The sequence below is a fragment of the Ailuropoda melanoleuca genome, chromosome 2, assembly GCF_002007445.2.
Source record: "Ailuropoda melanoleuca isolate Jingjing chromosome 2, ASM200744v2, whole genome shotgun sequence".
NCBI lineage: Eukaryota > Metazoa > Chordata > Mammalia > Carnivora > Ursidae > Ailuropoda > Ailuropoda melanoleuca.
Genome location: NC_048219.1, coordinates 41,432,508 through 41,504,596, shown reverse-complemented (window position 1 = coordinate 41,504,596; position 72,089 = coordinate 41,432,508). Strand labels below are relative to the sequence as shown.

The 72,089-nt window shown below is 41.1% G+C and overlaps 1 long non-coding RNA gene across 1 annotated transcript; it reads right to left on the bottom strand.

The window, feature by feature from the left end:
• Window positions 1-41,562: 41,562 nt before the first annotated feature.
• LOC117796329 lies at window positions 41,563-45,495 on the bottom strand. Its single transcript, XR_004620722.1, has 5 exons — window positions 45,189-45,495; window positions 44,961-45,047; window positions 44,690-44,752; window positions 44,374-44,594; window positions 41,563-41,647 (listed from the first exon to the last, which is right to left on the bottom strand). It is a non-coding gene; the product is annotated as an uncharacterized LOC117796329 (long non-coding RNA).
• Between the last annotated feature and the right edge of the window lie 26,594 nt (window positions 45,496-72,089).

Below are 72,089 nucleotides of genomic sequence, written 5' to 3'. Positions count from 1 at the left end.
AGGGCGTGATCCCGGCGTTGTGGGATCGAGCCCCACATCAGGCTCTTCTGCTGTGAGCCTGCTTCTTCCTCTCCCACTCCCCCTGCTTGTGTTCCCTCTCTCGCTGGCTGTCTCTCTCTGTGTCAAATAAATAAATTAAAAAAAAAAAAAAAAAGAAGTACAAATGCTGGCAGCATCCAAGAAATGAAACTGTACTAAAATGATATTTTAATGATCACTCATTTTTAAACTCACATCAATATGATAATTAAGGAGCAATGTGCTCTAGCACATGGGCATGGTGATACTATAAAAGCCTGGGAAATACAACCCAGTGAGTCCCAGTGGCCCAGTTCAAACCACGTACTCATGGTGGATGAAGTGGCCAAGTGGTAAAGGCAAAAGACTGCTAAACACACAGTCATACAGATCTTAACAGACGCAGTAAAAGTAACTCCTTCAGAAGGCACTGCATGGGCAAACACTTCGTTCTTTTCACACAGTGAAAGTCATTCACTTCTGAGTGAGAGATACCTTGATGTACAGGCTGAGAAGAAATCCCAAAGGAAGTACAGCATTAGAAAGCAGATGGTGTTGGGGTGCCTGTGTGGCTCAGTTAAGTGACTGACTCTTGATTTCAGCTCAGGTCACGCTCTCAGAGTCGCAAGATCGAGCCCCACGTTGGGCTCTGCACTGAGCGTGGAACCTGTTTAAGATTATCTCTCTGCCCCTCCCCCCTCCCTCTCTCTCTAAAAAATAATTAATTAATTAAATTTAATTTAATAAAAGAAAGCAGATGTACTGAAGGAGGCTTACCACAGTGCCCTCTCCTTTGGATTCTACCCCTGCTATTATAAAAGGTCATACATGTCATTTTATCACAACTCCAGCTACAAATGAACAAAGATTTCCCAGGAAATCAGAATTTCATGTTTTTGCTATTATAAATACAACATAATACTTTCTTTTGCCATTTTGAACAAAATGGATATGTCTTACAAATTCTCATTTTTGTTGGAAAAGAAGAAATGTGCTTTGTAAGATTTTTATTTTATATAATAAAAATGTTTTTATTTTTAGCTAAATTTTTCATCAATGCAAAATAATAGTTAGTATTACTGATGGTTTATTATGTTGAGGCACCATTCTAAACACACTATGTATATTATCTAATTTAATCTTCATAACTCAGTAAAGTGGACATTATAACTGATTTGCAAGATACATATGACAGCCACTTAAGACATCAATTTTACTTTACTTTCTTGGCTCTCCCCATATCCACTCCAAAATGCCTAGATTAAGCTTCAATAAAGAACTTAACATGGGAGACCACAAAAGCCTGAAGAAACGAGAATGGTTCATCTTCCCAATCCTTGTACCCTTGCTAGGGAAATGAGATAAAAATAAAATGAGCTGAAGAATAGGAAGAGTTCTCTTGGGGTCAGATCCAAGTTCCTGGTTGTTAGAGTTTGCTACATGACCCTCACTCCCTCACTCCTGGTTTGGGGCTCCATGAGACAGATAGATATATTACAGTGGGGCTGCAGGAAGTGGAGACTTGTACCTTGCTTGCCAATTTCTTGTCTTCTGAGCCTTAAGGCTTGCCACCAGAACTTGAGGAAAGGAATATGGGGAGGAAGCGATGAGTATTGGCAAGGTCAGACAGAAGAGGGCAAGGCTCAGACCCCAACACTACTCCCTACCACACATACACCATGTTTCCTAAGAAACATAAACAACCGGATCACAACCAGCCCCACAGATCTCAAGAACATGAAGACAGGGACATCCAAAGATGGATAGGAAGGGAAGGGAAGGCTTTTGCCAAATTGATCATGTTCATCAGAGATGTAGGTAAGATGGCTGTCCAATGGAAGATGCAGCCAATTACTTCACGGAAACCACAGATGCTAGACAGCTGCTCAGAGACAAGTCTGTCACCATCCAGATCTGTACAGACCTAAAGCTCTCCCTCATGAGGCCATTTGGAATGAACTTGATCAATGGTGATGATCAACTGAGGAGTGTGTAGTCAGTCAACCAACACCAACATCTAGGTGGTCATGAAAGGATCTGTCCCCTACCACTGTTTCTACCAGATATGGTGAAAGGAGGGAGGATATATTCCACACCTCTCTCTTCCACTAGCAGCTCCCAACGAAATGTGTGAATTCAGATTCTCCAGGGAAGCAGATGATTAATGGGGGGAGGGGAGTATGAAGAGTAAAGGGGAAGGAGCAGTAGATGGAATGAGACTTGAGACCATGATATTCACCTGACAGTTATAAAAGGAAAGAGGAAGGAAGGAGGATTGGGTAGGCAGAGCCCCAAACTGTAGTACAGATCTCAAATAGTCTTGGGCAGACCAGCGGGGCACTTCAGAGCCGAGTTTACCCATTTGAGAAGTCTTGTGGTGGGCAGGAATGGCCCAGCTGTAGTACTTCTGCCATGTTGTTGTTGGCTTGGACCAGTCCAAAGAGCATGTAGCCTCCATAACATGGACACTTCAATGGATCCCAAAGGTACAGCATCTGGAGGCTGTCAGCTAATTATTTTCTTTGCAGCATATTCTCACATCAAGAGAGATATGAGCAACATACACCATTAGCTGCCACAGATCTAAGAAGTATAACATGTGGTGATGGATTAGGCTTCAAACTTCGACATGACAGTGAAATTAAAAAGATTCTGTTTCAAACCAGGGTAGTAAGACCAGTCACAACCTCTTTTCATTCAGCAAGTTTTAAAAAAGAACTAGGAAACCTGGTCCGTCTGCTTTACGTCAATTCCTTTTACCCATTCACTTCCTCCCGCTCACTGCCTCCTCTCACCATTCAACCACATACCTGTCCTATGAACACCTGATCTGGGAGCAGGACCACCTTCTTTCTGAAAAATGGCAATGTAGGTAATTGTCTAAGTATAGTTTGCACATTGCTTTTAATAGTTGACAAAAGGATGTATAATTTTTTTCCACTGGTTTCTGTCTTAGCATCATTCTCGTTAAAAAAAATTTTTAAAGTGGCCAAGAAATCACCCCTAATTCGGGATAGATCTCAAATCAAGCACACAGTTATATGAGAGGCTATAATGGCATTATTGAACCTAAAAGAAGGAGCCAAGGAAGGTTTATTTGAGGAAATAGCTCCAAGTTAAGATCTGAAAAGGAGAGGGAAGTTCACACTCGGGCAGAAGAATCAACATGCACAGGGGCTCTGAGTGACTGAGGTAGGGGTGTGAGATTAGACTAGAAAGGTAGGTAAGAACCAGACCTTCTCATATTAAGTTTCATTATCCTAAGAGTAACAGTAGGGTTTTAGTCAGAAGACTGGGATGGGAGGAGGATGATATGATCAAATTTGTACTTCGAAAAAATCCCTTTGGATGAAGACTGGAGAACAGACTGGAGGATGCATGAGGGGATACTCAGAGATATTTAAGAGGTTTCGTTTATTCATTTCGTTTTGTTTGCTTTGTTTTGTTTTGCTTTGCTGTAGCAGCTTAGGTGAAAGATGAGGCTATCTTGGACAAAGAGAAGTAGATGGATTTAAGAAATATTTACACGGCAAAATATCCAAAGCTCACTGGTGGACCGGATATGGGGCTTAAGAAAGAGAAAGATGTCAAGATGACTCATAGGTTTCTAGCTGGCCCAGCTGAATGAATGATAATGGCATTCACTAAAATCATGAATAACAAAAAAGAATCAAGTTGGAGGGCAAGACCTTGAGTTCAGAACTAAACAGTTTACCAATTAGGAATCTTTTAATTGAGAGTGATTAAAAAGCTCAGGTCAATCTAACTTAAACAAAGAAGAGAAGGTGGTGGCTCATGTAATTGTAAAATCTGTAAGTAAGGCTGGCTTCACCAGTGGGCTTCATCTAAGAACTCGATGGTAACATGAGGATCCATCTTTGAATTCTTCTTCCTCTGGATTGGCTACATTTTCAAACTTTACATGGTGGCTCTTGGCAGGTTCAAGTGCACATCATCACAAGACCTCATTCAGTGCAAGAGGAAATTTTCTTTCCAAAAAGTTGAACAAAAAAATTCAAAATGAAATCTCTTTATCCTTTATGGTCTTGATTTGGGCAGAGACCTAACCCTGGACCAGTCACTATTGCTAAGATGATGATATATGCTAATTGGATCCTGCTAAGTCATCTTCAAAAAGAAGTTCATAGTGGAAAATGGAGGAGGATTATATATCCCAAAACAAAATCAGGCGCTTTTGAAACAAAAAGGATAGTGGACATGGGTAGTGAAAATAAAAGATAACTATCTCTTACAGGTGCACATGATTTTTGAGATTAACAACAGGCAGGATATGGTGACATTTAAGAAAATCTAAACTGATAAACAAGGGGTACTTAAAATCAGCTCTGAGCATTGGCAGAGGTCAAGACTATGGGCTTTCAGTAATGACTAGGTTGATACAAGAACACAGACGTGGGGCAAAAGCAACATAAAATACATCCAAGAAAATCCATTTTTTAGATGCAGATTCTCTTGAAAGGTCCATCAGATATCTTGCTGTGACATAACCAGAGTTGATTTTTTTCTGTTTATGTTTGATTCACATTACATAATATGAGTTCAGTCAGTCTTACTTTTTCCATTTTATAAGTACTCCTCCAGATAGCAACAGAAATATGTAAGGACTCTGGCACCTGAAATAGACAAAAGCAGGAGGGAGGGCAGCTGCTTTATTTCCTGTTCTATCAGCCAGACCCATTTCTATCTGGAAATGCCAAATGGTCCACAAAAAAACCCTCTTAGGGGCTGTCTTTGTAAGATTGAAAGTGAAAAACAGTTTCCACTAGAGGGTGCTAAGCCTCAAAATAAAAATACAAACCAAGGACTTTGGATTTTCCCATACTTTTCAATATTCATTGAGCAACTAATAACTTGGATTTGCCAGAAAGCAGACCTCGAGGCAAAGCTTACCTGCTACTCCTTTATGATGGAATGCAGTCCCAGGGAGCAAGAACGAGGGAAAAGGAGAAGGAGGCAGGGAAAAAAAATGAGAACCAATCCAAGAAAATGCATTACTGCACAGGTCACCTCTTGCTATTAAACACAACTGATTCCTAGATCTTATGGCGCCTTCCACCAAAAGGCCATATAAAGAGGCTCTGCTTCATAGAACTATCTATGCAGACTGGCTCGATCTTTCATTGTCAAAGTCTCACCCAGTGGGGTACTAATACCGTCTGTATGTCTGGTTGCATGTTTGTGGACACTGGGCATGTTTTCATTGTCTCATGCCAGTAACTACAGAACAGAAAGTGAGAGATGCACGGAAAGGGAAGAAGGCAAAGTGATGTCAGATCATTCTGTGGAACTGGCCAATCACACACAGCTGGGTGCTCAGTGCCTGGGGCTGGAACAATTGGCCATAGGCATCAGAGACAGGTGAGAAGCACACAACACGTGTCTGACATGATGAAAGCACTCAAATTAACAATGCACAGTGGTAAGGGGGAAAAATACTTTGCGAAAGATACAATGCCCATGCAAACTGCAGTTGGAGAACGTTTGTCCTTTGACGGTAAACATTCATTACACTTCTTGTGTAACAAGACAGCTAGTTGTGAATTTCTTAGGTACTTCTTAGTTGAAAACAGATTCCGTTAGACTTGCTAAGAAATCAGTTTTGTTGTTTCTCTGAATTAATCTTATTTCCCTTTGCCAAATAAATGCCACATTATAATTGATTGAATAAACAGTGTTACTTGGTTTTAAGAATGAGAACTTCTGAATTGTTTTTTTTTCAAGTTGATTCATTTTGAAATATTTATAACTTCTCCTGTAGCATTAGAAACAGATGGACAATGATGAGAAGACAGGCTGTGTCTTTGAACGACTATTGCACAATACCACAAGCATGTTTTTCATTTGTCTACTTAATAAATCAAGCAAATTTTGTATAGGAGGCTTTGTCTAACTGCCATAATAATTTGCATCCATCTATTTGTCCCACCTGTTAGATAATACTTGATCCTCTTCTGCTGTTTTTAACACTTTTATAAAATATGCCATTTTTAAATTGACTTTTTACTTGGAAGTAATTTCAAGCTTATGGAAAGTTACAAAAATAAAAACAGTACAAATGAATACCCATGCACTAGTTATCCACATCTGCCCATTGCTAACATTTTGCTCTGTTATATATGGTTGCACATCATGATTCTTTACCTGGAAATAATTCAATGTTTCCTAAGAATAGGGATAGTCTATCAAATAATCAATTATATAATCTACTGTCCAAATTCCAATATTATCAGCTGATCCACTAATGTCCTCTACAGCATTTCCCCCTCCAACCGAGGATCCAGTCTAGGGTCAATTGCTGTCTTTAGTTGTCATGGCTCCTCGGCCTCTGTTAGTCTGGAAGAGTTCCACAGACTGTCTTGGTTTTTCAAGACATTAACATTTTTGAAGAATACAATCCCACTTCCCTTAATTTTTCTCATCTTATGATTGTCTGATGCATCCATGTGATTAAATTTATTCTCAGGCAGCATATGCATAGGCTATGTTATAACCTTCAGAGGGTCTCATAATTGGAGCCCAATAACTTCCATCTGTCCCTCACTGGAAATACTTCTGTCACCTGGTCAAGGTGTTGTCTGTCCTTGCTGCTATGTACTTACTGCTTTTTAAATTCCTCCTCATGACTAACAAGAAATCTGTAAGAAGACACTAAAAAATCATGAAAATGTCCTGCTCCTAAGCAAAATCTCCCTCTAGATTGAACATCTGTTGATGATGCTTGCCTAATTCAATCTTTACTATGATGGTTGTAAAATTTATGATTTTCTCACTACAGAACAGTCAGTCCTTGGCATTCTACTATAAGCAAGAGTCCTTCTTTCTCCCCCATTTATCTGTCATCAGTATGGACTCATGAATTTCTATGCTTTTCAGTAGTTTAGAATTCATTACTGTACTTAATCATTTTGTTGTCCTAATTGTCCCAGATTTGGCCAGTAGGAACCCTTCAAAGCTAGCTCCTGTGTTCTTATTATTATTATTTTTTTTTTGGTAGCATTTCCTTACTTTCAGGTATAATAAGATGGCTTGGGTCCATCTTGTACCTACTCTGCTCCAATTCTGCAATCAGCCATTTTTCTAAAGAGCCCTACTTCCTTTTGGTGGGGAATGGTATCAGAACTCAAGATCTGAGAGGTGCCTGGTTGGCTTAGTCATTAAGCGTCTGCCTTCGGCTCAGGTCGTGATCCCAGGGTCCTAGGACAGAGCCCCCTGTCAGTCTCCCTGCTCAGTGGGGAGCCTGTTTCTCCCTCTCCCTCTGCCTGCTGCCCCCCCTCCGCTTGTGCTCTCTGTCCCTCTCAAATAAATAAAATATTAAAAAAAAAAAAAAGGAATGAAGATTTTAATAATACGTATGTCTTTGCTACTTGGCTTTTTCAACCAGAGCTAGGAAGCCTATGCATTCACATGCATACAAATATGCATATATACATAAATTTATAAGAATACATAGGCATATAAAGATGCACATACAAACACAGTTTCTTCCTTTAAAAATCAAGGGTCTGCACTGAAACTTCCAATTATAATTCATACCTATAAGTGTTTTTTCTTGCTTCTCCATATTCCACATTTGTATGTCCCTTCTTCCATAAAGAGATTTCTGGTTCCCAACATCATATTTATCCAATTGTTGAGTCTAATAATACATCTAAAATAGTTTCAGAGTTTCTTCTCCAATATTACTACAATAAACAAGACCACTAAGAAGAGTTCAGAATTTATTTCCAATTCTAACCCCCCAACCCCAACTCACACACCTATCCACACCCTACCCTGCCTAGGACTAAAGGTATATAATCAAATACTGGGTTCATTAATTAACTTGAATTCCTTCTTTCCCTTTCTCCTTCTCCTTTTCTGTTCATTTCTATCCCTCTCCTTAGCGTCCGTCTGCAAGATTATGGTATTCACTTAAAATACAATTACAGATAAAATATAATTACAGATCTTCCTCAATTTACAGTGGGGTTATGTGCCAATATAAGAATATTCACTATTATTTATATGAGATAAATACTTTTCTTATTAAATTATGGTATATACGGTGAACACTGAAACACTACGTAGCCCCTAAAAATAAGGAAGCGGTTCTCTGTACAGACATGAAAAAATCTCCAAAAGAGATGATTGTGAGACAAAAGCAAGGGACAAAACAACATGCATAGGGTGGGGAAAGGTGAGGGCATATACCTCTATGTTTGTAAATGCCTAAGAAATCTCTGGGAAAATATGCATTACTTTGGTAGTGATTGATCGCCTCTGTGTAGAGACAGGGATACTACTGGCAGATTTCAGTTCTTTGGGGCACATTTTTAAAGGCATTCTCTCTAGGCAAATAAATTAGAAATTCATTCTCTTCCTCTCTCTTCCCCATCCCCATGTGCTTATGCCCAGTGCACCTCGTGCAACCTTTATAAATTACAGTGGACATACTCTGTGACCTAGCTAGACCAAAGCCAGGCAAAGCAGGCTTACTTTTCACTGTATAAATTATACAATGAACACAAATTAACTCTTCTAAATAGTTGGCCAGATGGATAGACAGACAGATAGAGTATCTTTGGCTCCACCCAAAGTATTGAGGACTATGGTTCTGTGCCCTGTCCCTCAGTATCTTTTTGGATAACTCCCAAATCTACCTATTACTCCACACCCTCCAAACCCCATTTTCACATTAGTAACTATGTACTTGATACCCCATCTGGGCAGGAGAGCAACATGTCCCAAACTGAATTTTTCTTCAACAAACCAGTTCATCCTCCTGCCTTACTCTTACTCTTTTAGTCTTATTCAGTTTTTTAAAATTGGATTTATTGGGGCACCTGGGTGGCACAGCGGTTAAGCGCCTGCCTTCGGCTCAGGGCGTGATCCCGGCATTACGGGATCGAGCCCCACATCAGGCTCCTCCACTATGAGCCTGCTTCTTCCTCTCCCACTCCCCCTGCTTGTGTTCCCTCTCTCGCTGGCTGTTTCTGTCTCTGTTGAATAAAAAAATTTAAAAAAAAAAATTGGATTTATTTTCCTCTCCCTCCTTGTGCCCCATCTCTCCAGCAGAGTAGGAAGGGCACAGGATTCCGAGAGCACCAAACTTGAGTTCCATCTCAGCTCTTCCACATAGTTGTGATATCAGGAAAATCACCTCTCTTCTTTGAGTCTTATTTTCCTCATCTTTAAGCAGGCGGGTAAGAATAAATCTGCAAGACGTGTATGAAGATTACAAGAAGGAGATTTCACAAAGTGTCCAGCTTTGGCTCACAAAACTCTATGTACAGAGATCCCTACCTCACCCCAGACACTTTCCAAGATCTGTACAGTCAGTATATTACTTTTCCAGAAATCAGTATCTCCAGGAAACTCCAGAATCTCTCCTCACCCCCTTATTTTTTTTTAAAGATTTAATTTATTTATTTAACAGAGAGAGACAGCCAGTGAGAGAGGGAACACAAGCAGGGGGAGTGGGAGAGAAAGAAGCAGGCTCCCAGCGGGAGAACCTGACGTGGGGCTCGATCCCAGAACTCCAGGATCACACCCTGAGCCGAAGGCAGAAGCTTAACAACTGAGCCACTCAGGCCCCCCTCTCCTCACCCCCTTTTAACCCCAAGATTCAAGAACCAGAGTTGCTCAAATCCCAGAAAACCATACTGGATCACAGTTCTAAAGAGAGAAGATTAAAAGTAGTTCAAAGACTGACCTCAATTGGAGGGAATCAATTACAGTCAGTAGCAGTGCTAAAGGGTAGCTTGGGGTGGGGACCCAAATCTCCATCAGCATACCCACCACATCTAAATTTTTGAAAATAATAATTTTATATGGGCAGCTGATATTTTTGTCAATTTTATATATACTGCCAATAAGGCACATTTTTAAAACTTCGCTATTTGTTATTCTATAACAAACAGGATCGCCATGTCCTGGTCCTCTCTCCTGAGACCAGCATACCTATCAGCACCCCTCTTCATAAGACATATTACCCATCCCTTCCTTTCTTTCCTATTGATTCTCCTTTTGGATTGTGGCTCTTTATTATCTGCCCCATATGCAGCTATCAAAAAAATCTTCCTACAGTGTAGCTTCACTCGTGCCATGCTCCTGTTCACCAAAACTTTCCTTCACTTTCACTTGCCCAAGGAAAAAAAACTAAAAAAAAACCCAAATTCCCCTTCTAAGCCCTTTGCAATCAGGTCCCATATATCTCCTGGTTCCCCAAATTACAGACTTACATTCTAACTCTAGCCAAAAATGGATTATTTGCTGTTTCCTAAACTTTTCCCATACTTTTTTTCATGCAGTTCACTCTTTCTGGATGCCTTTTATTATGAGACCACTTGCCTTTGAAAGCCTATCAGTTCTTCAAGATCCAGCCTCAATACCACTTCCTCCATGATGGCTTTTGTTTTTTTTACTTAACTTACGCTGGTTTTAGATAGGGCCAAAGCAATAGTAGTTGTTGTTGCTGTTTCTGTATGTTTTTATTTTAAAAAATCCATTTATTTTCTATCTAGTATTTGAAAGAAACTGTGACAGGGACTAAAATAATTTGCACCTACTAATATATTATGAGGGCTTTGGCCTCAGCAAACCCGTTATCGTTGGTGGAACCTAATTTCACTACCAAATGCCTTGAACAAGTCATCCCTCTGGCCTAAGTTTATAATCAATAAAATAGGTATAAAAATATCTTCTTTGGAGAAGTGCTGTGAGAAATAGCAATAATCTTGCACATGGTAGCCTGTTTGTCATTGTTGCCAAACATGCTTAATAAATGTCTCAGATGAGTTGGGATCCAGATTCCAATCCCAACTCTATCAACACCTTGACACATCACTTCTCTCTAGGCACCCTTCCCTCCCACCACATGTAAATCAAGGCAATAAAACCCATGCCCTCTGACTCCGAGTCAACCTGGGTGGTTAGTCCCTAGGCTGCAGTGTCCTCAGTTTAGGTCCATACTTAGTGTTGCCACTAGCCGGCAGGATTGCCACATGGTTGCTTGGCCACTCCCTAGCTCCGCCTCCATCTCCAGGAAGGACTTGCCTGCAGGACTCAGGACCAAAACAAACAGAACATTCCAGTCTGGCAGCAGCCAGGATTTTGGAATGGAGTCTTATCAGGCTGTAAAAGGAGAAGGGAAAGCAAAAGTCTCCAGGGCTTTTCTGCAAAGGAGGCGTTTTGATTTGCCTCAAGACTGGAGGGGTGACTAGCATTCCAAGAGCCAAGTGACATCTCTCCAGCCCATCTACTGCATGACAGATGCCCTTGTAGAGAGCAACAGGGGACCCAGGCAAACACCAAGGCACCTGCTGAAGATTCTGACACTGCCTTCCTCAGAAACTACACCTCATGCCTCATGAAATACTTGTGAAAATGTGGGATTTGGAGCTGTAGTGCCACACATTAATTTCTCCAATCCCCAGTTTCCTCCTTTATGAAACGAGCATAAACCAGGTCTCTGAACTCCTTGTCCTGTCTCCCAGGGGCCCTGGTGGTACAAAATCCTACAGAGAATATGGGCTTTGTGAACACACAGACTTACTTCAAACTCTGCTCTTGCCATTTATTCAAACCCAGAAAAGTTTTCTAAATTTCTTCAACTACAAAATGGAGATATAAAACCTTTTATTTCACAGTGTTTTTGTGAGAATGAAGTTAAACAGAGTAAGGAAAGTGGCGCCTAGAGGGATTCAATAATGTTAATTCTCATCCCTGATTATAAAAATACAAAACAGCATGGATCCATAGTCGTTAAAAATTTGTACACATTCAGGAAGAGGATAAAATCAATATATATCAAAATGTAAGTGTTTACATCCAGTGTATAGCCCCCCGTCCTTTCTCAACTTCCTAAAATGAATTTTTATTACTGTTGTCACTTGTTTTTTTCATTGTGCTAAAATACATATAGCATAAAACCAACCATTTTAACCAGTTTAAAGTGTACAGTTCTGTATGATTATGTACAGTCCCACTGTGTGCAACCACCCACCACCATCCATCTCCAGATCCTTCGTATCATTCCAAACTGAGAGTCTGTACCCATTAAATCATAACCCAACACCACTCCCCCTTGACCCTGCCCCTAGAAACTACCATTCTACTTTGTCTCTATGATTTAGACTATTCTAGACACCTCATCAAAGTAGAATCATACAATGTGTGTCTCTTTCTGTCTGGCTTACTTCTTACTTCACTTAGCATAATGTCATCAATGTTCATCCCTGTTGTAGCATGTACCACAATGTCCCTCCTTTTTAAGGCTAATATTCCACTGTATAGCTATATCATAGTTTGTTTATCCATTTATTCATCAATGGATATTTGGATTGTTTCCACTTTATGGCTATTGTGAATAATGTGAACACTGCTATGCAAATATCATTCATGCCCCTGCTTTCGGTTCTTTTTGTCACATACTCGGAAGTGGAATTGCTAGGTTATATGGTAATTCCACATTTAAGTTTTTGAGGAACTGTCATACCATCTTCCACAATGACTTCACCATTTTACACCCTGTTGTTTTGTTGTTGTTGTCATTGTCCTTACAACAGCCATCCTGACGGTGTGAAGTGTATCTCATGGTGGCTGGTGCATTTAGGTAATGTGCTGATTTGCATCTCCCTAAAGATGCATCCTTTCCTGTTAAATCCCTAAAAAAAAATTTCTACTAAGCCAATGGATATATTATGGAGCAGAAATAACATTCAGATAAGTTTTCAAGCTAAACCATGAGACTTCAAAGAAATTTCCCATATGCAGTGGGCATTTTTGATATATGCCCCTGGATTTCCAACTCATTCAACTCTCCTCCACCACGGGGATGGGTCAGGGAACAGTGTCTGAGTTCAATCAGGAGATGAAAGGGTGTAACAGGGTAGGAAGGCCGCAGCTACCTGACTAGACAGCATTTAATAAGAGAACGTTTCCAAAGGAAAGTCAGCCCCAAATTAGAATGAAATCAATTCAATAAATACTTAAGGCATGTGGAAGCCACTCTGCATGTGACAGTGATCAAGTTACTCTTCGTGAAGCAGTGACTACAACAGACACCAGTCTAATAAGTCTTACTGATGGGAGAGAGTACCACAGGAGGGTGTTACAGGAGGATGTAAAACTAGGGAGTGCGGGAGTGTGGGATGCACAGAGCTGGATGCTGAGCTGGTACATCAAGGAACTGCTGGCAGGGATGTGGTGACCAGGGGCCAGAGAGAAGGCAGAGGGCGGGGATTCCTAAACATCTGTCTCTGGGCAAATGGTAGCTGATCAGCAGTGAAAACAGAAAAATAAGAACATTCTCATGTTTTTCATAAAGCCAAATTTACTCTATATGGGAACTATCGTGAGGGATTAAATGTCCTTTCTTTTATAGAAAAAAAATATTCTTAATGAAACAAAATAAAAGGTGCAAGCCCACATCATTTCTCAAATGTTAATGGGACCTCTTCCTTGGGCTATGACATTTCAGTACTCCCAGACCTCCAGGAATTCATGGCTAGGAGCATCAAGTGGGGATCCGCCACAGAGAAGGCCCACAGAAGGGCTGGTTTAGGATAAATCTCATGAACTCCAAGCTCTTCCGGAGAAGCCCCTTGTATGACCTGATACATGCAGCCTCTTTCTTCACTCCCATTCTTCTGAGCCAGAGATGCAGATTTTTATATGTATATATATATATTTTTTTAAGTCAACCACCACTAGAAACCCCAGAAGGGTTTTTGTTCTGTATTATTTTATATATATATATGCTTTTTTAAAAAAGTCAACAACCACTAGAAACCCTAGAAGGGTTTTCATTTTGTATTATCCCCAGAAATGGAGACTTAAAGAGACAGGAACCTGCTAACGTCTTTTGGATTTGCCTGACAGAGCCTCTAGACAGGGATTGGCAAACTTTTTCTGTAAGGGGCCAGATAGTAAATATTTTAGGCTTTATAGGCCACATGATCTCGGTCATGACTAGTCAATGCTGGCCCTACAGCCCAAGAGCAGCCAGAGACAGTATATAAAGAAATGGATATGGCTATGTTCCAATGAAACTTTATTCACAAAAACAGGCAGAGGACAGATTTGGTCCACGGGCCATAGTTTGCCAAGGGGTACTCTAAAGAGCAGAGAGAACCTTATAAATCCCAGATCAGACTCAGCAATAAAAATAGATCCTGGTCATTTTACAGACATGAAATTTGCAGCATACAGAAACTTGTGGTCTTGAGTTCAGCTTAAACAGATGTATTCTAAGCATCATTATCATCATCATTATTAGAATTTTATAGCTACAGTTGACCCTTGAAAAACATAGCAGTTAGGGTCAACCCTCTGTGGGGTTGAAAATCCACATATAACTTCTGAGACTCCCCCAAAAACTTAACTAGTAATAGCTTAGTGTTGACTGGAAGCCTTACCTATAACATTAACAGTCAATTAACACTATTCTGTATGCTGTATATATTAATACTATATTCTTTCAATAAAGTAAGCCAGAGACAAGAAAATGTCATTAGGAAAAATCATAAAGAAGAGAAAATACATTTATAGTACTATATGTATATTTATCAAAAAAAATCCACTTATAAGTGGACCTGCCCAGTCCAAAACCATTTTGTTCAAGGCTCAACTGTATTGCTATGTGCCAAGCAGTATACTAAGAACACCATATGAATTATTTCACTTAACTCACAACCACACTATACATTGAGATCACTATAACATCTGCTTCATAGCCCAGGAAATTGAGGAATTGGGAGGTTAGGTAACTCTCTTAGGTCCACCCAGCTGGTAAGCAGTGGGACTACAGTTCATACAGCAGAAGAAGTGGACTTGTATTCCAGCCATGGAACTAAAAAACTGAAAAAAAAAAAAAATGAACAGAATCTATGGAACAATAGTTTTCAGACACTCAGCAACTGGTGGAGCAGGACAGTGACCCCAACGAGAAGGTAAACCAAGAGATAAGTCCTCAGATGCCCCAGCTTACTGTCTGCAGAGTTTCCAGGCTATACCAAAGGGAAGAGAAGCCCAGCAGAACCCAGCAGTTTGAGGACACAGAGAGTGGAGTTCCTGGAGGCCAAAGCTGCTAAAATTTCCGAGTCAGGGAACCGGAGAAGAGACAGCCACACAGAAGGAACTCCAGAGAACGCAGAGGATTCCCCTTGTTTCTTTAGCTGAGTACTAATCAGCACGTGGATGTAGAGAAACTGCTGATCCAGGGAGAGAATGATCAGAGAGGAGCAACTCCCGGAGCTCATCCAGGGTTGGGAATATCTTCTGTTCCTTCCAACGAGTGAAAATATCTCCTAATATTCACCTACTCAAAAAATACCCCCTTAGTAGGAGGGCTGCATCAGCCCTCCACTAAAGGCTGTTCAGGACCTGCCTAGGAAAAATTAAAAGCAAGTCAAAAGGATCAATTTTTTTCCAAGTAACGCAACTGCACTCCCACAAAAAAAGCCTAAAAAATATTCAAAGGATTGGAAAAAAAAAAAAAATCTGCACCCAGCAGCATAAAATTCACAATGTCTTCCACCCAACAAAAAAGTAACAGGCATTCAAAGAACCAGAAAAATATGACCCAAAACCTGGGGGGTAAAGTCAGTCAATAAAAACAGATACAGAAATACCACAGATGGGGGCGCCTGGGTGGCACAGTGGTTAAGCGTCTGCCTTCGGCTCAGGGCGTGATCCCAGCATTATGGGATCGAGCCCCACATCAGGCTCCTCTGCTATGAGCCTGCTTCTTCCTCTCCCACTCCCCCTGCTTGTGTTCCCTCTCTCGCTGTCTGTCTCTATCTCTGTCAAATAAATAAAATCTTAAAAAAAAAAAAGGAAATACCACAGATGATACAAATAATAAACAAGGATGTTAAGACAGCTTCTATAAATATACTCCATATGTTCAAGATGGTGGAAGAAAGCACAAGCCTGATGAGAAATTAAGGATATGAAAAAGACCCGTACGATAGAAAACAAACAACAGCAATATCTAAGATGAAAGGTCACACAACTAGCAAGTGGCAGACCAAATTCAACCCCTGGCCTGACTTCAAGTTTCGGGGCCCACTGCCCTACTCTAACAGTTGCGTAGCAGAGAAGGCTGACCAGAGAAGGCAAATCAAGCACCATTTTCGTAATTAAACCAACTGGTTCACACATGTAAGTAGCATTTTTTAAATTTCCCTGAATATGTTTGAACTCTCTTCTGCTTATCCTGCACTGTGGGTAGGAAGACTCAGGAGACACTGACCTGGGTTCTCTCTGACAAAGTAGAAGGGACTAGAAAAAGAAACAGAGTAACAACCATTGCAACGCAAGTGTAAATCTAATCCCACCTAGGTGCATTTGCTTAGTTACTTTCTTGTTGAGGATATTCACACCTCAATTTATTTGTTTTCTGGACAAACATATATATAATAAAAGCTCATTAATTGTGTTTCAGCTCAGTGACTACTCAGATGCTATAGAGACCTTCCTTCAACCATGAAAGACATGAGGCATTAAAGAAAGAGAAGACACTATTATTTTTAAGATTTTATTTTTAAGTAATCTCTGTACCCAGAGTTTGAATTTATGACCCCGAGAGCAAGAGCTCATGCTCCACATACTGAGCCAGCCAGGTGCCCCAAGAAGACACTATTCTTAATGAGGGAAGATCTTGCATATCCCCAGGGTAAGTGAAGTCCTGATTCGGGCACCCACATTCCATCATAGTGGGGCTGGAGCTCACCTTGTGATTTCTTAGGGTATTTTTAAGAGCAATATCTAACTGGTAAGAAGGAATAAAGAGTTTTCAAGTCCCTTTGCCACGTTTATTTTCACATTACACATTGCTAATTACTCCTGCATTTGTTGATCTATTTAGGTAAAGCAGACAAAGACCATAGTTCCATACATAATGCAGAACATCTTAAAATTAGACACTACCTTGAAGATCATCCAATCCTCTCCTGCCATTTCACAGGTGAAGAAACCAAGGCCACACACACAGATAATAGCAGAGCTAGAACTAAAACCTGTACTTCTCTGACAACCAGAGGCCATGGAGGAAGCAAGCAATGGCTCCATCTTTCAGAGCTGTTGGTTACTGGGTCAGATCCTTAACTTTTCTAAATGGGACTAATACTTTCTGTGGATTACATGAAACAATATATGTATGTTGCATTAAGTTCTCATTTATTTCAGTGGCTGCCACACAGAAAAAGCTTACTAAATGGACTTACTGTCCCCCTGAACTCGTTGACAGGTATCCTCTCTAACAAGGGGGCCTGTTGGAATCTACACAAAGTTGGAAAAAGTCAGCCATCCTAGGAGCCTAGTAAACATGGATATTTTCAGTCTAGTCAAAATAATCAGGATGGAGTCTCGGGAAGGTGTAAACAAAATATAGATGGTGGGAAAGGAGGTGTGGCCTAATGAATTTTATTTTAATCTTCCTAAAAAAAGATGACAATGGAAAGGAGCCATATGGGAAGTAAAAAAGTCCAGGAAAGAATATAAATTGCCCAAGTTGCCTCCAACTCTGTCCAAGAGAGGTGATGCCATGAACTGGATGGTATTGGCCTATTACTTTCAGCCAGGGAATGCTTTCTTCGCTGATTTTGTGCTTCCTAAACACCGGAGAGTAATGTATGTTAGGACAATATCCTTGCCTTCTCAACCTCTAGTTCTCCCCCTCCTTTCCCTTCTCCTCCCCTCCTCCCCTTCCCTCCTCTTTCCTCTCCTTCCCTCTCCCTCCCTCTCCCCTCCTCTCCCTTTATCTTCTTCCCTCACTCTCCTGAGACCCACTCCATTGAAGGACATGTTGGTATGCAAATGTAAAGCCAATACATCCATTTGGCTACCACAAGAGAAGCCAACTTTAGAATGATTATGACACTGTAAGAGGCAGAGATAAAGCATATGAGCACACACACACTTACACACACAGGCACAATGAACAAACAACTAAAACCAGAACTTGATAAAATGGCTGAATGCCTAAGTCAGCCGAACTCCACATCTCATTCCGCTTTGGATTTCCAACCATAGAAACTACCAAAACCCCCATTCACGCACCTATTTTGAATTGTAGTTTCTCTTACTTGCAACAGAATGCAACCTAATGAGTCAACACTGGATTGTCATGAGGACTTGCCCACATGAGAGACAATGTGCCAATAGGCCAACATATATATTTGGTCCACCTAAAAGATGCCTTTCAAACAAAACTAACAAATTAGCATTAAGTTTTATGTCTAGGTCACATATGATTTTGTTTAGCATGATTCATTTACTTATCATGTGGGATGAGTGTTCTAGCCTCCCTAAATGAATCATTTCTAGCAATATCAACATTTTACATTTCTAAACATACAGATCTAAGGGCCAGATGGTAAAATGTGGCCACCAAGCTCCAGTGTTGCACTTGTATGACCTAGCCTACGTATCTGCTCTGTTCATCTCCTCTCTCTCCTTAACAACAGCCAGTTCACAAAACTCCCATTACAGTGCTCTTTCCACCATGCCACATTCTCATTAGGTGGTTAATTACATCATGAGCTTGAAAGTAATAAAACAGCATTTCTTACTTTTTGTTAATTCAGATAGGCCTTCCCTCCAATTAGTGCAAATTATTGAGGTTTTATTATATACATACATATGTGTTTGTGTTTGCAAAGTTTCATTGATGAATAATGACTATGCAGCCACCCACGGACCAGATGGAAATGATTGGAGATCATTAAATACAACATTGTTAGGTCATTTCCAGCATGTAATCAGCAACAATGGCTGTGGTTAGACTTGTTACATAAACAGATGGAGGAGAGGATGACTCACGGAGTACAGAATTATTGAGGCCTTAGGTATCCCCAACAGAGAGCTTACAAGAAATAAGCTTGGGGACTGTTAAGCATGGCTTGGGTGGTGCCTCAGTTGAAGGAATGATAATAAGAGCTGGCTCTTTGCTCACTGTATATTGACCATAGCTTGAAATTATGAGAAGAGACTCTCCCTTCTTCTCTTCTTTTCCTTCCTTCCTTCCATTATGTTCTTCTTTCTTAAAAACACTTACCAAATGTGCCCCTCACTGGGCTGGTTACTGAAAAAGCAGTCCTAGGTCACCTGGCTGGCTCAGTCCATAGAGCACGCAACTCTTAATCTCAGGGTCGTGAGTTCAAGCCCAAGTGATGGGCATGCAACCTACTTAAAAAAGGTGATGGGGGGGCACCTGGGTGGCTCAGTCGTTAAGTGTCTGCCTTCGGCTCAGGTCATGATCCCAGAGTTCTGGGATTGAGCCCCGCATCAGGCTCCCTGCTCAGCAGGAAACCAGCTTCTCCCACTCCCCCTGTTTGTGTTCCCTCTCTCGCTGCCTCCCTCTCTGTCAAAAAATAATAATAATAATAAAATCTTTAAAAAAATTTTTTATTTAAAAAGATAGTCCTAATCTCTGCCACTACTATTTCCTGATTCTGTGGCCTTACTCAAATCAATTAACTTCTAGAAGCTCAATTTCTGCATTTAAAAACTGAAAACAAAATTGCCCTTCATGCCTCTACTCCACAGATTTTGCTCTGAAGATAAAATAAAATTAGTGAGATAAACTGGAAGGAAATCCCTTGGGAACTGCTATTGCTACTCCAGCACCACCGCATTCCTCTAGCACATGAAGTCATCCTGGTGCCTTGCTTCTAAGCACATTCTCACTGACAGTTATGTATCGTACCTTCAAGTAGAAACATATGGCATTTGCTACCAAAACAATCAGGTTTAAGTCCCAGTTCTAGCATTTAATAGCTGTGCAGCATTGGGCAAATCTCTTAAAGTCTCTGAGATTCAAGAGATTATTGTGAGGAACAAATTAAGTTAGGGAGGGAGGGAAAGGAAGGAAGGAAGGAAGGAAGGAAGGAAGGAAGGAAGGAAGGAAGGAAGGAAGGAAGGAAGGGAGGAAGGAAGAAGTTTTTTTTGTGTTTTTGTTGTTGTTGTTTAGAAAGGAGAAAGTTTGTTTTCAGGATTTATGCTGTCTGGAGTAGGAACAAGAAGCTGTAGGACTTGAGACCCCTCTGAGGATCAGAAAAGTCCTTCAAATTTTTTCTCACTGCATCTGTTTCTCTCCACCTGTCTGGTTAGTGCTCACTATATAATCTAAATGGAATCCTAAAGTGAACCAATCTGGGTGAGTTAGCAAGTCATTATGGCTTCCATGAAACAGAGCCCCCCACACAAGATTATCTCCAAACAAGCCCATGCTGGTCCAATCAGAGGCCACTTTTGTTCTAAGAACAGCCAAGCACTACTCTTCCAATTAAGGGGCTATGGATGAGTCAAGGGATGCTGTATGTGGCAGGAAACATCGCTGACTATTCCAAAATAAGGCAGACACATAGAGCATACTATGTTGAGAGAGAGTAGTAAATAGAAACTGCTCCCTGAGTAGTCTGTGGGGGATATTTAATGGTGTTCTACGGAAGATTCCATGGCTTAGGGGAAAAGAGGTTAGATTCCAGTCAGAAAACAATTTTCTTGCTAAAAGTTTCCCTTCGTCACAGCAAATAGAGGGGAAAAAAAGAAAGCTAACGTATGTATATGTGGAGGGATGGGAGAGAACAGAGGAGGCAAATACCATATATAAACTCAGCCCCCAGAGTGTAGAGATGACATGAGGGAAACAAAGATGAAACACCTTGCAACCATTTCCACAGTACAAAGGCAGGCAGCCAGCATGTTGCAGCAGGCTTGGAAGGATCTAGTCTCCAGCAATATTGATAATAAAATTTGATATTCGATGTGTATTCTGAGTAATACCCTAAGTAATTTCTACTAAGTGCCCTAACAAATATGCACAGAGTGACTTGGGAACAAAGAGTGTGGGGCAGCAGAGTGAAAATCAGAGGAAGCTGGAAGAAGATAAATCTAAACTGTATCAACATCAAAGCTAACCTCCTCAACAATACCCACCTGCTATGAATGGAATTGTGTTCCCCCACAAAAAGATATGTTGGAACTAACTCCCAGTCCTTCAGTACCTCAGAATGTGACCTTATTTAAAAATAAGGTCTTCACAGGAGTAATCAGTTAGGATAAGGTCATGAGGATGTGCTCGTATGATCCAATAGAACGGGTGTCCTTATAAAAAGGGGAAGTTTGGACACAGAGACAGGCACACATAGAAGGAAGATGATGTGAAGACACAGAGGGAATGCCATCTACCAGCCAGAGATGGCCAGCAAACCGCCAGAGGCTAGGGGAGAGACTTGGAATAGAATCTCCCTCACATCCCTCAGAAGGAACTAACCCTTCCAAATCCTTGGTTTTAGACTTCTACCCTAAATTTCTGTTGCTTCAGCCACATAGTTTATGGTACTTTTTTTATGGCAGCCCCAGGAAAGTAATATACCATCTAAGGATGTTCCTCAGTTCCTCAGAGGGAAGGAGAACAGAAAGAACAGTCAGAACCACATTAATGAGCATACATTCTTGTTGCTTATAAATGATCTTAGTGGACTGCTCTTGTACAGTGTCTAGGTTCTCAGCCTCCAGTATAAATTCTGCCCTTGAATCCTTCCAGCCCTGAGTTGGAAGTTCTTTGGGGTCTATTATAAATACCTGAACTTGGTGTGTTCTACCTGAGTCTTACAGTCTAAACTCCAGCAGCTGAAGTAGTCAAAGCCAAAATTCCTCTTTAAAACCAGAATGACTCTTATTTTTTCTTCTATGATACGGAAGCAATTTACAGACTGTGAAATACTACAAAATAACAAGAACATCTATCCCACGGATCAAAATATTCTATTTTATGTCTCTTCCTTATCTACAAATATAGCTACATGAAAATCCTGCAAAGCTCCAGGAAAGCAGTCTCAGAAACATTGGAAGAGAATACATTTTGTTTCAGCAGGAAACTGATTTACATGTCAGAAACCATGGCAAAAGTTTGATTGCACCAGACTTACTCACAGTAACCCACCAAAACCCCTCTGGGAATTCATTTCCCCTTTCCCCTCACCACCCTTCCTACAACTGTATCATCATCTAGATGAGCTAGAGGAAGTCTCTACATGGGAAAGCCTGGTAAGTGTTCTTCAATATCTCTACTCTTCTTCTTTAGTTAATCTGCAAATTTTATCTGGAAGAACAACCTCCCAAAGTGAAGACAAACTTTTGAGCTTTCACATATGTGCTCCCATGTGATTAAGTTCTGACCAGCAGCAGACAAGAAGTGTTGAATGTGGTTCCTATAAAAAGGGAATAAAAAGGGAAGATATGCAATCTGTATCCCTCTTTCTTCCTGGCTGGAATGTAGACATGATAGCTGGTTCTTATAACATGATCCCCAAGTCATCTACTGAGAATGGTGTAACAACATGATAGAGGGATGCCAGGTCTTTGCCACTGTGGAGGGTATGCTCACCCTCTGTATCAAGAGAGACTTACAATTCTATATTGTTTAAATCAATATTATTCTGGGATTCTTGCAGCATGCAGGCAAGATTCACCCTAAATGATTCTTTGATGCCTGGGAATACAAAGAACAGAAAACTTATGTCACAATGGTTTGAAGAATATCAAAAACTTCCTCACATAAGGAGAAATCCAAAGGTCAGGCAGCCCCAAGACTGGTTAATTCAGCAATTTATGGAGGTCGAAGCACCCAGATTTTGGTATCTTTCTGACTTATTTCCCACTGCTTCCCCCAAAATACTTCAGGCCTGGGGAACTACGGCTTGTTCTCTAAATATGCCATGCTCTTCTAAGTCTCCTTTCACTTAAATATGCTGTTGTTTCTCCTTGGAATACTCTTCCTTCTCTTTTTAGCTGGTATCTTAATCAGCTCAAGCTGCCATAACAAAGTTCCATAGACAGACTGACTTAACACAAATTTATTCTCTCACAGTTTCTAGAAGTCCAAGATCAAGGTTCTGTCCAATTCCATTTCTGGTGAGGATTCTCTTCCTGCCTTATAGAAGGCCACCTTCTCATTATGTTCTCACATGGTTTTTCCTTGGTGCATGGGGAAAAGGGATATAGCTCTTTGGTGTCTCTTCTCACAAGGATACTAATCCTTTCAGATCAGGAATCCACTCTTAGGGTGTTACCTAACCTCCAAGACGTTGGTAAAAGCCCTAACTCCAAATACAGCCACGTTGGGAGTTGGGGCTTTAACATATGGATTTGGGGAAACACAAACATTCAGTTTATAATACCTGGCAAGCACCTCTTACTCCTCTAAGTTACAATCAAATCTCATCTCCTTTGGAAAGCCTTCCCAGACCCCTAAGATAGAATTAGATCTTTCTCCTTCAGTTTCCACATTAGTTCCTATCATGCAGTGCTAATCCCATTGAATGGTAATTAAGTACATGTTTGTCCCCTTCTCATTAACCCACAAGAGTCTTAGAAGCAGGGACAATGGTTTATTTGTTTTGTATAGCTAACGCCTAGGACAGTGCCTGGCACAAAGTTGCTGTTTAACAAATGTCTAAGGAAGAGGGAGAGGAAGAAACATCGTATCTTTAGAAGACAACATAATCTGTATTCCAAACAACTAAATTACAGTGAATTCCAGAATATCCATCATCCTCTGGATTTGTCTTAATGATACATAAATCCAATTTCCAGATTACTAAACTTGGTGTAGTGGATGAGTATCTGAATTAAAATGCTACCTTCCAACTTAGTGGCTATAGGATTTGATTGATTACTTCCTGGAGCAAATTTTAAATGGTTCTAAATCCTTGCTGTCCCTCCTATTCCCTTCTCCTTGAATCTTGGCTAGTCTTAATAACTTGTCTGTGGTAAAGTCACCTTCAGGGGTTCTGAGGCTTTATCATAGGAAGACTTGCAGCTTCTGAAGCCCAAGAAGCCCTCTTAATATACGTGCTCCCGGAGTCCTGGGGCACCATGCAAGAAGCCCAACTACCCTGAGTCCACCACGCTGTGATGCAACTCGAGCTGGCTATGTGGAGAGACCAGGCAGAGAAAGAGATGCCTGAGCGGCCCCCCAATCAAGTCATCCCCACTGAGGCTTAGAGTTCATGGAGCAGAACAAAGCTGACCCTGCTAGGCTCTAACTGAATCCACGACCTAAAGAAGCATGAGATAATAGTAATAAATGGTTGTTCTAGGCCACTAAGTGTTGGAGTAGTTTGTTAAGAGGTAATAGATGATGAAACACTTACTCCTACTGTGTCTCCCTGTTCTTGATTGAAAATGGAGATAAGAACAGTTTCTACCTCTCGGCACTACTCTAAGGGTGAAACAGGTTAGAATTTGTAAAGCACTTAAAACAATACCAAACTCGAGGTAAGTGCTTACAGATATGAGATATTTCTACTTTATTTCTTTATTTTTGATTTCTGTGGATCAAAACCATTTTGTTTTGGTGAAATTCATGACAGCTTAACTTAGGTAGTGGAACTTGCTTCACACCCTCTATAGGTGAGGCCATCTCTTGCTCGAGAACCTGTAGGTGGAGGGGGGCAGGAACAAGCCCCCGCCCCAATTACCAATGCCTTCCTAAGATGTCGGACTACTGCAGCCTGGGCAGGGGAGAGAGGCTTTCTAGTGAGCTTCCAAATTTTATGTTTATACTGCTGGCGTTTTTTCTTTTCCTCCTCCCTCCCGGGATAATTTGACACTAATGGGCAAAACTATTGAGGATGGGAATTGTTGGTCTTTTCTCCCAGTGCGCCTGGAATCCAGCTTCAGAGGAGGAGAAATACAAACATGACACTAATGGACTTCCCTTGTTCTCAGTTCTTCTCATCTCAAGACAGCAGTCCCCTCGGCATCAAGGCTCTTCACTTCAGATCCATTAGTGCCGGGCAAATGAGCTGTGTGCTTTCTCTCATCTCCTGCCCATAAACCACCACACACACCTCTCTCCTGACCCCTCCCTCTGGTTAACATTGTTTAACAGATTCAAGGACACGGTTGCGGTTCTTTTATTCCTAGAAGAGCAAAATGTGCTAATGCTCCCTGTGCTGGCCATCTGGGTTGGGGGGCTGTTTGATGCTCTCTATATCTAGATGTTATTGATAGTCTGTTACTGAGCACCTAGGTGATGAAAAGGGCCCCTGGGAGCCCACAGACATCCCTGCGTTCCTCCACTGACACAGCCTGGCACAGCCCCTTCATTTAGGCTCCTCGAATTTCCCAACCTGGCTTTGTTTTTCCTGACTCTGGGCAGTGTCAGGGTCCTGAGCCACTGGGAAGAGGGGCTGAGCAGCAGAAGAGGGACCCAGAACTTAGACTCATACAACTAGTACCCTCACTCAGCTAACTTATGAGAGAAGGGGAAGTCTTTCTGGGCTGGGCTGGATAGCTAACCAGCATCTGGAAAATGGGAAAGTGTATCCATTTTTAAAACAGCAGACCTGTTTTAAAACAGGCCCTCTCTTCCTTAGACTAGCTGTCTGATATTGAGTAAGCTATCCAGATCTCAGCCTACTTAGTTCTATAAATGGGCATAAACTATTTAGCTCAGTGGGCCACTTTGACAGTTGGACAAGATGAGGTTTTACCTTTAGGCTCTACAGCATCTAGGAAGGTAGATATCGACCATTATCAGAAAGAGCCTGGTTTTCTTATAGCTGGATCACAAACACACTTGGAATCCAGAGGATGCTGCAAACGTTGTCTTTCAGTCCACAGAGAATTTGTGATCTCTATTTCCTCTTTACCTCCTTTTTCTTCTCTAGCCTCTGTCCTGGGTCCTAGCCATGGGTGCCATCTGTTCCTTGTGGCTGAGCCTGGCACAAGTCTTAGTCCAGGCACCTTCCACGTGGAGCTCCTGAAATGAAACAAGCCTCTCTTGCTGATCCTGATTGTCTCCTCAGTATAACTTCGACATTGAAAGATCTGTCCCTACCATGGGCGAGAACAGGGCCAGTTTAAAGGGACAGAAGAGTGCACCCTGACAAAGATGGAAATCACCTGGCACATAGTAGGCATTTAATAATGACCCTGCCTTCCTTTAACTAAATCTTTATCCTAACTTTTCAGCCTACCACATGTGGGACCTGGAGCAAGCTGCCTAACCTCTTATGCCTCAGTTTCCTCATCTGTAAAATAGGGATAATAAAAGAACCCAGGTCACGGGGTTGTGATGGAAATTAAATATGCTTATACATATAAAACTCAGAATGATGCCCAGCAAATAATAAGTAACATATAAGTATTTGTTGGTATTACTGTCATTATTCGCTATTTTGATTACACATTGCATCTAGGCTAACACAATTTAAAATTGGAGGTTCACACAATTCAGTCTCTCTTCTCTCTCCTCATTTATATCTAGATGTTTAAAAGTTGAGGGGCGCCTGGGTGGCACAGCAGTTAAGCGTCTGCCTTCGGCTCAGGGCGTGATCCCAGTGTTATGGGATCGAGCCCCACGTCAGGCTCCTCCGCTGCGAGCCTGCTTCTTCCTCTCCCACTCCCCCTGCTTGCGTTCCCTCTCTCGCTGGCTGTCTCTATCTCTGTCAAATAAATAAATAAAATCTTTAAAAAAAAAAAAAAAGTTGTTTCATTTGTTTCAAATCCCATTTGTTATGGTATAGGGTCACAGACTGGAAGCATACAGGTCTGAAGTCTTCAAGCTCAGCCATTGCATGACCTGGGGCAAGGCTGGCCACCTGGTCCTCCCTCTTCTTCACTACGGCTCACTCTTAGCAGGTGATCCACGGAATTGATTCACCTCCAGGCCAGGAAAATGGCAGAGCCCCTTTGATACTGAATCCCTGTATTTCTCCTTCACCCTTGATTCCGGGTAAGACCGAAGGCAGCCTTTTTTCAAACTGTCAAGTCTCAAGAGAGGAGGAAAGCCTGCCTTCAAACGTAACTCACTGCCTTTCCCCAAGATAAGCACCACCCCCAACCAGGACTCCCTGATTACCAAGCATGTCAGCAGTATTCTAAGAATCCTGTATAAAATAAGCAAACCAGTCCTCTGGGAAGACCTGAGGGACTGCTTTGAACAAAGTGAATAAGCCTTAATGCATAAATGGATACATCCTCATTAAGCTGCAGACGCCCAGAATCACTGGGATGGTGACCCTCACGCAGGAAGTGCTGCACCTCTGCGGGTGGGGGTCACCGGGGAGCGTGATCCTCTACCCCCCGCAGAATACTTGCCTCCAACATCTTTATATTCTCATAGCGATACCTGTAGAATCATGATTTTTCTTTCTTTTTTTTCCTTTAATCTCTCTTTCCAAAGTAGTCTCGAGCCCCTGCTATGCACCAGATTCTGTGCCTACTGACAGTTACATAAGGAAGATTAAGACATGCTTCTTGCTTTCAAAAAATTCACACATCAGTGGGAAAAACTAAAATGTAAAGAATTCTAGAATACAATGCCAGGCTAAATCTGGTTCCCCTGTTAACACTCTAATAGCACTTAGCACTTTCCCTTCCTATAACTTGTCATAAGTTAGAAAATGTATTTGTATTTTCCAGTAATTAATTCTTGCCCTCCCTCTCCCCCACCCTCCACAGTCTAGGCTGTGATGCCTTGAGCTACAATGTACTTAGTACATATGATACAGCAGACACTGGTTTAAGAGTCTTACATATATCAACTTTTCACCTTTACAACCACTTTAAGATGAATGTCCTAATATTATTCTCATTTTACAAATGAGGAAACTCAGAGACGGAGAAATTAAGTAACATCCCTCAGGTCACACAGCTTAAGAGTCAGAGCAAGGTCTTAAACTGAAGCAATAGGGCTTCAGATCCTGTTCTTGATTACTTAGCTCTACATTAAAAGGAAGACATCAAAGTTTGGTGGTGGTTGTTGTTGTTGTTGTTGTTGTTTTAAGATGATGGATAAGTACACGATACAGTGCAGAAAGATTTCTTTGTAAAATTATTAAGTTTTGGTAATGTGGTTAAACTTCATTTGTCTGGAAAATCCATTCATGTGGAATCCAGTGCCAGATCCAAGGAAGTGAGGTATTGCAGTGTATACAAATAATGATGAAGGGGGAAATGAGAGCACTTAGATTAAGAAAAAGAACATTTACTGCAAAGCAAATCTATGTGTAGAACTGAGCAATATAACTATCCTAAACTGNGAGAGCACTTAGATTAAGAAAAAGAACATTTACTGCAAAGCAAATCTATGTGTAGAACTGAACAATATAACTATCCTAAACTGAAAGGGCTGTACATTGTCAGATTTCTGACTTAATCTGAATTTCTAACAATGAAAACCAAGAAAAACTGGTCAACAATTTCCTAAAGAAGACCCACCCTGACTGCTACAACAACTCAATTCATTCGTCCATGGGCAGCAATTGCTTCTCTAGTAGACCCTTATCAACCCATTAATTGAAATAGCAAAATGTCTATCAAATAAAAACGTGAGCTTCCTTCACGCAACTATGTAATCTAAAGACTTATTAAATTCAAAACTGTTTACCCGTTCTTTGCCTTATGAAAGTATAACATGGAGATTTTTTATCTTGATGTGTTAAATTCCTGTTGGTAATTTAAAGCATGAGGCCACACCAATTAGGTCTTGACCCCAGCTCTCTTATTCATTGTTTACTTAGATTTGGACACATCATTTAGCCTCTCTTGGTCTCAGTTTACTTAGCTGCAAAATTAGGAGACTGAATTAGACGGTTTTTAAGACTCTTGCTCTCTTCTAACATTCCAAAACATGATGATGTATTAAGCCTTTTTATATCTTTGTAAATGTTTTATTTCCATTCAGCGATGTTAGAAAATATTCATGCTTGACTCCAGTTCAAATTCTTTCCATGAGCATTTACTATAATAAAAACCACTGAATTCACTTAGAAAATAAATTGGGAATTAGTATTGGTGTTCAACAAAGCAGAGCATCAATAAATAGATGGAATCAGGACATCTGATGTAGAGATTGCTGGTGTTTACAAACACCAGGCTCTGCTTTTCTTCTGGGCAAGGAGCTGGACCACATCCTACAGTTAGCTGAGGCCATGTCCACGTGTCTGACTCTCCACCAATAGGATGTGAAGCTACCTTGGAGTGCCTCCTTGGGGCGCCTGGGTGGCTCAGTTGGTTGAGGGTCTGACTCTTGATTTTGGCTGGGGTCAGGATCTCAGGGTCACGGGATGGAGCCCCACTTCAGGCTCTGCTCAACCAGAGTCTGCTTGTCTCTCTTTCCCTCCCCCTCTTCCCCTCTGTCCCCAAATAAATATCTGTGCCCAAATAAATAAAATATTTAAAAAATAAATCAGGGCACCGGGGTGGCTCAGTCAGTTAAGCGGCTGCCTCTGGCTCAGGTCATGATCCCGGGGTCTTGGGATCGAGCCCCACATTGGGCTCTCTGCTCGGTAGAGAGCCGCCTTCTCCCTCTTCCTCTGCTGCTCCCCCTGCTTGTGCTCACACTTTCTCTAATAAATATATAAAATCTTTCAAAAAATAAAAAAATAAATCAAGTTTATTAAATAAAATCTTTTTAAAAATGAAAAAATCAAACTTATTAAATATACACATGTTAAAACCTTCTTCATGCATTCCTGGTCCTCCTTTCCCATCCACTAGCTAATAGAATCTGGAAGGCAGAGAAGGAAAAGAGACCCAACACAAAAGAAGTCTGTTCCTGAATGACTACATTGGGCAGAACGCTATTGGATTGTCACATGAAAGGAAAAAAAGAAATATTTTATTTATTGTGCTAAACCACTGAATTCTGGGCAATAGCTTATCCTGACCAATCCATCATCCTTTTAAATTTTTATCCTAGTGAAATTGGATTATAGTGAGCATCTGGTTCAACCTTGAAGGAAGACAGTCTCACAAAATGGGGAGTCTGAGGATTTATGCTGTGACACTACCATCTAACACTGCACCCTGCTATCTTATACACCGTGGTCGCCCTCGTTTGCCAGGGCTCCATGGCACTTTCAGCACCTCTCCCTAGAATATACCTGCTGCTCCCCATCCAGCCCTTCGACAGCTTCCTAATGCTCCAAACCCCCTGCAGTAAATGCAGCGGAGCGGTTCTTCGTTTGTGTTTTCATTTGTTATTTTCTATAACATTACTTGCAAAACATGTTGACTTTTCTAATCTGTCACATTATTGACAAATGTTTCATCCCAGGCAAAACCGAAGCTGTTTAAGAAAGCTGTCTGTAGATTGATCTATTTCTCCTTGCAGTTCCATCGGTGTTTGCCTCACGTATTTTGAAGCTCTGTCATTAGGTGCATGTGTATTTAAGATTGTTATGTACTCTTGAGGGAATGACCCCTTTATTGCTATGAAATGACATTTATTATTTGTGGTAATATTCTTTGCTCTGAAATTTACTTTGCCTCCCTGCTCCACTGCCTGGAAACTCTTTAAAGGCTGGAAGCTGGGACAATCGGTGGCTCACCCCATTTGTTTCCCATCTCAAGAATTACTGTCTTTTGTTGCCTGTCGCCCACTGTCTTAAAAACTATTGCTTCATGTATTTTAGCGAGTTTTGGTTTGTTTCAGATAGGAGGGTAAATCTGGTCTCTGTTTTCCCAATCTTTCCCTGAAAGGGAAGTCACAAATGCTTTCATACATCTCATTTGATCCTCAGAGGAACCCTCACCAGGTGAATCTTATCATCCCTTTTTTTTTTTTTTTTTTGTCAAAATACTCAGTCTCAAAGAGGCTACATAATTGGCCTAAAGTTACATAGTAAAACCAACTAAAAACCGTGGAATAGGTCAAGATTTGGGTGATAAGTACATAAGTTTTCTGAAATTAGAATTAGGTACATGCCATGAGATTATTTACCTAATAAATCTCACAAAGATTGAAAAAATCAAAATGTATGTAAGTACATATGTAGTGATTTGCCTTGCCTAGCAATAGTTGCACTACATGAAATGACGTTTGTCTCAGAAAATCTGGGCTACAAGTTCAAAATATTTGATGGAAGGGATGATGAGATATTATAGCCAGAGGGACTAAACAAAGGATAAAATGAGTAACACTTATTTCAGGCAGGTATTGGTCCTGCCATATTTTTAAAATGTCCTTTAAGCCAGCAATCCCAAAGCAAATGTCTTCAGTATTCACAGAAGAACTTATAAGAAGCAAACAACTGAAGAGTGTGTTCTTTTTAATCCCCCATTTTCTTTTGCCCATTGGAATGAAACAGAACTAAATCATCTGGAATGGCTTGGGAGGGGCCATCCAAAATAGATGATTCAATTTATGTCACAAACACAGTCCCAGGGCACAAATGCCTCCATTTAGCAATATTCTCCAGTGGGCTGGGTGGGAACAATGAGAAATCCTAGTTCAAAGGTGCCTTCTTCTTTTAAAGTACGTATCATGGTGTCTGACACATCAGATTCCCTTTAGCAAATGTGCGTCCCCTTCCTTTCTCTCCAACCAGAATAGATCAGACCAAATACTATCTCTGTCACAAAGGAAGCGGCAACTCAAGGACACCCAGGCAAGGCTGGATGAGGAGGCTTAATTTGTTTTTATCTTGGAGATCCTTCCATTGACACTAATTAATCTCTCCCTAGAACTTGGAAGGTTAGCAAACCTCTCCTAAAATAGCAGCAATATAACGCTCCCTAAATGGGATTTTAACTAATGTGTAATAATTACTCTTATCATAACAGCATCTCTTTACCACATTCAGAAGAGAACCTCGCCTGTCTGCTGTAAGTGGTGTTATTAGAGGGAGGAGAGTGTTTTTCCTGTCCATTCAGTCTCCAGCTGCCATTTAGCTGCATTCTGTGGGGACAATGATCCTTGCCTTTCACGGAGTGCAGATGGAAATGCAGAACTGCGGCATTCAGAGAGACTCTGCTGTCTGCCACAGAATTCTAGTCAGCCCTATTGCTTGGGAAATGCGTAATATTCCTGAGCTGTATGAAAACTTTCTTTGAAAAGAAAACTGCTTTCTGAGTCAACTGTGCCCACAAATCGAGGTGAGATGGGGGGGTGGCACAGCAGACCTGGCCTTCGGATCAAGTGCCTTTTGCATTTGTTAAAATGCAAAAAGAATTTTTGTTTGAGCCAAAACTTCGTTGCACAAAAATCTAATTGGAGAGCTCACGTTGCCCTTGAACACAATAGCCAGGAAGCATCTGCTTAGACTCAGACCCTCTGCAACTTGCCAGAGTATTAAAAGCGTGGCCTTTAACATTACATAGGCCTGTGTTCAAATCTTCACCTGCCACATAGAGACATAGCCTCAAAGGCAATGCTGCTAGACAGAACCTCTGCCAATAGTCATGTTTCCGTGTCTGTATGTTCGATAGAATAGCCACTGACTACATGTAGCTACTGAGCATGTGGAACGTGGCTGGTGAAACCGGGAAACTGAATGTTTATATATATTTTTTAATTTAAATTCATTTCAATTAAAAAGCCACATGGGGTGAGCCACTACTCAACTGGACAACATATCTCTAAGGTAAACACAAGTGTCACATCTTGCCCCTCCTCCCATGAAGGAAGATTTGTGCCTCCAAGCAATAAAGTGGCCTCATTAGGTTCTGGAGAAGCATGAGATAATGGGGAACGCTGTTCCCTCCCACTTATAAGGTGACTCAGAAGGCTGCCAGCTTCACAGAGGACCCAAAGCAAGAGAGGAGTTTGCAGTAAGTTGAGGCTGCAGACCCGCTCACCCTCCCACTCCGGCTATAAGTGGCCGGTGAGGATGATGGGAGGAGGATTAGACAAGCCCCAATGAAAGAGTTGCTATGTAATCTAGAACTTGAGGGTCAAGTCATGCCTTTCATAACAGAGAAGGACTTTCCGGTTAAAAATCAATACCTGGCCTTCTCCCAGACCCAAGGAGGGACTAAGTACTGATAACAAGGACTACGTGACCAGAGCTGCCCATCATATGCTGGATATTGTTTGATCCACTGTTATAAGTTCAAGCAGGTGCAACAAAATCTGTGAAAATGGTACATTAGGGATTGGGCCCAAGTAATTCAACAAGGCATGAGTAAACTGCATAAACAGGTAGCTTAGACTCCCCCTCACCTGTCCTTGTTGTATCAATATCTCTCCTAAAACTCAAACCTATAGCTCATAGGGGAATTCCCTACAACCAGTTGTTGGAAGAGAAAAGAATCTGGGCCTGGTTCACAGATGGGTTTGTATAATATGCTGGTGCTGACTGAAAATGGACAACTGTCATTACAATTCCACTCAGGGGTATTTCTAGAGGACAGTAGTGAGGAGAGATACTCCCAGGGGGCAGAGCTGCTTGTAGTACACTACAAGCTACTTGTAGTCATCAAATTCTAATGGAGGGAGATATAGCTTGAGGTACTCAGACTCCTGGTAAGAGGTTGTATGACTTGGTTAGTAGTCGAGGGTCCTCAAAAGAACAACACTGGAAGATTTAGGACAAGTAGTTCTGGGGAAGATGTATATAAATGAATCTGTGGAAGTGAGCACGAAGCATGCAGATCTTTGCGTCTCACCATAATGCTCATTAGAGTGTTCACTGCAGAGGAAGCTCTTAACAATTAAAGGAACAGAATGACTTCCTATATATGACATCGTCTGAGCCTTTCCTTAGCAATCTCAAGACTCATGAAATGGGCCAATCAACAGATGGCCACATGGTAGGAAGAAAGACACTGGATGAGCCTAACAGCATGGACTTCCTCTCATCAAGATGCACATAGCTGCTGCCATGTTGAATATCCAGTTTCCCAGGAGAAGAGACCAACTCTGAGCTGTCATTATGATGACACTAAAACGTTGGCAGTAGACAGTCACAATGGGCCACTTCTACCACGAAAAGGGTAGTGATTTTGTCTCACTGAAACAGAAGTCTAGTTATGATGTCCATTTGCAAGAAAGGAGTTCGTGTCTTGTCAAGTGTAAGTGACCTTCATTATCATGAGAAGGAATCCAGAATTACTACCATACAATAGGATAAAAAAGGATGTCTCAGGAGCCCAAGAATTCACTAAGGGATCTCTTAGTGGTTTTATGCCAAGCAAATAATCAACTGTAGCAACCACGGTTTGATAAAAGCAAGGCAACTATGGATCTATACTCTCAGAGATGATGAGCCATGTCATTCCAACAGGCAAGCAACTGAAGGTGAGGGAATTCTAGAACAGATGGTAAAGAAGGGAAAGGATATTTATTATATCCTTGGAATCAACTGAAGCTGACAGCATGCTGTTCTCACCAAAAAAATTAAAAAATAAAGACAGAGAGAGATCTTTTTGTAATGCGGTAGCCAGATACCGTGAGAGCACATGGGCTGATGTGCACAGTGCAAGGGGGTGGACTGTATCATATACCACTCATGGCTGCTTCAGATTCTCTTGACCTCACATGTTTAAGGTGATGCTACACTGTTATGGCACCAATATCCAATGTATTGACAAACTCTGGGTGGACTCTGCCTACTCTAATGTGAGCACAATCTAACAGAATTTTACACATGTCCACAATGCGCATCTTGCCTCCTACCAGGTGATGCTGAGGGATACGATGACGTGGGATCTGCTAGGTAGCACATAGGCACAGCCCAGAAGCATTAAAGAATTAATGTTCTAGGGAGCAAACATTGATATCACGTATGACCAGCTTGCTATTGCACCTTTGTATCGGCTCTTCCCCCACTATCCCTATCTCCCCCTCTTACTTCCTCAGCCTTGCTGTCTAGGAGTAGAAGAACCCAGGCCAAGGAGGAATGGAATTATTAAGATTTTCTGGGGTGGGGGGATAGATATGTATAGAACAGGTGCATGAAAAGAGGGGGCTATGTTTTAACATCCTGTGAAGAACAGCATTAATATGCATCTGTTCAGCACTTCAGGAAGTCAGCTTCTAACTTGTGCTTACTCGTTGGCTGTCAATTTCAACTCATCTGTCCTTTAGTCCTCTCCCAAGTGCTTCAGACAGCAGCACCAGCAGACACACAAAGGCTCCCCACAAGAGGAGAAGGCCATAGAGAAAAGGAAATGAATACTGACTAAGCACTGTGCCATGTATACTCCGTAAATTATCTTTTGCAATCTTCACAGGTACCAAGTATTTTTATCTCTATTTTGGAGAGGAAGGAATAGGAGTTCAGACCAACACCATCCAATTACCAAGTGGCTGGAAATCAAATTCGTATTTTTTCACTGATGGAATTTCTCAAAACTGGATTCCTTTATTGAGAACCAGAGTTGTGTTTTGTTTTTTAAGTATGTGGGACTTGAACTAATCTGGAGCTTGAGCTAACAACCCTGAGATCAAGACCTGAGCTGAGATCAAGAGTCAGATGCTTAACCTACTGAGCTACCCAGGCTCCCCAGAGTTGTGTTTAGATATTGCTGTTTTGTGACTCAGAAAAAAAGAAGGTTAGTATTTGCCACAAAGAATCTTAACAAAAGCAGAAGTTAAATACAGTTATATGTAAAAGAGGAAAATAAAAGAGACAAAGTCAGAATCTTGGACTGCATTTATCCATATCAATGGTTTACCAGTAGTGGGGCAGAGAACACCTACATATCCAAAAACAATCTGAATATGTAACTAATTATTTATCAACATGCCCAATACACTTTGGCTATCACTAAGGATACTCTTTTCAGCAATGCCTACCAATTAAGCATTGTGTTCAGGGGCTTATGCAACTTGGTGTAGTCAGAGCAAAACTTGCTATGAACCAGAAAAGTTTGTATCACAGATTCAAGCAGCTACCTAAGAAAGAAGTGTTTACTGGAACACTTGAGAACATTGTCTTCTGTGTATATAAGAAAGAGTAGTTAGGATAGTCAAATTTTCTATCAAACACCAAAAGCAGTGTTGGAAGATCAAGGGAATACTGAAAAAAAAAATTAATTTGTAAGACAGCACTATTCTCTGTAGTTCAAACTGATTGGTAATGATTGCTGACTTGTTTACTCTTGTTGGATGAATCTTTTAATCCTTTCAAGTTTTGCCACTAAAAATATCAGGAACATGAAAAGAGTGAGAACTGTTGTTCTAAGAAACCTATTTATGGGACCAGACCTGCCACCCTGCCTAAGCTGAGAAACAAATGGGAAACCCTGCTTATTAAAACAATTTATTGTGTTCAAAAAGTGCTTTTCCCCACCAGTACAACCAAAAGGAAAATAAGACTAGTGAGACAGAGGTCCACATTCGTGGAGCTTTCTATCAGCATCAGCAGCATTCCTTTGAGACAGGTGACTCACCGGGACCAAAGTGGCCCAGAAACCCTGAAGAGGAGAAGACATCATTCACTGAGAATGTATTTGGGACATAGAAGAGCTAAAAATGACATTCCCGGAGCCTTGGGTAGCAATCACAACATGTATTAGAAAAGGCCAGAATGAGCTTCGAAAGAAGCGACCTAGGGTTTTGCTTTGACCTGGCCCTTCTCTCTCCATTTGGTGGCACACGAAGAGAGCCTGCCAAGTGTAGCACTTTTCTTTAGTAAATGGTAGCCCCCAGTCTGCCCAAGAGCCCAGGTGAAAGGAGCCACCAAAGGCGTCAGAGCGGCTTTGACACAAGTCAGGACCCCAGTCAGGCAGAGACTGAGGAAGCTGTGACTGACCCCACAGTTGACTACAACGCTTTCGGGAGCTGGCTGTATTCACTTTTGCAAGATTTAACCACAACGAGCTCTTCCTTCATAATGTCATCCTTCTATCAAGATTTGATGACCACTAGATGTGCAACTCTGGCTTCCACATTTGGCTCCTGACGCCATCCTAAAAATGACCACGGACACATGAAGGTGGTCCGTGGTGAAAGGGTCTGAGGGATGCCGGCTGAAAATCCTAACTCCACCATTCACTGTGTGGGAACCAACTCTCTGAGCTTCAGATTGATCCCAGTTACATTGGAAAAATGACAGCTGCCTTACAAGAGAATTATGAGAATGATTCTATGTAAACAGTGCAGCCCATAGAGGATGCTCGATAAATGTTAATTCTCTTGCCCTGATTACAGGTAAATTCCCTGTCTCCTTTAATCCTCACAGCTCTCTAAGGGAGGCAGTCAGGAATCCCCACGTAAGAGGCCAGAGGAACTGAGACTGATAATGTACCTAAAGGCTCCTGGCTGGAGAATGATAGAATTAAGAGTTATCGTCATGTCTTTTTAAACTCCTAATGTCTTTGCTTCTTTCTGAGTCATCAGGTTTTGATTCATTTATTCGTTCATTCAGCATTTATTCAGTGCCTGATATACACCAGATATTAGAAATAAAAGATTGAAAGAACCAGGAGTACCTGGGTGGCTCAGTTGATTAAGTGGCTACCTTCGGCTCAGGTCGTGATCCCAGGGGCCTGGGATGGAGCCAGCATCCAGCTCCCTGCTCATCGGGGAGCCTGCTTCTCCCTCTCCCTCTGCCCACTCCCCACCCCCAACTTGTGCTCTCTGACTCTGTCAAATAAATAAATAAATAAAATCTTAAAAAAAAAAAAAAGATGGAAAGAACCAACAAATCTCTTTCCTTGTAAAACTTATATTCCTTTTTTTTTTAATGATTTTTATTATATTATGTTAGTCACCATACAGTACATCCCCGGCTTCCGATGTAAAGCTCGATGATTCATTAGTTGCGTATAACACCCAGTGCACCATGCAATACGTGCCCTCCTTACTACCCATCACCAGTCTATCCCATTCCCCCACCCCCTCCCCTCTGAGGCCCCCAGTTTGTTTCTCATATTCTAGTGAGTGGAGCCAGATAATGACAAAACATGACACATGAACAATGGTGACAATGTCAGAAGGAAAATGAAGTGGAGGATTGGAGTGCTGAGTGTGTGTGTGCTAATTTAAAGAAGCTGGTCTGGAAAGGGGTCTGATAAGCTGAGCTCTGAGTAGGCCTGAAGGAATGAGGAGTGGGCTAACACAGATACGTAAGTGAAGAATGTTTCAGGCAGAGGAAACCATCAAGTGCAAAGGCCCTGAGGTAGGAACACTCTGCTTCTATCAAAGGAATATCAGAGATTGTGGTTTTGCACTTGCACAAATAGAAATTCTACTGGACAAATAGAAATTCCTCATATTTCCTTAGCTGGCTGGCTAAAGCTGGATCAATAAGCTGGATGGCTTATAGACCCCTCTCATATTCACTACACCTCTGATAGCCCTATGATGAAAGAAGGCAGAACAGGTACTATTTTCCCCTTTTTACTAGAAAGGAAACTGAAATTCGGGTGATTATTATTGCCCAAGGAAACCGCTGTTGGATGCAGGATCTACACCAAAATCACTAGAATGTAGGTCTTCTGGTTTCCGAGCATAACGCTACTTCATAATAATACTGCCATTTATTGAACACTGTGTACCTAATTTTCTGGAATATGTAAATTATCTTACTGTTTACAAATGCCTATGAAATGCATATATTGCCCCACTTTATAAATGAGAAAACAGTTTAAATAATCCAATTATACCTCAACAAAGCTGAAATTTAAAAATAATAAAGTTTCTACAGTGTGGAGGTCCCTTAAGAAGTTAAAAATTGAGCTACCCTATGATCCAGCAATTGCACTACTGGGTATTTACCCCAAAGATAGAGACATAGTGAAGAGAAGGGCCATATGCACCCCAATGTTCACAGCAGCATTGTCCACAATAGCTAAATCGTGGAAGGAGCCGAGATGCCCTTCAACAGATGACTGGATTAAGAAGATGTGGTCCATATATACAATGGAATACTACTCAGCTATCAAAAAGAATGATCTCTCAACATTTGCTGCAACATGGACAGTACTGGAGGAGATAATGCTAAGTGAAATAAGTCAAGCAGAGAAAGACAATTATCATATGATTTCTCTCATCTATGGAACATAAGAACTAGGAAGATCGGTAGGAGAAGAAAGGGATAAAGAAAGGGGAGGTAATCAGAAGGGGGAATGAAGCATGAGAGACTATGGACTCTGAGAAACAAACTCAGGGCTTCAGAGGGGAGGGGGGTGGGGCAATGGGATAGGCTAGTGATGGGTAGTAAGGAGGGCATGTATTACATGGTGCACTGGGTGTTATACACAACTAATGAATCATGGAGCTTTACATCAAAAACCAGGGATGTACTGTATGGTGACTAACATAATATAATAAAAAATATTATTATAATAAAAAATAAAAATAAAATAAAATAAAAATAATAAAGTTTTTATATTGACTTCAAAAAAAAAAGGCTAAATAAATTGCCTGAGACTTACAAAGGATTTACCCAAGATCAGCCTTGCCCCTGTGGGTGCTGTTGAGTATCATACAGAGAAGTTTGGGGTTACACATGGATTCTGACACAGTGGACTACTTCACTCTTACCACACGTACCTTCTCCAAGGGTTTTTTTTTTCTCCTATAGTCATCACTTATGACAGTCCTCCTACCTCAAGGCCATGGCATTTTAGTTTCCTCTGCTAATTCCATTTCTTCTACAATCATCTTAATTTTGGAGTCCCCAAAGGCAGATCCTGGGCCCTTTTAAATTCTTCCTCTCCCTATAGGACTTTACCCATCCCGTTAGATTCAAAACATGAACTAATTTCTAAAGATCCTTAAACATCTATCTCCAGCTTAGCAGTTCCTCTGAGCTCTAGACTTTTCTTCCACATCCGATGACTCTCTGCCTGCCAGTCTCCCCGACATGTCAAACTTAACATTTCCGAAATGCAGCACGTGAGTCCCTCTTCATCCAACCCCTCAGCTGATCATATCATAGTCTTCCCTTTCTCTGAAAAGGACAGAACCACTGGACAGTTGCTACAGCCAGAAACCATGATTTTTTTTTTCCTTTCTCTATCTATCAGCAAGTGCCATTGCTCTGCCTCCAAAATGTATCCTGAAATACTCTAGTCCTCTCTGTTCTAAGCCACCGTCTATTTTCATCTATGTCACCTCATAGCTGTCCTACTGTGCCCACTCTTGCCCCTCTCCCATTGGCCCTCTCTACAGAGGTTTTTTATTTTATTTTATTTTTTTTAAATGAAAACCAGCTTATGTCACTCCCCTATTTCAAAGCCCCCAGTGACTTCCCATAGACGTAGAAAATCTTTAAATACCTTAAAGGCTTGTGTGATCTGTCTCCTGCCTTACTTCCTTTTTTTTCCTTCATGATACTCCAGTCATGCTGGCTTTCTAGAAGTTCTTAAAACTTTTCCAGCTCTTTTCCCCCACGCACCCTTGCTGTTGCCTCTGTTGGGAGAGCTTCTCTTTTGACTATTTACGTGGCTGGCTTTTTGGTCTCATCATGAACCCCATTTCCTATGGGAAGCCCTCTCTAACTTAGTCTCTATCACAGCGTTGTGCTTACTTTCCCCACCACACATACCACAACCTGTAATTATCCTTTTTATTTTGTACTTATGTATTGTCTGACCCCACATGAGGGTGGGGTTTTGTCTAGTCACTTTCATGATACAGTGTCTGTACATATGTGCTCCCAGTACACAAATTTCACTAAATATTTATAGAGTGAGGGTACCTGGGTGGCTCAGTCGGTTGAACGTCAGACTCTTGGCTTTGGCTCAGATCATGATCTCAGGGTCATGAGATCCAGCCCTGAACCAGGCTCTGCACTCAGCACAGAGTCTGCTTGAGATCTTCTCTCTCCCTCTGCCCACACTCCCACCCCACTCATGCTCTTTCTATCTCTCTCTCTAAAATAAATAATCTTTAAAAAAATATGGAGTGAATGAAAGAATGAATAAATGAATCTCAATTTTAAGATCCCCATTTCCAAAAATATGATGTCTCGGTTATGTTTATCCTCTATGGTCTGCTGTTCTGAAAACTGAGAGAGGCATCCCAGTGATAAAGTAATGTAGAAATGAGCTGTGGTCAGGACCTAACTTCTATTAAATAAGAACAAAGAGGACAAACTATATTGACTCAAAAGAATCCAGGCCATTAGGCCAGGTGCCAAAAAGTTTTGGCTTTTTCATTTCCTTAGGTATATAGCAGACGAATTTCTGAGAAGTCATCCAAAGTATGACCATATATTACAAAATCCATTTCACTTAGCCCTTAAATACATGTCATCAGCCAGACCTCTCATCAGCATTTACAGGGTTGGAGGTCATATCTGACCCAGGCCTTCATCTTTGTCACCCAAAGTGGGCAACAATATAATCATAATAATTATTTGTCTTATGTTAAGAGCCTACTGTATGACAAGACTGCCAAGTACTAGGTGCTCTGCATGTTATTTTTTATTTAATCTTTGCAACAAACCTATGAGGAAGATTCTTTGTCTGACTAACATATAAAGAACCTGAAGCTCAGAGATGTTACATTACTTGCTCTTATGCTCGGCTTATAGCTGGTGAGAGGTAAAGCAGAGACTGAACTCAAGTTTTCTGATTCAGAAGTGAACATTACTTAAACTATATTTTATTACCTTTTGGAAAAAAATCACACATTTGTATTTTTATTCAATTATTTAAATCCTTGGGTATACCATGTTTTCTGATCAACTAATGAAATATGATTCTCTTGAAGAGGCAATCTGTGTAAGCTCTCTGGCTCTCCACTATTCCTCAAGGTTGAAATACTATCAGTGATCCTGTCATAGAGAATCATCTTTATTTATCTAGGTAAACAACTGGCTCATAGATATTAGAGATTTCTCTTACCTGAAGACTCCTCAAAGAGGAAATGAATCCATATCAGTAATGCTTTGACAAACCCTAGGATTTCATGAAGTTGCTGATGAGGTCCCTACACAAATAAAAGAAGAAGGTACCATTATTCCATTGTTCATTTTCTATCTGGAGCTTTAACTTAATTAAGATTTCATTTGAAGTTCGAAAACCACTGCCCTTGAGAAAAACAGAAAGAAAAAGAATGAGGAAGGAAGGAAGGAAAGAAGGAAGGCAAGGGGGGAGGGGAGGGAATAGAAGAATCTTCTTTTTCTCGAAATGGCTTACACAATTAAATGATCCTGACACCCTATCTGACAGGAAGAGAGAGGGAGATGTAACGCAAAGGATGGTGTCTCCTTACCAAGAAAACTGAAAATAGAGGTGTCCCAGCCCCAGAAAGAAAGTTAGATTGAATTATAAAGTTCTTCAGCTAGAATATCTACATGGATGTGAGAGAATAAGAGCATTATTTTAAATAGATTCAAAGAATAAGGTCTAGGATACAGACAGTCCTCCACTTTTGTAAAGAATTCCTTAAAAAGCGCACTAAAGTTGTATGAGTAAAAGCTCAACGAGAAATCATGCAAATAATGTGAGAAGTGTTCAGAAAGTTAAATGTATTAGGAAACTCCTAAGACACTTTAGAAGATCTACTGCTAGCATTTCACATACATTCTTAGATTTCATTTCTCTTCTGTAATTCACATACAGTGGTCCTCCTTAAGTCCAATGGAGGACTACCTAAGACCTTCAGTATATCTAATGATTTGTCACATCCCATTTTGTTATACGAAACATCACTTTCAGAATGGAAGGACTCCTCCTCTGCTTGTCCTATTACTGTTGGCATGGTCCAGAAAGTGGGCCTAAGCACCTAGCCACACATTCTCTCTAGGTAAATACCTGTAGACCCATGGCTTTAAATCATATCCATGTGCCCTTGCCTCTTAAAGCTTCATCACCAACCCTGATATTTCACCAAAGCCCCCTTACTGGTATTTCTAACTCCCCACCTAACACCTCCAATAAGATGTATAGTAAGAATCCTAAACTTGAAATATCCAATGCAATGTTCTCATCCCCAAAACTTGATCATTCTCCAATTTTTCATCTCAGTAAATGACTACACCACACATTGTTGAAAACAAACAACTCTTGGAGTTATCTTTGCCTCCTCTCTGTTCTTCACATTCCACACACATTCAATGTTGATTTTACTTTCTAATTTTTTAACCTTCATGGGCTTTTCTCAGTCTTTTCTGCTACCACTCTAGTCTAAGCCACCTTCATTTCTCCTCTAGAAGAAATGCCATAGCTTCCTTTCTGGGCTCCCTGCAGCTGTCCTCACTCACCTTCATACAATTTGTTCTCTAGACAACAAAGAGAGGTTTTAAAAATGTAAATCAGACCATGTTACTCTCCTGCTTACAACTTTCCAGAAACTTTCAGTTACACCAAGAATAAAAGCAAATTCTTACTATGGTCTAGGACAGAGCTTTCTAAACCAAGCCATTTACTAAGCTGTGGAATCAATGTTCTGGGCAAGGATTAGCATTTTAAAATAAAATAAAATAGAAAATACCAGTTTATTATATGTAGTAAGGATAAATGTTATTTGCATGCAAATTGTCTTTCAGATGGTTGTGTGTGTGTGTGTGTGTGTAGTGGAATGCAATGTAAAATGTATTTCCTATAGGTCACATTTAAAGAGTTTGAAAGCCATCGGCCTACAAGATTTTGAAGCTCTGTTGGCTCACATCTCCCACCTAATCTCCTACCCCACTGCCTGCTCATTCAAAATACTTCAACTCTTCTAGCCTCTTTATTGTGCCTTCAAAGAAGACCAGCTTCTCCCCACCTCAGGTCCTTAGCACTTGCCTGGAATGCTTTCCTTTCTATTATTTGCAGGGATGGATCTTTCTTAGCGGTCAGGTCACAGCTCACATACCACCTGCTTGGAAAGCCCATCTTCTAACTCAACTAAAGCAGTCCCTACCACTTCTCGATCACATCACCCTGTTTCATTCCCTTATGCGGCTAATCATGATCTTGCATGCTTGTTTGTTTGTACATGATCTTTCTCAGTCCTTCTGACATAAACCACATAATGCAGGGACCTTAACTGTCCTGTTGGCTACCGCCCCCCTCCCCCCTTATAATGGCATCTCAACAAGTACTGGTTAATAGAATGTTGACTATTTCAGTTTCACCTGTGTTTTTATAAAATAAGGACAGCTTATCATGAAATCCTTAACGGTAGGAGCACTGCTATACAACAAAGCAGCTGCTGCTAACACCCCCCCCCCCGGGGACTGGCAGGCAGGACCTGTGGGTCCTGCAGCCAATCGAGGAAAACCCAAATTCAGGGTACAAAATGCAACCTCTTGTCATGCAAGATATGAAAAAGCAGATTGGTTGACAATGAGCACCGAATAGTAAGGGACATTGTCATAGTTCTTGTCTCGTGCCCTGTGGTTGCTGGCAACAAAACCTTTAAAAAGGAAAGTGTTCAAAAAAAATTTTTTTAATGAAAGTGTTCACCTTGAATTCCTTTCAGATACTGTGGAACCAGAAGTTAAATCTGCACCCAATACCTTCCATCCTGAACGAAGGACCAGGGACCCAGAGGGGCAAGCACATAGTGGCAACTGCCAAGAATGACAAGATGAGGGCAGGGTCAGACTGGAAACTGCCCTCGAGAGCCAGGCCCAGAGAAGACTCCCAAGTCGAAGAAAAAGAGACCCACATTCCCTTCACAGCCTCACCCAGCGCACTCCTCCAAGGGGTTATTAAGATTATCACCTCAATCTGCATTTAATTCTTTCCAGGTGCTGGAGCATAAAGGGGCTTGTGTGCTAAGCCGAGGCATTTGAACTTTCTTCTAGGTGCTGTGGGGACACTTTGAAGAGTTTCAGAGCGGAGGGACCCATCGGGGTGTCTCCAAGAGAGATCCTCCTGGCTGCAGTGTTGAGGGGGCTGAAGGTCCCCGAGGTTGGAAGCTGGAAGCTCTGTGGAAGCTGCTCCTGGTGAGAAGCCCAAACAAAAGCGAGGGGTTGTGGGAACCAGAGGTTGTGTGGAGGGACAGACCCTTGTTGGAATCTGACCCCATCTTACTTACCAGTTACCACTTCCAGGCTGGGACCCCGTGCTGGTTCGGAATCCCTAAGCCTCTTTGTCCTTTCTGTAAAATAAAGCAGAAAATGGCACCTACTCCCGAGATCCCTGTAGGGATTCAATGTGCTCATGCATATAAACTCTCAGTGCCCGCCACCTAGTAGGGGCTCAACAAATGTTAGTTATTGTTAGTCAAGCACTATTACTAATTTTGAGCACCCTGGTAGACACTGAAGCGGACAGACAGACCCTTCACCCAGCAGAGCAGAACGTACGTTGGCCTGTCACGACATTCCGAAAACACGGAGAAGCCACAGCGTAATCTTGCCGGTGGGGAAGACTTCACGGGGGTGAACCTGGAGCTGGGAATGGAAAGTAAATAGCTTTCTGAACGGGAGTGGACTTAGACTGAAAACGCAGTCGAACGCACACACAGAGCGCGACTCTAGTCCCGACCGGGGCGGATGTGCGACTGGGCGGGGGTGGGGGGAGGGTTCCTTTACCTCAGGCTCCTCCGTTCTGAGACAAGGCTCCAATCTTAAGCTAGTAGGAGAGGCGGCAGCGATCCAGCCCCACAAAAGGTCGGGGGTTGAGGGCCCCTCAGCACAGGTTTTTGTCTGCAAACCCAGTTTCCGAGGTGCCTAAAAGTGTACAAATAGTGAAGCCAGGCCCAGCTGAGCCAATTCATTACCTCGCCTCCGAGCTGCATGCTGATTATTTGCTCTCCATATCACCTCTCCTCAGGGGGCTCAAAGGAATCAGCAAATCCCCCGCATCAGAGCTACGAATCCCCAGCACAACCCATTCACACACAGCAGGGTGGCTGGGGATTAATTGGAGGGGGAATGTTGTGAATTCCAGAGAGTTCTTTCTCTTTGCCTCACAGCCGGTGGCCAGGGATATTGCTACATGAAAGCTTCCCTGTCAGTATCAGTCATCATTGCCCGCGCTGCTACATTCCAGAGAACGAATTGGCCTCATTTGGTAACTCAACTAGAGTTGGGGGGTGGGGGTGGAGGTCATTCCAAAGGGGCCACATTTGTGGGCCCCAATTCTTGCTCCAGAAGTGGTTTCCAAAGACAAACAGAAAGCCAGCAAGCCCAGTTTTCTTTTTCCAGGTTCCCTCCTTTGGCGACATTAGAGAAGGAGTGGATCTGGAAGAAGGGTGGGAAAGGGGTGGTACCTGGGTTAGGGCCTGGCAGGAAATGAGTTGGGGCAAAGCCTTGGCTGAGAGGAGAGAGACAGCCCAATAGCCCCCCAGGGTTTCCCTTACTGCTTTGATGCCAGGCCGACTTTCCCCTCCCATCACCGGGCTGCTCAGCAGGAGGACTGCAGGCTCTCCCCCCGCAACCTCCCTGCCAAGTGGGGCCCAGGGCCTGGAAGCGGCGTGAGCCCAGACTCCTCCCGGTGCTGCAGCAAGGCAGATAACAAGAAATGCAAACGCCAAACCTTGTCCTCAAGTAAGCCATTGCTGGGAGCCCTTAGAAAGGACAAGGAGCAGCATCTTCCCGGGATTTCACCTCTGAAGTTTACAGACTCAAACCTTTCCCCAGTTCTTACCTTTTTATATGCAAGATTTCCAGGCTGCCTTCTCTACCCTCCCATACCCTTAACCCTCCCCCTCCCCAGCACTCCGCCCCAGCTCCGTCTAAGTATTTCTCTCTGCTTCTCCTAGTCGCTACCACTGAAGAAGAAAAAAAAAAATTGCAAATTTCATGAAAAGAATTTCCTGAAACCCCCATCAAGTCGAGAGCGCAGAGAATGTACCCTGGGGAATCCAGGAGTCGGGGCATCTGCTTACTGGGAGAGGGGCTGAAGCTGACAGTCCTGGGAGACTGAAACCCCCAGTCAGCCGTCCGGTTCAGTGGCTCTGGGGCACTGTGACCTGAGGGAAGCGGCTGGGCTCTCACTTAGCGCATCCAGAAGATGGATGGTGGTAATAACTGCTCTGCCTCCTTCATAGGACTAGGTAGGGATTAATGAAAGAAGAGATTAAAAAGTGCTCTGTGATTTGTAAAGTGCTCAGTAGAAAATATTATGATTATTAAATTGTCTCATTGGGCCCAGTATTGGGTGTGTTAACTATCTTTGTAAAAACCTCACTCTGCATCTCCCTGCTGCTGTCCAGGAGAGTCCTGGTAAAATGCAACCTGGGACGGACAGAGATCGAAAGATATGCCAATATATACGAAGAAAAGCCCAAACAAAAAAGCAAACAAAAAGTGAGATCGTTATTATTTTCGAAAATAATAACAGAGTGATAACCCTTCAGTATTCCAAATTACAAGTGCCCGCAATGTGACACTACCTCTCGTGGGCATCATTCTAAGCCAGTGGTCCATTTTCTGGGGGTTCCTTGCCATGGCAACAGGCAAGCCTTAGCCTTAAAGGAGAAGACTCTGTATAATATTGAGCAAGCTGTTCTTTCTCTCCAGGCCTCAATTTCCCCATCCCTTAAATATATAAGTAGGACTGGGCTTCTTTAAGATCTTATCCTACCCTTCTGTCTTACGATTCCTTGGATGCCTCCTTTAGGCATCCTAACTTAGCAACAGTTGGGGCTCCAAGGTCATTTCATACTTGATAGAATATCAAAGAGTTTAACTAATCCTCATCCTGGGATAAAGGACTAAGTGAGCAAACAATCCCAAATCATGCCAGCTACTTAGGGACTCTTAATTCTACTTAATCATAATGAGAAGTTTTCAACCTTTGGAGATTGCTAGGGGGAGAAGCATGACATAATGCCTTGAACACTGAGAGCTGTGCCATTGGCACAGAATTTCCATCACAATTAGCACTTTTCCCACCCCCAAATGCTTTCATACTGAAAGTGCCTGCTTCACCCACTAATTCCACTCCACAAACTGACACCTGTAAACCACAGCCTAGGTGTTCCGAGGATCCTAAGGAACACAAGGTCAGCCCTCCGTCTCACTTTTCCATCTTTCCAAATCTGAACTGTCATCTAGTTTCCCACCTGGGGTCTTCATTGCCCAGCTGCACACGTCTGCCTAGAGAGACACTTTCCCTTCCTTTGCAGCTGCTTGCTGTCAGCTGGTCTGTCTGACCTCAGTGGGAACATTCAGGTTCAAGTCTCTGTCTGGGGAGTCCATAGACAGCCTTGACTATTATTCTGATGGATCGTTTTAATTCTCTCCACTTTGATCATGTCAGTTTCCACAACAAACAAGGCTCACCAGAAGCATTCCTGGGCTCACTACAGTAAAGGCACTTGGCTTTGCACCACAAGCCAGAGGCCAGAACACTTCTGCTTTTGCTTCAAGACTATTTTAACCCTTGGTTACACAGTTTTCCAGCTAACACTTTGTACCTTCACTCCCTGCAACCATAGACATGTTAGTCTCCTCCAGAGAAATGCAGTGATTTCCAGCCTTTAATTAATTAAGGATCCAAGTGGCAGATGCAGTTCACACACACTGGAGCCAAGCCCTGGCTAAGAAGGTTCTTTTGCTCCAAATGCTGTGCAGTTCACTAAGAGTAACTTCAGCTGATAAAAATAGCTCCGTCTCCTGAGTTGCCAGGAGCCATTTCAAATCATTTTAAAATATTATCTCATTTAATACTGGCAAAATGTTAAGGTGAAATAGGAATTACGTCGACTTCACAAAGTGAAGAAACCTAGCAGTTAGACGCGAAGCTTTCTGCCCCAGATTACACAGCCAGCCTGGAATGGCACAGGGTTCTTAACCAGGATCTGTGGCTTCAGGGGCAGGCCCTAATGCTGAAATGTTAAATGTTGGACATTAGCACTCCTTACACTGGCTGTCTTAGAAAGAGCTCTTGAGGGAGAGTGAAGAGACCAGAGTCTCTGACTGTGACCACCTCTATCAAGTCCATTTTCTCTATGCCTTGATTTCACTACCCGTCGACTGAAGATCGAATTAAATCAGTTATTTTTTTCTAAACCTCAGTCACTCACTTGATTACTCATACCGCTCATATCATTATTTAGTAACTAGACTTCTTTAAATCAATGTACTTTTAAAAACTAAATATTTTAAAATGAAGTAAACTTCAGTTAAAAACCAAAATGACTTGCTCTAAATAGATGGTAATAATAAAAATAAGGTGATTAAAAATAATAGCATTAAATTCTAGCAAGACACTCTTGCCAGCCTAAGGCTCTAAGATTCAGGCTAACCTTATGTTAAATTGGAAAATATGCAAGTTAGGTAAAGACACTGCAAGTTAGTTAAGGTGTATCAGAGACATACTGACAAATACACACTGAGACTTTCTCCTCAATGTAACCAGGTGGGAAGCGAATCCAACAGGAAACAATTTTCTCACTACCTTACTCAATGTTACTTAACATCTTAGCTGTGTACTACCTCAAGTTACCTCACCTAAAACCTTTTTTTGCATACAACCAGACGTCCCCATCTCATATTTGAGTAGATAATATTGTGAATTTCTCTTCCAGCATTTCCAGTTCTCAAATACTTCAATTCTAATTAGAAATGTTAATATTAATGACTATTAAATTTGAAACTTAATTCACTAGCACTGGGTGAGTACTTCCTGACCTGTAGAAAAAGGAAAATAGGAAGAGAATTCGACAATAAACAACCACTGTTAGCAATTTCTTTGAACAACAAAAGAAATTAAGACTTTTCTGGGCGCCTGGGTGGCGCAGTCCTTAAGCGCCTGCCTTAGGCTCAGGGCGTGATCCCGGCATTATGGGATCGAGCCCCACATCCCCACATCTGGCTCCTTCTCTGGGAGCCTGCTTCTTCCTCTCCCACTCCCCCTGCTTGTGTTCCCTCTCTCGCTGGCTATCTCTATCTCTGTCAAATAAATAAATAAAATCTTTAAAAAAAAAAAAAAGAAATTAAGACTTTTCCCTGGGAAGTGTCTTCAAGGACTACAAAACTTGTTGCCCCATAACCATGTAATAATTTTTGCATATTTGCCAGGGTCTGCACCAGTAGGTTTTCAAAGTGTGGCTGAAGTCCCTGGGGATAACCAATATCCTTTCAGGTCAAAACTATTTTCAGGATACTACTAAGATGTTCATGCCTTTTTCACTAACTTTTCCAGAGGCGACATGAAGTGAGATACTGCAACAGATGGAATGCAGAAGTAGACATGAGATCCAGCTGTATGCCATTGACACAAATATTAAAAAGATTTGCAAAATGTTAAACAATGCCACTCTTCTCACAAAATTTTTTTATTTGGGAAAATAGTCATTTTTCAAAAAAATTGAGTTACTTATGTTAACATATAATGAATATGCCATTGTTATTTTAAAACAAATATTTGTAAAGATCTAGATTTAACTTCTAATGCAGTAAACATTAGTAGATGTAATTCACATAAACAAAAGTTCTTGGAGCCTTGGTAATTCTTAAGAGTATAAAGATGTCCTGTAGCCAAAATGTTTGAGAATATTTGAGACCATTATAACAGCAGGCTAGAGTACATCAGCTGGAATACAAAGTGAGTAAAGTCAAAAGTAGTTCATGGGGCGCCTGGGTGGCTCAGTCGGTTGAGTGTCAAACTCTTGGTTTCAGCTCAGGTCATGATCTCGTGGGTTGTGAGATCTAGCTGAGTTGGGCTCATGCTGGAAGATTCTCTCCCTCACCCCTTCCTCTCTCCCTCTGTCTCTAATAAATAAATAAATCTTAAAAAAAAAAAAAAAGTAGGGGTGCCTGAGTGGCTCAGTCAGTTAAGCATCTGCCTTTGGCTCAGGTCATGATCTCAGGGTCAACATCTGTCAGGGCTCCCTGCTTAGCGGGGAGTCTGCTTCTCCCTCTCCCTCTGCCCATTCCCCCCACCATGATCTCTCTCTCCCTTGCAAATAAACAAATTATTTTTTTGTAAAGACTTTATTTATTTATTTGACTGAGAGAGAGAGCAAGAGAGCACAAGCAGGAGGAGCAGCAGAGGGAGAGGGAGAAGCAGGCTCCCCGCTGAAGAGGGAGCCTACCGTGCGGGGCTCAATCCCAGGACCCTGGGATCATGACCTGAGCCGAAGGCAGACGCTTAACCTACTGAGCCACCCAGGTGCCCCCAATAAAATCTTTTTTAAAAAATTTAAAAAGAAGTTCATTATAAAACTACCTATAATGGAGAGGAGTAAGAAAGAGACACACAGTCAGCAATAATGAATTATTATATTTAGTAATAATGAACGTTTAGCTTTTCTCAAATGATCATCAACTCAGGCACATGATTTCTGATCATGACAAGGGAAAATTAACAAATTAAGAAGAAATATAGTAACCAGAAAATGTTTAATACACACCCACACCCACACTATATATATATATATATATATATATAAAACGAGAGAGCACATTGAATTCCAAAACACTGCATGCCTGTTAGCACACAGGCCTAGAATAGGAGTGTGGAAAATGGAGACTTTGCTTGGGAAGTTTGCATATGAAAATTTGTTCTTTTACAAATTACTTTTAACAGTGTCCCCACATTACTTATACAATCACTCTAAAATGGTAAAGTTTTGTTTCTTGTGTGGTCAAAAAACTGCTGAAAGTTTGGGACACTTAAAGCCATGGCTCTGTCATCACATGGTTGATTAAATTGACAAGTTAGGCCAATGTATCTTAGCTATTTTACTGGCTAAATCCCATCCACTGTATAGCCATAAATTGTGACTATCAGCCGAGACCATGGCCAAAAAAATGTAATTGTCAATTAGTGTGTTTCATGTAGATAAGGCCAAAGTGTATTCATACCTATACTAAATGTCTCACTCTCATTTTGATTCTGGGAGCTCAATTTACAAAGAGAATTAACATTTCTCTTTATTTTAAGTGGTTTCTATGGATACCTTCCATGAAGCATTTCATTCACATCTATCCAATTTAAGCTTCTTATTTTAATTTAAATACATTTCCCATTCCTCCAGAATTTGTATATGATATCTGCAGTTCATTTTCTGGATGTAATCTACAAAAAGCAGTTATGCACACAAAATTTTAAATTAATATGTTCAAAGGTTTAAAAAGAGAGAAAAACTCCAACAATACAGAAAGTCATAATCTCAGAGTTGGAGTTCTATTTTTATGTGCCTCATACTTACTCAAAACCTGATCTGTAATCTAGAGAATCAAGTTTTCTGATTTTGGTCTTTCGTATCTTTATTGGTGTTTTTTTTCTTTTCCTTTCTTGATCTTATTTATGGTTATACTGCAGTTTTCTTACTTAGAGATGGGATTAAAACTTGTTAAGTTCTAGTACAGTTAAAATCCAATAACAATTTAATAACCATTAGATTTCTACTTAGCATAGAAAATTTGAAAAAAGCTTTTTTAAAGAATACAACCTCAGAAAACTGACATAATATTGCCAGCATTTGCTAATCAATAAGCACTTTTTTAAAAATTTTCCCTTTTCCAAGAAAAACTATAATATGTAAACCTGTTAGGAAGAGATTTGATGTCATCTCTAGCTACAAATCTTTCATTTATTTATGTTGTGCAAATGTTATATGCCTCAGCCTAGAAACCAAAGTCTTCCAGATATGATTTCAGACTTGTGTCAACGTTATCCACCATCCCTCCCTGAACAGTCACTCCCAGGCCACTATGCTACAACCTGACCTACTGGAGGTGAGTCCCCTAGCTAACCCTTGGTTTTTGCTCTTACCATTCCCTCTCCCCCTTGAAATGCCTCCTTCAGTCTTCCCACTGTCTGGTAACCGAAATATTTTCCAGACCCCAAAACAGATGACCAAAGCCACTCCCCTTTCTTGATCCTCCCAAATAGAGGTGCCCACACTACTCTTGATGGCCACAACCCGCTCATTATCCCATACACTGTGTTTTCTAAGATTCCTTTATGTATTTGCTTTATCCCCTACTTCAAAATAAAAACTCCTTTAAAAATTTTATGGTTTTTTAATAAGTAATACATACATACAATAATCATACAATTCAGAAAACACCAAAGGATATTTGAGGAAACATGTCTGCTTCCTACTTCCTCACCAGTTCTCCTCTCTAGAGGCACATAATGTTATCAGTTCCTTGTGTATCTTTTTAGAGATAGTCTATATAAGTGTGTGTGTCTATATGCGTGTATATTTATGTACACAAACACCAGTGTATTTTCTTTTTTTTTTTTCCCCAAAGATCTTATTTATTTATTTGAGAGAGTGCAGAGAGACAGCAGGGAGCCTGATGTGGGACTTGATACCAGGACCCTGAGATCATGACCTGAACTGAAGGCGGACGCTTAACCGACCGAGCCACCCAGGTGCCCCACGGCTGTGTATTTTCATGTATTCTGCAGGCTGGACACATCACGTTGGGCAGGTTGTGCCTTATACAAGGGCACCAGTGGAAAGGGTACGGGGCCTGAAATCCAGCCCATGCTTCTCTTGCCACACTATGGGCTCTGTGGTCCTGCTATGCACATGCTAAAGAAAGGGAGCTTTCTTCAAATTTCCACAAATGCTCCTTAAAGTCTAGCAGTGGTCCTACTGTGTATTTTTATTTCATTTTTAATTTTCACTTTATTGTAAAATATCTTTGTCGTTTTCTTCACTTCGGACTATTACAGGAAAGTGCTTGTGTGACAGATTCATGTTTAAACACTGTCATCAGGAAAAAAGATTAATTTGAAAAACCTGTTTTCAAGCACTGGCCTATTTCTTTAGATTTGCCAATTTACAAGTCACCCATGAATATACTAAGTTGATACTATTGTTTTCAAATAAAATATCCACGAAAAGACTTCAAAAATCATGAAAATATCAATAATCACATTTTAATGGTTATTATTCTTCTTTGAAGCAAGAATTTTAAGAACATTTACTAGGCTAGATTATTTGGAGTTTGTTAAATCTAAAAAAATTGTTAATGTAATAATTATATCTTTTTCTTTTTCCCAAATTAGTCTAAGACATTTAAGGGGAAAAGAAAGTACTATCTTCCTACCCTAAGGACTCATTGGGTGTCAGTTGCAGAACATATCAAAATCCAAGACTCATATAATTTCAGAAAAAAAATTTATTTTTAATGCTTCTCACTCCAGGGGTCCCTTTTGATGTAGTGCTGCCCTCATTTCCAATAGTTAAATCTAAACCTGTGTTTCTTCTTAGAAAATTCATCATTCCACATTGGAGCCTGAGATTTGCAAGTCAGGGCCATAGCTCCTGGATATGAGGACCCAGAGATTCATTCTTCTATCCAATCACCAATTTGTATTTTATAAACCTATCTAGATTATAAACCTTAGATTCATCCCTCTAGGAACTGGATTTTAAATGGTCCTGTCAGTTTGCTTGGGCATGTTCCTTTTAGGTCAGCATCTCTGGAAGACAGGGGCACCTGGTTGGCTCAGTCAGGAGAGCATACAACTCTTGACCTTGGGGTGGTGAGTTCAAGCCCCATGTTGGGGGGTAGAGATTACTTTACATAGTAAAATCTTTTTCAAAAATTAAAAATAAATAAAAATCAAGTAATGTGCCAGTCTTCATCTGCAAATCTAATGCTGACCTTTATGCCTATTCCTCACACTCAGTTCACTTCCAGCCTCAGGCTTAGAGAAGAGTGAGCAAGATGATGATGAAGATGATGAACAGAAGGAGAAGAAGACGCTGTAAGCTTCAGGGTGGGCTTTTTCAAGTTTCCAAATGCCAGGGAGCCACAAGTGCCCTATGAAAACATCCTGCTTAATTTAAGCTAAGATGTATCCAGCACAGTTTTCATAAAGCAATAATAAGTATTAAGACATTATTGCTTTTCGAAAAAAAAAAAAAAGACATTATCGCCTTTCTTTACATTAAAGGGGCCTAGAATACTTCACTGTGGCATAAAAATTGTTGAACTGAAGGCATTTGAGAAGGCTTTTTTCCTTAATTCCCTTATCTGCCCGAGAGCAGAGCTTCCCAAAAGAACTCAGGAGAACTCAACTGGCATAAATCCCCTTCGCCTTAGGAGCAACCAGGAAAGCTTGACTCCTAATCACTAGTGAATAGAAATCAGCACCCCATTTAAACAGATATTTTCACAGAACTGTCATATCGCCTATCTATTCTCATAAGGGCCCATTTATCTTTCTTAAAAGTCGTTTGTTTTTCAATAAGTGTCTTTCCCCCACCTTCCCTTGTTAAGATAGCAGGCAAGCTCCAAATTCTAACCACCTCCCTGAGTCACATTTTTCTGTGAACTCCCGTGTGTATAGTGTATGTATATGAATAAGAATCTGTCTTTCCTCTTGCTAATCTGCCTTTTGTTGAATTTGCATATCCCCAGGTACTTAACCCAAGAGGATAAAGAAAAATCTTTTCTTCCCTGACAGCTTGGCAAGAAGGATAGGATGGTTGGGACTCCCCTGCTTGTTCCAGAGACTGAAGCTGAGACCCCAAGACCTCTGATGAAGCTGGCAACAGTAAGTTTCTTTTTCAGTCTGTCTCCTGGGTTTCTGCTTAGAGTCCAGTTGGACAAGAGCACTAAGACTTTCTTTTTGCCTTTTCTTTCTAAATTTAGATTGGCAGGAGGAAACACTTGAAGGAACTAATTTCGGGGTACTTTAACCTTTGGGTGACTCTCAGTTTTGGCTATTCTTGATTATGTATCTTTTCCCTACCAAAGATAGCCATTGTATCCTATTTGTCCCATTTTGTGTTCTAAGAGCTTGGCTTGAATTCAGTGAGAGCATTTGCTCTGAGTTTCAACCTGCCAGGGGGAGCAGATTGTTGAACCTGCATCTGCAGGCAGCCAACCATCAGGTTAAGGGCCCCAGAAATCTATAATCAACTAAACAGAAATGTGGGAGCCTAGGCACCCGATCTGTAGCAGGTGCCCTCCTGACCATTGCCAGCTCTTAGGGGATTTGTCTATCTTTCCTCATTGCCTTGCTAGCTTGGAGACTGCCTGTGACAATAAGGGTCTTTCTTTCTCTTTTCTCTTTAGGGGTGACTTTGGATCATGGATGCATCTTCTGCACCTTTTTGGGGGACACCTTTTACATCCATGGTTAAGTCATAAAAAGGCTTATTGGATCGGAGTCACATTTTTCCTATAAACTCCCATAATTATGTATAGAAATAAAAATCTGTCTTTTCTCGTTCTAATCTGTCTTTTGTCAATTTAATTCACATGCCTCACAGCTACTGAACATAAGAGCTAGAAGAAAGTTTTTCCACCCTGCCAGCGTCATCTCCTCCTAGGGAAATAACACTCACCCTTAAGGCCCAGCTCAAATGGTACATTTTTTCCTTCATTAGGACACGTTCACCCTGTCTTCTAACTTCTCAAGAGATTTGCTAACTCTTTTAGAGCATTTCTGCAGATATAATGATATGTGCTCTTATCTTACTCCCTCGTATTCTAATATTCTAATATATGTGTTTTAAAGACAAAGACTAGATCTTCCCTGTCTTTGGATGACCAGTAATACTAAGGACAGTATTTTGTGTATATATAATAGATATCAGGTAGGAAGAAAACTTACCTAATGGCCCCAGCATGATGAATCTGAACGGTTCCTAAGGTGGTCAGTTCTTAACTATCTGCTTTGGGCATATCCCTTCCCTTTCTCAGCCTTAGCTACCTCATCTACAAGATGAGAAGCCTAGAACCTATGTGGAAACTTTCATTTTCCCAGCAATTAGAAGAGCCCTCTCATTTAAGCATCCAGCAGAGAGTCTAGGACATCAAAGACATGCCGTAAGTTTAGTTCCTCTGATCCCTCACATCTACCTGAACACTGAGGAAGCTCAGCAGTCTTCACATCTGGATCTAACTCACTCTTTTAGGAGCCTCTCTCTTACCCACTTGAAAATGTCCCCTAATAAGAGTTTCCCCTAATAGGCAACAAATGATGGGCAAAATCCCTTCCAAGGCCATACAGAGTCAAAATGTCAGGACTTCCAGAAATTGCTGTGGTCTTATTCTGGGCATACTTTTAGATTAGCTTGTCAGTAAGCTTAGTGTCTCCTGGGTCAGCCGAGAGAGGGTGCTAGAATGGTGGTGGTAGTAGAAGGAGCTGAGCTGGTACAATTGGGCTTGGGAGAGGAGGGATGGAAGAGGTGACCATACAAGACAGTTGCACCACCAAAGGGAGGCCATCAGTAATGACAACAGTGTTCTTTCTTCCTCTGGGAATATATATGAATGTTACGTGATTTTGTCCTCTCTATGAACCTGTGAGTCCATGTCCATGTGTGCAGGTGAATCATGTAAGAGAAATCCATGTATCCATTCATTGATCTGTTCATTTTAATGAAATTAAATGAGCTTTTAAAAGTGCCCCAGGGTGCCTTGGTGGCTTAGTCGGATGAGCAACAGACTCTTGATTTCTGCTCTGGTCACGATCTAGGGTCTTGGGCTCCCTCACATGGGCTCCCTGGCAGAGCTCCAGGGCTCCACACTCAGGGTGGAGTCTGCTTGGAATTCTTTCTCTCCCTCTGCCCCTCCCCCCTCAAATAAATAAATAAAATCCTTAAAAAGCCCCAAGTACTGGGAGGAAAAAAGGTAAATAAGATATCTTCCACCTCTGACTACAATTGGTTTACAGTCTGTTGGAGACAGATAAGTAAATGCTTTGCGGGCACTGTTCTATGATAGGTTAGCACCAAGCACTAGGACACTTGCCCAGGAAAGAGTGCTGGAAAAAAAAGAAAGAAGCACTAAGCGGGGAGTTTTTTCTGCACAGTTCTACAAATACATTTAGCTTCATGTATTCTCCTTCCCATCCCCTCCCCACCCAAGGAATTCATTTGGAAATAGAAACAAACTTAATGAGACCTTTTTTTTTTCTTTGACATGTGCTGAAAAGCCAGTACTGTGTAGCATTTCGTCTCTTTTCCTCCATCAATTTCCAGTAAGCAAAATAAAAATGTTTTCTAGTTACAGCATTTTCCCTTGTTAGTTGTGGTAGATTGTAGACTCTGAGACAAGGGCACAGGACCTAGTACAGAGAAGTGTCTCAGAAAATGTCTGCATGATGGGAGTTCGTGAAATGGTCTCATTTGTAAAATGGAAATACCTCCTCCCCCTTCTTGGTGCTGTTGTGAGAGTAGCCTTACCCTGAGCCTGGCCTTGAGAAGCACTTCATACATGGTAGATGGTATTGTTATTATCATTATTAGTATCAATCCTTACAGTTTACTAGATTATACCAAAACATTTAAAATATTTATTTTTGCTCTTAAAGTAAGAAGAGAGAGAAAGAAGAGAACATTCAGGCCATAATTAAAACCGGGTGGTGCACTGCACAGCTCTGTTTTCCAGACCTCTGCAATAGCAGTACATATTGTTTCCTCCTCTTAGCGGAATTCCAAGATCTAACAGTTACCCCCAGGAGAGAACATGCCATTTTAGGCAGTGGCCATTATCTTACAAACCTCTGTTATCTAAACAAATTGTCTCCTTGGCTCCACTGAAAGAGTAGACAACCACACCTAAAGACAGGGCAGGCAGGCCCTCTAACATCTACATAAGATTCCAGTCCCTTGGGTCACAGCCTAGGGCCTGAGGAACCCAAGTAACATCAGCTTCCAAAGGCTGCCTCACTCAGGACTCAAGACTTTGACTCCTTTGCCTCCTAGGCATTTGCTGACCACAGAATTCCCCACTGCCAGGTCTCTTGGCCCGTGCGCAAACCAGTGTGGTTCCCAGGTCTCCTCCTAAACCAGCGGCTCAAGGCTCACGTCTTCCTTTGCCGCGATCTACACTGTAAGACAAAAGGACTGAGTCATCTGCAAATGCCACCATTGGATTCGTTATTAATATGGGAAGTGAGTTATTCATTAGCATTTGTGAGAAATATCTGGAATGCCACCCCAAACTGGGAGACTGATTTCACTCACTCTAGCCCTTAAGGGAGTGGGTTCTTGGGCCCGACAACAATAGAAATGAGGCTGGAACCAAAAATCAAAGGCACGGGCAAAGCTTTGCAGTGGTTAGAGCTGGGGCTGAAGGGAGACAACAATAACAAAATAGTTATGCAGGCCTCCCACAACAGCAGGAAGGCCCTGCTTATCTAGACAAAGCGCCGGCTCAGGTTCCCACTGCGTACAACCCGTTAACCAGGGCCAGGAAAAAATACTTTGTCCTGATTGGTTGGAAGGGCCTCGTCCTGATTGGTCGATATCAGTAGGCAACTGCGGAAGCTTATTGGTGATTTTTGCAGCTGAGGCTCCTCTGTTTTAAGTCCAGCTTGTCTATAGGGTCCCACCTTGGCCGCATCCTGGTTCTGCCCTGTTAAGAGAAGTGGTTTAACAACAACAGCCAACAGAAAGCACCTCAGGTGCGTAATGTTTTTCACAAGGAGCTTGTTTCCATGGTCCCTGTCTCACAGTTACCCGGATTGTCATTTTGAAAAGCTGACTTCTGGGTCCGATGCTATAGTTCTTCTCGCAGTTCAGAAACATCTCCGACGCAGTAGGTGCGCAAGAAATATTGTTTCATTAAATGAAGAAAATGTCATTTGGGTCTTAACCTGAATGACGACATTTACCTTATCTGGGTAGAAGATTATGCTTCCCAAGATAGCTAAGTCTCTCAGGCTACCCGTTCAGAAAGGAAACCTGTAAGGAAATTATGCCTGGCAGACAGTAGGCACTTTTAAAAAGTTTGCTTCACAATGTAGGACCAGAGGGAACATGTGTATATAAATATAAATACAAATATAAATATAAATGTATTCTTTATGTAATTGAAAATTTTTATGCATAAAAAAGGCTAAAGGAAATATGACAAAATGCTAACATAAGTTAACTTCTCATGTTGTGGGAAAAGATGTCTGTTTTTCTATATTCTATTTCTATATATTCTATATTTTTCAAAAAACTCTCACAGTCAAAAAAAAAAAAAAAAAAGAGGATGTTGCCTGGCCTTGGTTATCTAGAGGATGTGGAATAAAGAACACCAGAACTCTTTCATAAAGCCAGGAGTGACTTCTGCTGACTCTTTCACAGAATATAGGCTGGAGGTCGGGCGCCTGGGTGGATCGGTAGGTTAAACATCCTGCTCTTGATTTCAGTTCAGGTCATGATCTCAAGATTCTGGGATCCGACTCTGTTCTCAGTGGGGAGTCCGCTTGAGGATTACTCTCCCTCTGTCCCTCCTCCCCCCCTTAAAATAAATAAATCTTTAAAATACATACATATATATATATATATATATATATATATATACACACACACACACACACATACATACACATACATGTTGGCTGGGTCCTACATCCCTAACAACCTTACATGTCAGGTATCATAATAGTCATTTTAAAAATGAAACCAAAAAATGAGGTGCAGAAAGGTTAGTTAACTGGCTCAAGATCACACTACTGTATATGGTAGACCAGGGCTTCAAACCAAGTAGCCTGTCTTCAGAGCCCTTCTCTTTAACCACTATCATGATGAACTGGAACCATTGAAATTGCTGCCATAGAATGGAGCACCAAGAAGAGTCCTGTCTCCTGTCTTCTTCCTGGAATCAAAAGCTGAGATGGAGAATTTTATGTTTTCTCTAAGGCAGTGTTTGTGAACCTTTTTATTTTCTTCCACTATCACCTTCCTTGAAGAGCCTTTTTAGACTTGTTTTTTCCCCTAACTGTCCCCTCTCCATAAACTTTTAATACCACAGATATACTGGTTATGTATGGATGTACTGTGAAGTGACACAGACCATTGTAGTATCTGGTTTACTCATCTTCTAAGAACCAATTTTCACCTCCTTGGCAATAACATCCTCCAATAAGAATACGTGTTCTGAGTAAGGAAGCCAATGTCAAGGATTTCTCTAAGGGCATTTTTTTTCTTTTTTTAAGAGAGAGATATGGGGTGCAGAGAGAGAATCCCAAACAGGCTCCATGGCCAGCGGGGAGCCCAACATGGGGCTCAATCTCACAACACTGAAATCATGACCCAAGCCAAAATCAAGAGTCAGACAAGTAACCAGCTGAGCCACCCAGATGCCCCTCTAAGGCCTTTTATGTTGCCACTGCTTATCTACATGTTACACAAATATGGTATGAAACAAAAGCTCCTACCTAGGCTGAAATCATAGGAAATACAGCAATGGAAGAATTTCAGTTCTTTCTCCCCAGCTTCTAAGGTGATGTGTTTGAGGGAGGGCTGCCAGTGTGTTCTGAGAGAACAGGGAATGAGTAACCCCACAGTAACTACCTCAGAGCTGGAGATTCCAGTTGTCCTTATTATACAGAGTCAGTTTTCAATTACGTCTGCTAATGAGGTCCAGCAATAGGATGGGTAATTAAAATCCACAAAGAATTCCCAAACCTCATTTAGAAAACTATTTCAAGCTCCTTCTTGAGCCTGTGAACATGTAAGAACCAGACTGGGATAACTGTTCATTTTTGTCTATTGTTTCCAGATTCGGATGGAACGGGAATAACAATCATGCCAGGTTCAACTTGTATTCATTTACTCAGTACTCAGAACCTTCTGTTTACCAGGCGCTTTGCAAGTCCCGTTCACCAAGGTGTCTCATTAAGCCCATAGGTTCCATGTGTGGTGAGTATCATCCTTTCCACTTAAAGATGTGAAAACTGACTTGCTGAAAATGCTAGGAAATGGTGGAATCAGGGTTCGAACTCAGGTGTTTCTAATTCCAGGTACATTCCTTTGTGGTATTTTCAAAGCCTTGTGAAAAAGCTAGAAAGACCTGGAAAATGTTCAATTCAGTTGAAGTCAGCACATTTTGAATTGTTGATAAATTCAAATGTTAATTATTTGAGCTTTGAAGTTAGACAAACTGATTTATTTCTCTCTCATCATGTGTCTATAAGCATTTCCTATGGGTGTTGTGTTCCATTCAACATTCTAATCAGTAAAACTGTTGTAGGGAGGATTAGATGATTCAATGTTTTCAAGCACCTCGTACATCATCTGCATCAAAACATCCTGTTTCCTGCCCCATCCATTAGTCTCCGTATCATTTCTTTGCCTTTTGTCCTATGCTGCCCTGCATTGTGACCTCTCATTTTACAGTATCTGTCTGGCCTTCTTAGCTGAATCATAAGAACTCTGGGATCATAAGCTGTTCTTATGAAGGTGGTTCTCAAATTTTCATATTTGTATTTTTTCAATGCATGAAATTGCATACACTACACATTGGCACTCCTAAGATGACAATTCTGAGCTAATTTTAGATTTCTACACATCATCCAATGAGCAAGAATTTGAACTCTCAAATGGCCGCATCTCTTGCCAGGATGGTGACAATTTTTGTTTGTTCTATGAATAGTTTATTGCATTTTTCCTTCTAATTTTATAACAAGTGAAAAACAGAAACCAAAAAAGTGATAAATAAGATTGTGAGATGATAAAAGATATCCCCTAAATGGCAGATCTATATCTTCAAATGGATGTTTATTTAACTTCAACCCAAATCTGCATTCAACTTTGAAGGATAAGAATAAATGAAAGATCATCATGAAATGTTGAGAGTCTCTTCTCAGACTCTGCCTGAAAGGACAAAGTCTTGGTAGGAAACATGTAGAAATCCTTAAATTATGAACTGTGAATCTGTGTAAAAAATCATTGCTATAATTCAAATGCCCAGAGGAATGCAAGGCTGAGAGAGATATTGCCAGGGGTAAAGCTCACACAGATTCCTGGGAAGGAATGCCAAAGTTCAATTTCCTTTGATAAAATTAAAAAAAAAAAAAAAAGATGCTACCATAAAATCTTCATTATAAACTCTTACTCAATCTCCTGCCCAAATACATTCACAAATCCTTTTTTGGACAATAAGTCTTTGGTTTTTTTGAAAAGATTTTAGTTATTTATTTGAGAGAGAGAGTGAGCCAGAGAGAGAGAGCACAAGCCGGGGGAGAGGAGGAAGGGTAGAGGGAGAAGCAGACTCCTAGCTAAGCAGGGAGCCCAATGCGGGACTGAATCCTAGGACCCCAGGATCATGACCCAAGCAGAAGGCAGACATGTAGCCGACTGAGCCACCCAGGAGCCCCACTATAAAATTATTTCTTATTTCTATTTAAAAGATGCCATTTTTAGAAATTTAGTTCTCCACAAGCAAAAATATCTGTTTTGTTCACTGATGTGCTCCAAGCACACAGATCCTTGCACCAACTAATCATTTAATAAATATTTACTGAATATAATTCAAGTAAACTGAAGTTGATATATTACTTTATAAAATTATTTACTATGTTCAGTTTTCTCTGTGTTTAATAATCATGTGAGCCTTGTGTGACCCAGGAGTTTAAGAACATCTAAAATGGAGAATACACTTAGGATTTTATTATTTTAGCTCTTGGATCCAGAAAAATACTGGGTCATGTTCTGTCTTACATTAAGCACGCAATATTGATCAAGTCACTAAAGCTGAAACTGGTTTATTTTTTGTTTTGTTTTTTTAGAGAGAGAGAGCATGGCAGGGGCACAGGGGGAGAAGGAGAGAGAGAATCTCAGGCAGATTCCCTGCTGAGCATGAAGCCCAACACAGGGCTCAGCACAGGGCTCAGTCCCACAACCCTGAGATCATGACCTGAGGCAAAATAAAAAATCTGACACTTAACCGACTGAGCCACCCAGATGCCCCCTGAACCTGGTTTAAGATAGATAAATAGCAACATATTTATGTAGCAAACTATTTATTTATATATCCACCTCACAGGACAGATTAAAAGAATACAAAAATGAACCAAAACAAATCCAATAACTGAATAAAGAAAAATATAAATACATATAAGTTCTAAGAAAATATAGGTTAAATGAGAAGATACGAAAAGGAAAAAAGCCTCAGTTTTTTTCATTTGTAAGTTAAGAAATGGCACAAACCTCACCGGTTGATGTGAATAACTTGTTAAGGTTAACATTTTAGACCTTGTAGTGGTAGTAGTCATAATCATAATCTTAAAGACAAGTAGGATAACTTCATGTTTCTACCTACACACAATTGGTGGCATGAATCTCCCCTCTGCACTGTAATCTTCATGACGGTTGTAAATGCTCGGTGGGTTTTCTGTGAGTCTTACTGAGGGCACCATATAGTACGTGGTAGATTATCTGCAAAGATGGCCACCAACAACCTCTCCTTTTCCCACACGTCGGCTGAGTCTCTCATCTAGAAGTAGTAGTCTATTTTCTTTTCCCTTAAATCGGGGGGGGGGCCTTGTGACTTGCTTGGACCAAGAGAATGGAACAGAAATAACAGTGCACTAAGTTTCATGGAGCATTGAAACTTGTGTTCTCACTCTCTTGGGAGCCCTGAGACACCATGTAAAGGAGCCCGTCTGCCCTGCCAGACAGAGAAGCCATATGGAGAGAAGTCGGCCTGGCCATCCCTGGCCATTCCAGCCACACTGCAGCTGGAGCTTCAGACTGTGAGGGAAACTAGCTGAGCCCTTCCAGCCCAGGTGAGCCCCCCCAACCAATCCCATATGGAGCAGAGAGAAGCTGCTGCCACCAGGACCTGCCCAAATCAGAGAATCATAAACACAAACATGATGATTGTGATTTTAAACCACTAATTTGGAGGATGTTCCTTATTCTGCAATTGATCCACAGGTCCCTGGGCAGAACCCTAGCCTCAGAAGGGGCTATCCCATAGTGATAGTTTTGTTTGTCTCAGCTTTTATCTCCTGTCCTATGCAACTGCCTCTCTGTCAATTACCACTCCACTCTCTGACCTATCTACTATTCATGGATTTTCAAGGAAGATCAGTGATGTTGTGGAAAAGGCCTCGACCTTGGGTTGATGCCCTCAGAGAAGACTACCAGATGTGAATACTAGGTAGGTGAAGATAGCATTGAAAACGCAGCTGTTTGGCAATACAGAAACAGAAAGCTGGCCCTCTGTAGACCAAATACCAGAAACTGGATGTCACAGTGGCTTGTTTGCATTAGGCAAGAAGGAAGGAAAAGGACATTAGTGGGTCCCAGTAGACCCCAGTGAGATATTGGTACTGCACAGGAAATGCAACCTCACTTCCCTTATAAAGTGATAAAGATTAACACACACACACTCACACACACACACACACACACACAAACATGTCCTTTTCAGTCCCAGTTTTAATGTATTGTACAATCAATATTTTAATGACAAGGAAAAGAATAAAATAAGCCACAACTATTTTCATTTGCCAAGTTCCTTTCCAGTCATTTTCCATGTGCATTAACTGTAAGCCCTTATTTTTAGCTGGTTAATTATCCAGCTTCTGTTGCACAAGCCCAAAGGCCAGTATGAACCCAAAGCAATGAGGGAGGCAGGAAAGGGAAAGATAAAGGAACAGTGCTCTTTATTTCCATAGAGGCATGGAGTCAAGGTGTTAATGATTAATTTATTTCTCCATGTATTGAGTCAATGGACATTACTGCAAGTATGTTAAGTACTTTCCACTTTTTACCATTCTTCAGCTGTGTAATTACTTGTTCATTGGTCTTCGGCCCAATTAGACTGGAAGCTATACATGGCCAGCTCTGTTTTATCTAATTCACTACTATTTTCTATCGTTTAATATAATGCTTAGCACTTCAGAAGCATTAAGTAAATATTTGTTGGATTAAAGCAGGGGAATTGCAAGTCTAGAGAACACATTTACCAAACCAGAGATGGGAAGGAAGAAGTAAGGAGAAATGGTGATTGTTAAATTAAATAGTGTCTGAGAGTCTATATATTAAAATGAGAGCATGCATGCCCTAATGTACTTTAAAATGAATGTGGCCTATTTGATTAATGCTGCTAGTTAGGATTTGGGTCTTCTGGAAAAAAAAATGATGAAACCATCTCCGGAGACATTGTGTATTCAGTTCATTTAATATTTATATTAAGCTTCTTAACTCAGCATCCTCAAGGAGACCAAAAATGATCATTGCAATATGCAGAGTGATACTCAGGAGGATGGGGTAAGAGCACTCCCCACTCTCCCAGTCCCAGATAAATCAACATAGATTGAGTTAAATTTAGATATTCTCCTAAGAGGGAGAGTGAGTACTCCAGAATATTCGGAAAGGAAATATCCTTTCTTATCTATTTCTCCATACAACTTCAGCAGAGGTTTAAAAAGGAGGTTTGCAGGGCACCTGGGTGGCACAGTCGTTAAGCCTCTGCCTTTGGCTCAGGGCGTGATCCCAGGGTGGGATCAAGCCCCACATCAGGCTCCTCCGCTAGGAGCCTGCTTCTTCCTCTCCCACTCCCCCTGCTTGTGTTCCCTCTCGCTGGCTGTCTCTGTCAAATAAATAAAATAAAATCTTTATTAAAAAAATAAATAAATTGGGGCGCCTGGGTGGCACAGCGGTTGGGCGTCTGCCTTCGGCTCAGGGCGTGATCCCGGCGTTCTGGGATCAAGCCCCACATCAGGCTCTTCTGCAATGAGCCTGCTTCTTCCTTCTCCCACTCCCCTGCTTGTGTTCCCTCTCTCGCTGGCTGTCTCTCTCTCTGTCGAATAAATAAATAAAATCTTTAAAAAAATAAATAAATAAATAAATAAATAAATAAATAAATAAATAAATAAAAAGGAGGTTTGCTATCACCAGGAATAAAAACTATATAAGTTAGAGGTCAAAAAAAAAGGGGGGGGACCTCCAGATTCAGTGGCTTAAATAAGATACAAGTGTATCTGCTCTCTCATAATGGTCTACAGGTAGGCAGATCAGGCTAGGAGACAGCTGTGCTCTAATGAAATAATTGAGACCTAGATTACTTCCATCCTTTTGCTCCATCATCCCTGACTAAAGCAGTACTTCTCAAATGTTAGTGTGCATTGAAATCACCTGAGGATCTTGCTAAAATGCAGAGTTTGGTTTGGTGGGCCTAGAATGAGGCCCAAGATTCTGTATTTCTTGTTTTCTTTTTTTTAAGATTTTATTTATTTATTTATTTATTTATTTGACTGGGAAAGACACAGTGAGAGAGGGAACACCAGCAGAGGGAGTGGGAGAGGGAGAAGCAGGCTTCCTGCTGAGCAGGGAGCCAGATGTGGGGCTTGATCCGAAGACCCTGGGCCTAAAGCAGACGCCTAACGACTGAGCCACCCAGGTGCCCCAAGATTCTGCATTTCTAAAAAGAATCTAGGTAAGGGGTGCCTGGCTGGCTGTTGGAAGAGCATGTGACTCTTGATCTCAGGATCATGAGTTTGAACCCCATGTTGGGTGTAGATACTAAAATAAATAAATAAGCTTGCAAATAATAAAAAGAAATAAAAAGCACCCAGGTGCCACTGATGCTGTCAATCCAAAGACCACACCTTGGGTAGCAGGGCCCTCGGTCACTGTCCTTATCTGCATGGTCAGAGCTGGGTGGCTGGCAGGAAGGGAAGAGAAAAAGTCCAGGGCAAGAAGTTTCCTTTAAGCAAATAATATGGAAATAATATATACACCTTCTGCTTACATTAAATAATGAAAGACAGAAGGTGACCACACCTGGCTTCCAAGGGGCTGGTGAATGTGCTTCCTCTCTAGCCGGCAGCCACATTACCAACCACAGTGTGGAAGACAGGGGAAAGGCACTATCACCATAGGAAAAGAGAGAATAGATATTGGGGACCAGTTAGCTGTCTGTACCACAAAAACTAAGAAGGCAAGAGCTTATATTTAAGCCATAGAATGAAATGAAGCACCAGGAAGTAGGGTATATGAGCTACATCTTACTCTGAAACTGATGAAGACAGCTTTAGCAAAAAGCTATTGGATCAGAAGTCAAGGGGCACCGATAGCCTTCCATTTTCAGTTTTCAAGCCCTGGTATGCTCTGCCCTCTGTGACTTTTTCCTGGGGGTGCTGGCAATATGACAGGCAAGTGGGAACAACTCAGAGACTGTTCTAGAGACACCAAGTAGACCCTGACACCTGCTTGTGTTTTAAGAAAACAAATGTAAGCAAAAACAATGTAACTAAGAAAGACATTAGGCCCAATATGAAGATAACCCAAGCATAAGTTAGGAACTTCTGGAAATATTTAACATGAATTTATATCCCTATGACTGTCAGTCTACCCAGGACCTATTTTGAAATTTATGTGTTTCTGACAGCACCAGGAACATTAGTCATTGTCCAGCCTTCTGGATATGACAAATTTTCTTAGAACCTTAAATTGACTATTAGTTTTAGCAACTTCCAGCAAAGAAAATTATATAACCTCTTCTGATATCCCCACCCCATTGCAACATTTAATTATCCTGTATCTTATGCAAGATCCCTTTTGCATTTAATCTAGTTACAGTGACTTCTGAGATTGAAGTGACATTGTTAATGATGAGGCCAGGATAATAGGTGTAAACCAGAACTATCCTGGGTAACCCAAGGATATATAACTAAGTCTAGGTAATACCTATCTTATATTTTTCTTTATATATATTCTTCATATTTTTTCACATAAAATAACAAAATTATATAATATTTTTATATATGTACATGTATTATTTCTTAGGAAGAAGTGGGGAACATTAATTGTATTAGTAAAGCTTTTAAAGATTGCAATGAACAGTCAGTTGAGATTGCCTTTAGTAATAAGAGTCCATTCTAAGTATTTTAGGTAATGAAATTAACATGGAGGTGTGACTGGAGAGCTGTACAGTCACTGTTGGCTCTAATCCTGTACTTTCAGCAGATTAGAGTTCAGTGTTTTTTGGAATATAGTCTGGGTTCCGTGTCTCCCCCTCTCCATGTGCCTTTACTGGGCAGTGGTATTGCCAAGTCCTCTCAGGTCCCTTGGCCTCCCTCGCATCAAGCCCATTCAAGTTTGCCTTCTTCAATCAATAGTACACAGGGAACAAAGATGATTTCACTATTGAAAATGGTGTCAACTTTATGTAGACTTTTTGTAGGAAAAAAAAAAAAAACTACTTGAGGATCCTTCTCCCTGAAGTCACAGTGTGCACATAGAACATTGTGGACCTTTTTCTAGCCAAACAAACTCAGTGTGTTATATATTCACACTTGCACTTTTCTTTTAAATGCAAGAAGCATACAACTGATTGAGATACTCAGAAAGGGGCATGTTTTGTTTTGTTTTGTTTTGTTTTAAATCTTTTTCTTCACATGTCTCTGGCAGAGGTTGAAAAGTAGATTTACACTGAAGTCCGTTGGGACCATAAAGCTTATTTGGTCATTTGATAACTCCTATGTTGGACTCTGTTACCAGAAGCTGGGAGGGTGAGTGTGATGGGCCAGCAAAAATACAAATACTATCAAACTGGACTATCAAAGTGATAAAAGCTGATACAGTGTTACAGAATGTGTGTGGAACTTACCCCAGTGATGTTGGCAATCTGAGCAGGAGCTGCCCTCCAAGATGAGAGTTTGGGTTGTGTCTGGAGAGGAATGTTATATGGAAGATGTTAACTCAGAATCACATAGCCTAGGGAAGTATGAAAGAAAGCATTATGCACAAAAAGGAGCTAAGGAAAAAATCAAATGCTGCCTTAAGCCACAGAGACTCAAACAGAAGCATAAATATGGTAATGCATAAGATAAAGACAGTGAAGTGAGAAAAGAGGAGCTGGGTGGTCAAGGTCATGCATTTCTGTATAGGACTTTTTAAATATTGCAAATCCGTAGAAAATTTCTCTTTTTAAATGTGGGTTTTGGTTTGTTTCACCATAGTGGAAAATAATCCTTAAACAAGTTGAAAGATACCAAATAAGATGAATTTGTCATTTCAAGGAAGTATAAACCATGTCTTGAGACAGGAGGTCACTTCTCTAGACTCCACACTGCCTGAGCAAGAGGCATGAAACCCGTAAGGAGGCCACAGTAGGCAAGAGTGGTGGTAGTTTGGAGGAGAGCTGCCCTTGAATATTCACCCTTCTCCTGCTCCATCTAATGCTGCCAACTCAATCACTTCCCTTTAAATGTGCTGCTGTCCGGCAGAGTTGTGATATCCAATATTTCCCTGTCCCCCACTTCAAATGTAAACACAGCCTGAAAGTCCAAACATCTCTCTTACCTCTGCACAGGAACCAAGCCTAGGAGTACAATCAAACCTATGGAACTCTTTTCAGTATTTTGCACAATCAAATAAACTTTTGTTTATTCAACTTGTTTTTTTTAATTAAGTAGGCTCTATGCCCAATATGGGACTTGAACTCGACCCTGAGATCAAGAGTCTCATGTTCTACCAACCTGAACCAGCCAGGCACCCCTGTTTATTCAAGTTGTTAATGGCTAGACCCAGTGAATTCTCTTAATTATATTCCCTTTCAGGACCAACAGGAGCCATTGCTGGGATATGAGAATGAGCACATGTATGTTAGCCGACTTGAATCAGAAGTACAGAACACAGCTACTAAGCATGGGTCGGGCTTACTGTGGCAGACACTGAGTAGCTATTCACCAAATCTATTTTTTCTTCTTCCTGGAACATTTTCTAGCCTTGTTTGTAATTAAATGTGATCACGTTTTAGCTAACAGAATGTGAACAAAAGTGATATGTGCTAATTGTAGACCTATTCAATAACCTTCCATCCCTCCATAACATCAACTATCTTTGTTTTCTTTTCTACTCCCCTGGCTTAATGACAATAAACATGGTCACCTGGGAGGCCTCAGGTTGAAGATAGCATAACCACAAGATGAAACCCTAAATCTTCACTTGGAAGAGAGCCAGCTCCCAATCAGAGACCTGTTTTGCTAGTGTCTATCTGCTAGAGCAACTAGCATTATCCTAACTGATTCATATACACACAGAGAAAGAATGATGGAAAGTACAGCTCAAAAGCACTTTAGAAATCAAATCCACCTCTCAGTATTCAGAGAGGTGAAATGATTCCCCAAGACTAACAAGCTAACACTAAACCCATGTGTTATTTATTAGTCAGGATGCACTGAAACCATACTAAACAAAAAGAGTAATGTATCGGCTCACTTAATTGAAGAATTCATGGATAGAGCTGGATCCAGAGGCTGAGACAACGTCATCCTGATTTGGCCTCTCCTTCTGAGTGAGCTCTGTTCCACTAGGTGGGCTCGTTCCCAGGAAAGCTCTCCACTTCTGGGAGCAGAATGTTTGCTGGCAGCTCCACACTATAACCCCGACAGAATGAAAGTTTTTCTTTGCCCACACTTCAAATGAAAATCTTGTAATAATTGCTTCTGATTGACCTGGCCTTGTCATATACCCATCGCCGAACTAAATGCTGCAGCCACCACCCTAGCTGACTAGCTAGGTGGAGTCATAAGAACCACAAAAGCCAGGGGTCAGAGTTCTTACCTTAGTTAACTAGATACACCATCTCTCACTCTCACAAGAACATTAGCCGTGCATTTATTCATTGAACATTTGCAGTATGCTAGGCTCTGTGCAGAATGCTATAGCAGATAAGAAGATGAACAAGATAACAAGTCCTTCACTCTATTCTCAATCCCATGTGTCTGATGAAACATGTATATGAATAATTACCTGGCCATCAACCAACAGTAAGAACAAGCTGACTACCAGTCATAACTAGGATATACTTAGAGTTTATGATTGTGATTTCCTGCTCTGGGACCACATGTTTGTTTAAATCCACAGAGAACCTGTGCCACTAAAAAGAGTAGACACAGTTAAACTAAGGAATTAAAGAAAGGCAAATTGAAACATAGTTGGGCAGAGTAGAATAAACATAGTTTTCCCTTGCAATTCCAAATTCCAACTTTAACTGCCAAAACAAATGCCCAACTTATCAAAAGTAATTTTAACAAGATGGAAGTGTATTACTCTCTCATAAAACATCCTAACAACAAAAAAAAAGGGATAATAAGGCAGCTTCTTAGGGTTCAAGTTTCAAGTTCCTTCTCTCTCTGCCATTTATGATGGTATTGCTCTCTTCTCGTGGTTGTAGATGAATTGCTAATACATATCCTCAGTCAGCATCTGAGCAAGCAGAAAAGAGGCAAGATTCAGGGGGAAAGACATGCTTTTTGCTTCTAAAGGCACAACCCAGAGGTTGCAAATATCAGTTCTGCTCACATCGCATTGACTACAAGGAAGGCTGAGGAATATCTTTTGTAGCTGGGTGTTCTAGTAAAGAGCAAAGAGAATGACACCAAGGGGACTACTAGCAACCATGCCACACAATAGAAATAATGACCTAATCTATCAATCAATGATTAAGAAGAACCTGTGGGCATTATTTAGTCTACTTGTATCCTAGGAAACCAAGGTCCAGAGAGGTTGAGTAATTTGCCTAAAGTCATGTAGCAAATTACAGAGGGATCCAGGACCCAACAGACCCAACTGGTGTCCGTTGACAACTTCGGATGGTAGACTGTTAATATTATCTTGTGCTGACTTTCAAAGTACTTTTTTACATAAATTTGTGAAGAGGAAAGTTACAGTATAGACGTCAATGAGAGTTTTTATCAGAAATGTCAAAAGGCAAAGATACTGATTTTTTTTCATTGCAGTTGATAGAGCTTATATAGATTTTAAGATATTTAGTTGTGTTCTTTAATGCAAACTACTGTGCCATCATAAAATTTAAATACTA